This window comes from Haemaphysalis longicornis, unplaced genomic scaffold (genome assembly GCF_048455015.1).
Source record: "Haemaphysalis longicornis isolate Haplotype H1 unplaced genomic scaffold, Haemaphysalis longicornis Haplotype H1 scaffold_23, whole genome shotgun sequence".
Taxonomy (NCBI): Eukaryota; Metazoa; Arthropoda; class Arachnida; order Ixodida; family Ixodidae; genus Haemaphysalis; species Haemaphysalis longicornis.
In genome coordinates, this window is record NW_027526306.1 from 7,785,927 (window position 1) to 7,858,015 (window position 72,089).

General features: G+C 47.7%; 1 long non-coding RNA gene across 1 annotated transcript; it reads right to left on the reverse strand.

The window, feature by feature from the left end:
- Positions 1-20,964: 20,964 nt before the first annotated feature.
- Positions 20,965-39,381, reverse strand: LOC144172539 (uncharacterized). Its single transcript, XR_013323039.1, has 4 exons — positions 39,244-39,381; positions 31,142-31,209; positions 29,449-29,529; positions 20,965-21,224 (listed from the first exon to the last, which is right to left on the reverse strand). It is a non-coding gene; the product is annotated as an uncharacterized LOC144172539 (long non-coding RNA).
- Positions 39,382-72,089: the final 32,708 nt, after the last annotated feature.

The window sequence follows — 72,089 nt, forward strand, 5'->3', positions numbered from 1 at the left end:
TACACTAAACGGAAAGCATCAAACCGAAGGACACAATCAAAGTGACGTTTTGAAAACCTTAAACTCGGTGGCACGCAAAATCACAGTTGTATCACTGATGCACTGGTCCACTTTCTTCTTAATACAAAACGGTTCCAAGAACTCCTTCGCCACTGTATTGTCACTCCTGACGAGAATTTGAATATTTTCAAAGAAAATTCTGCATTTTTCCACAGGAAATCATATTAGAATTCTCGGCAGGAGTGACAATACAGTGGCGAGGGAGCTCTTGGAAGCGTTTTAAATTAAGAAGAAAGGGTGCAAGTACGTCAGCGATACATCTATGATTTTGCGTGCCACCGAGTTTGGAGTTTTTGAAAGCATCACTTTGATTGTGTCCATCGGTTTGATGCTTTCTATTTAGTGCAGCCCAGTGCGCATGCTTGCATGATTAATGTATAAATACGAGACGATGCTTCAATAAATGTTAGTTGCAAATGAGCGCTTGTCCCGTCGTTATTTGTGTCTTTGTCCGAGTCGCGCTTTATTTTTCAGTAATATTATAGAGAGTAAAGCCGAACGTTTGTGACGGTCCGCTCCGCTGCCGGCTACGCGAGCGTCAACCGGAGCGAAGCCATAACCTTTTGTCCCTCTACGGTGAGTCATTCGCGTCACTGCTCGTGCCCTGTGAGTGTGTAACTCAAAACGTCATCAGAAGGAAATATACGCGAATATTCAGGCACTGAAATAAAGAAAACTACCATGTTTATTGACCTCTTTCACCTTTCTGTATAATTTAATCGGTGACACGATATGATTGTCCGAAATATACCTAAAAAGAGGCCGTTCAACTTTGAAATAGCCAAGACAAGGCGCTTTCTCTCGAACGTACATAAAAGAAGGCCCATGCATCGGTCGAAGTCTTGCGATTGCCTTCTAGAAGTCGCTGAGGTGTGTGACGTCTTTGGCTATTCGGAAGCGCTTTCGCCATTCAGCCGCTCATGTTTCAACTGAAGAAACGGAGTTGCACCCTTGCGTGCTCACCTCTCTGCGGGCGGCCATTCTAAAATGCAGCGCGGTAGGCTAACTGGCTCGACGGTCCACTCATCGATCCCGGCGAGCGTAGCGGGGCCCCTAACCGGCAGCCAGTTTCCGCCGGAGCGCGAAACAAATGCGCAATGGCACTCCCGCTTGCTATCGAAGCTGAGCGGATCGTGAAAAACGGTCCGCTAACGCTCTCTAATATCCCACTTAGTGTCCGAAAGCTCCTCTAATAGTACAGCTGCTACGTTCCCTTGCTAGCCAGGGTTCATGTTAGGAACCATGCCAGGTTCAAGTTCAAAAGGCAGCCAGTCCGGAACAGAGATTCTTGTATTGTCGTCTATATCGCTGACGTGACCATCGCTGTGGTCAGGTGGTCTACAGCTGCTGCGGATTGAGGGCCGAAAATTGCGTTTACTCGTTTATGCCGCATGTGTTGACGCGAAATGAGGACAAAGGAAAGGAGTGCATGTTTAGGTGACGCGATCGGGCACCGTGCCTGATAGAGCTTGGTGTTCGCACGACAAATCCCGGCTTCTTCTTGGCTCTGACTGTTAGCTACCACCGGTCCAGTAATCCCAGTGTCAATATATATATATATATATATATATATATATATATATATATATATATATATATATATATATATATATATAAGGGTAGTAGAGACAGAGACAAACGAGAAAGACGTAGAAAATAGAAATACGTTTACTGACGTTTCAGAAAGAGGACTCCCTTTCTTCAGGTTTTTTTTTTGTACTCTGAAGAAAGGGAGTCCTCTCCCTGAAACGTCAGTAAACTTATTTCTATTTTCTACGTTTTTCTCGTTTGTCTCTGTCTCTACTAACCTTATTTTTTTCGCGCTCTGTGTGAGTTTTTATCTTTTCAGACTATATATATATATATATATATATATATATATATATATATATATATATATATATATATATATATATATAAGACCGGACCCCGGTGAAAACGTTAGTTCAATCATCGGTTTAATACGTGTGTCTACTCTCTCGTGTGTTTTTGAAACCAAATCCCCGAACTTATTCATCGCTATATATATATATATATATATATATATATATATATATATATATATATATATATATATATATATATATATATATATATATATATATATATATATATATATATATATATATATTGTTACGCGGCGGCAGGACATAGATGAGACGAACGATGTAATGGGGTAGAACGATCTATTTACAGTATTTACAAGCGGCCATGGCCGAGTCCGCTGAGTCTGCACGCGCCCTCTTCATCGTCGTCTTCGATGCCGAGCTATGCCGCCATGGGGCATTGTCCACTGTTCCCGTGACACTACCCCCCCCGGGCAAAGACGACCGTCCCGGTCGAGGCCATAGGGATACGAATCGAAGGCGGTGCCGTTGATTTTTTTCGCCGGCGAGGGTCCGAGTCGGCAGCTCGACCTTGTCTTAGCAGCGCTCGAGTGCCAGCCGCAGTAGTGCACGCGGCTGCTGATAGGCAGAACGCAATTGCAGAAGATGGGGGCTGTGTGGTTGGATGTGCCTGTACGACGCTCCGATTTGTTATAGGAGCCTCTCAACCGGGTAGCTCCAGGTAGCTCTTGATCCACAAGCTGTTGCACCATATCTCAATTTTTCTTCGGGGCAAGCCTTTTCCCGTCGCGGAGAATCCGTCGGTAGCAACCAGTGCGAGTTCGATGATGTCGACGCACAGCCGGAAAGTTTGACGTCGATAGATGCGGTGAGGGCGAGATGGAATGAGTATATACAGTGAAGTTCTGGCCGCCGCATATGATGGTGATGGTCGTGATAAGCACCGGCCCCGGAACAGCTGTGACCACCGCTGACCCCACGAGGCAGCATCCAAAACCCTCGGAGAAGCGCCGGAAATCTGGGAGGGGGAACGTCGTCGGCTCTACGTCTGGTCTCAGCGGGTCAGTTTGTCTGGTCTCGGCGGGGCATGGGCAGGGGACACGGGGCTGGGGAATGGTCGCGTCCATGGCTCACCGGGGCTGGGGCGGGCCGACGCTTTCCAAGAGCCAGGGTGAACTGCTTCATGAGTCGTGGCGAGGTGAAGCTCGGGGCCGGGATGGGACTGTACCCCGCACCCCACCAAAATGTTACGCGGCGGCAGGACATAGATGAGACGAACGATGTAATGGGGTAGAACGATCTATTTACAGTATTTACAAGCGGCCATGGCCGAGTCCGCTGAGTCTGCACGCGCCCTCTTCATCGTCGTCTTCGATGCCGAGCTATGCCGCCATGGGGCATTGTCCACTGGTCCCGTGACATATATATATATATATATATATATATATATATATATATATATATATATATATATATATATATATATATATATATCATGAGCCTATCTACGCCCACTGCAGGGCAAAGGCCTCTCCCATTATTCTCCAATTACCTCGGTCCTGTGCCGACTGTGAACAATTTATCCCCGCAAACTTCTTAATCTCATCTGCCCATCTAACTTTCTGCCGCCCCCTGCAGTGCTTGCCTCCTCTAGGGATCCACTCTGTTACCCTTAATGACCAGCGGTTATCTTGCCTTCACATTACATGCCCTGCCCACATCCATTTCTTCTTCTTAATCTCTACTAATATGTCCTTAACACGTGTTTGTTCCCTGACCCACTCCGCTCTCTTCTTGTCCCTTAATGTTACAGCTATCATTTTACGCTCCATTGCCCGCTGAGTCGTTCTCAATTTAAGTTGAACCCTCTTAGTGAGCCTTTAAGTTTCTGCCCCGTAGGTGAGTACCGGTAAGATGCCGCTGTCATATACTTTCTTTTTCAGCGACAGTGGTAGGCTGCTATTAATTATCTGAGAATGCCTGCCATATGCACCCCACCCCATTCTGATCCTTCTAATTATCTCTGCCTCATGGTTGGGATCTGGGGTCACAACTTGGCCTAAGTAGATATATTCGCTTACCACTTCCACTGCCTCGCCACCTGTCTCAAACCGCTGTGCTGTCCCGAGGTTATTGATCATTACTTTAGTTTTCTGCATATTAATTTTCAGGCCCACGGTTCTACTATGTTCATCCGGTGCGGAAAGCATGCTTTGCAATTCGTCCTCCGAGTTACTTAGCAAGGCAATGTCATCAGCAAATCTGAGGTTACTGAGTTCTTCTCCATTAACCCTTACTCCTACCTGTTCCCAATCCAACGTTCTGAATACTTCTTGTAAACATGCTGTGAATAACATTGGAGAGATTGTGTCTCCTTGTCTGACACCCTTCCTTATAGGTATTTTACTGCTCTCCTTATGGAGGATGACTGTAGCTGTGGACCTATTGTAGATATCCTCTAGTATTCTTACATAATGCTGATCTACCCCCTGGTTCTGCAATGCCTGAATGTCTCCTACGGTTTCGACCGAGTCAAATGCTTTCTCATAATCTATGAAGGCTATATATAGGGGTTCAGTATACTCAGCGCACTTCTCTATCACCTGATTCATCGTGTGAATATGGTCCATTGTTGAAAAACCTTTACGGAACACTGCTTGTTCTTTAGGTTGACTGAAATCTAAGGTTGCAGAAATTTTGTTAGCGATTACCTTGGTAAGTACCTTGTAGACTACTGACACTAAGCTGATCGGCCTGTAATTTTTCAAGTTCTTCATATCGCCTTTCTTATGGATTAGGATTATGTTCGCGTTCTTCCAAGATTCCGGTACCACTGCGGTCATTAGGCATTGCGTATACAGGTTTGCCAGTTTTTCAAGTACAATCTCTCCGCCATCCTTCAAGAGGTCTGCTGTTATCTGATCCTCACCAGGCGCTTAGCCCCCTTTCATTTCTTTCAAAGCCTTCCTTTCTTCTTCGGTCGTTACTGGTGGGATGTCTATCTCCTCTGAACGACTGTCTCGTTCGGCATTATCCTGGATGTCCCGGCTACTGTACAGGTCCATGTAGAACTCCTCGGCCACTGTGACTATTTTATCCCTATTTGTGATGACATTCACTTCCTTATCTTCAAGTGCATACATCTGATTTTTCCCCACGCCAAGACGCCTCTTGACAGCTTTCAGGTTACCTCCGTTCTTTACAGCGTATTCGATCCTCTCCATATTATACTTCCGTATGTCAGCTGTCTTAAGCTTATTGATTAACTTCGAAAGCTCCGCTAGTTCTATTCTGTCAGCTGCGGTGGAGATTGTCATGGTTTGCTGTTTCCTAATTAGATCTTTCGTCTCCTGTGAGAGTTTTCCATTATCATCTCTAGCCATAGTGCCCCTGACTTCTACTGCATACTCCGTGAAAATACGTGTAAGGTTGTCGCTGGCTTCCTGTGTCGTAAGCTCGGCTTCCTTGTTAGGAGCTGAATATCGGTTCTGCAGCGCGATCCTGAATTCGTCTACCTTGCGTCTTACTGTTAGCTCATTTATCGGCTTATTTCGTACTAGCTTGTTGCGGTCCCTCCTCAAATCTAGCCTAATTCGAGATCTTACCATACGGTGGTCACTACACCTTACCCTTCCGTGCACTTCCACATCCTGCACGACGCCCGGGTTATCGCATAATATGAGGTCTATTTCATTTTTATGCTCCCCATTCGGGCTTCTCCAGGTCCACTTCCGACTCTCCCGTTTACAGAAGAAGGTATTCATTATGCGTAGGTTATTCCGTTCTGCAAGCTCAACTTGTAGGTCCCCCCTGCTATTTCTACAGCCCAGACCATAGTTCCCAACTGCCTTGTCTCCAGCCTGATTCTTGCCTACTTTAGCATTGAAGTCCCCCATAACTACGGTATACTGTGTTTTTGCTTTAGCCATTGCCGATTCCACATCTTCATAGAAGCGTTCCACTGCTTCGTCGTCATGGCTGAATGTGGGCGCGTAGCCCTGCACCACCTTGAGCTTGTGCCTCTTATTGAGCCTAATTACAAGACCTGCTGCTATTTCTTTAATGCTATAGTATTCTTATATGTTGCCAGCTATGCTTTTATTGACTAGAAATCCAACTCCCAGTTCTCTTCTGTCCTCTAGACTCCGGTAACATAAGACGTGTCCATTTTTCAGCCCCGTAAATGCTTCGCCTGCTTTCCTAGCCTCGCTAAGCCCTACTACATCCCATTTAATGCCTTCTAATTCCTCGAACAACACCTCGAGACTCGCTTCGCTAGATAAGGTTCGCGCGTTAAACGTTGCCAGGTTCAGATTCTTAGCACCCTCTGCTGCGTCACAGGTCTGACCGCCGCCGTGATCAGTTGCTTTGCAGCCGCTGGGGACTGAGGGCCGTGGGTTAATTGGCGTATTCATGGGACGTTGTGGCCGTTACTACACCAGGGTGGCCAATCCTGCTCTGGTGAGGGAGTGCATTACCGGCAATGGTCGCCGATATATTTATATATGTATATATATATATATATATATATATATATATATATATATATATATATATATATATATATATATATACACACAAAGTAGAAGTACGCGCTTCGGAGACTTTATTTCCAACGTTTCGTTTCCAACGTTTCCAACGTTGGAAATAAAGTCTCCGAAGAGCGTACTTCTACTTTGTGCGTATTCCTGCAGCAACTAAGGACTCCACTTCACGACTATATATATATATAATATATATATATATATATATATATATATATATATAGAGAGAGAGAGAGAGAGAGAGAGAGAGAAGAAAAACTTCGAACAAGGTAAAAGCACGATTGTGGCCTACGTTTCAGCAAAGAGAACTTGCTTTCCTCAGGGCGGCGCCACAACCCATGACATCAGAAAACTGATTGACGCCGCCCCACGCAACATCACTCACTTCGTTCCGCACTTTGGCACTAACGACTTAAAGAACAACACCGCTGAAAGCACCATCGAGGCCATGGAAACTCTTGTTCACGATGTTCATACCAACAGGCCCAAAGCAAAGATAACCCTGACAACAGTACTTCCCAGGGTCGAAAACAAACACAAGCCAGACATACCCCAGACACACAGACTTCTAGCTCACTCACAAGGGTCAGCTAAGCTTAACGACTTCCTCATGTACCTTGGACACAACACAGGAAACGTTGACATCATCCACCACGCAAAAATTCACCACGACCCCCTGGGACACCTGGCCAAAGACGGACTACACCCTAACTTTCGAGGCGTCCGACTGATTTCCGAAAACATCAAGCACAGGCTGAGGAACACATTTAAGGTGACGCTCCCAACTTCACGTATCAACCTCCCGTCTCCGGCCAGCACAGAACAACAGAACCAACCCAACGCCCCCAACGGTAGCGAAATGCCATGTCCACCTAAGAACAGCACATGTGACGCCAGCACACAAACCGTGGACGTGGCCGCAACACCAGCTGTACAGCACGTGAGCGAACAACAACCCGACCCACCAAAGACAACACGCTCATGGTTCACGCAGACCCCAACACGCAGTATAACGCAAACAGGCACCCAAACAGGCATCGATGTGGACCTCACCCCTAGCAGCCCCCTTAAACTACTGACTCCAAGCAAAAAAGTGTCACCCCGGAGGTCTGCTCGGAACAAACACAAATGACTACCACCGAGTAGGCCGTATGCTCTAACCCCTAAATCCCGCTCTTTCCTCAAAGCTCGAAAACTAGCCGGCAAACAAACTAACTACAGATTTCATCTAAAAACGTACTCCTCGTATCTCCAAAGCAAAAAGATCCCCAAAGGCCTCCGCCTAAAAGTTAGATGTGCCCTTGGGCCCTGAGGAAAGCAAGTTCTCTTTGCTGAAACGTAGGCCACAATCGTGCTTTTACCTTGTTCGAAGTTTTTCTTCTCTTGTGTTCTCTACCATCTTCAAAGTTCTACTACTCCCTATATATATATATATATATATATATATATATATATATATATATATATATATATAGCAATAACGACGCAGTCTCGCCGGGATGCCGTTGCAAAATGCGATGATGGAGAAGGCGCGACGATTATAGATGTAGAAGATGGTGTGGCGCTCGCATGTGACGCACTTATCATGAGTTGCTAGGTGAGATTGGCCATTCCAGTAACAGTTATAAAACGATGACGCCTGTGCGCACTATATATATATATATATATATATATATATATATATATATATATATATATATATATATATATATATATATATATATATATATATATATATATATATATATATATATATATATATAGAGAGAGAGAGAGAGAGAGAGAGAGAGAGAGATAGATAGATAGATAGATAGATAGATAGATAGATAGATAGATAGATAGATAGATAGATAGATAGATAGATAGATAGATAGATAGATAGATAGATGTAACATTATTATGGAAAGGGCTGGCTCAGAGGCCTATAAGAGTGGTAGGGCGGGAAAGGAGGTAAAATTAAGTCCGGCTCATAAAGTACGCCTCGCGTGCGAAGTCATATATATATATATATATATATATATATATATATATTGAGAGTCAGAGCTCCGAGATGCTGAAGGATCACTTTTAATTAGGCTCCCGAGCACAGGCCACCGAAAGACGGAACTGTCCGGGGATGATGATGGTTATACACAGATGACAGTGGCGATGGGTTTGGATGGGTAGAAGGAACAGAGGGATTGACCCGCCGTGTTCCACACTGGATATAACAATGGTCATGTCGCTTCCACGCATAAATATCACAACAGTACACTCCCAATGCCCACACATTTCCCCCAGAACAGCACACTGAATGTGATGGCGGACATCTCCGATTAAAACACGCATGGTACAATATCCCAAAGGTGTGATGTCATTCCCATTAGCGCCACGTAAGCAATGACCAGTATACGGAGTCTTTACCTTGCGAAGACGGAACACAAATCAGCATGAATTACAGAAATACTTGCTCCGGTATCAACTAACGCTTTGACTTGAATTCCTTCGACGAAGACAGACAACATATTAGACGGAAGTTCGGGAGGACTTGTGGACGTTCCAGGTGATGCAGTTTTACCTCCAAAAACTGCAGCATCTAGTTTTCCTGGTTCTGGTTGGAAGTATTGGAAACGGGACGAAGAGGAGACAAAGCGCGCTGGAAGGGCGAAGGGGAACGACGGCGAGAGGGCCGGGAGTCCCGCGGAAGGTCCCTGGTGTCAGGAGGCGGTGATCGGCGGCGAGGAGATGATGAATACGCATGCTGACGAGGGGAGTAGCTGTAGTAGTCCCGCTCGTAAGGGGCGTAGCCGCGCCTCTCGTCTTGCTGCCGTCGACGGCAAAATCGAGAAATGTGCCCCCGGATGCCGCAGTAGTAGCAGACAGGCCGGTCATCTATAGGGCGCGGTGCTCGCCACGTTGAACCAAAAAACGGTGGAGCGGAAGGCGTAGAAATGGCGGTCAAGTGGCCGTGAGGAGTTGGAGGTGCAATGTGCTCTGTGCACACAGGTTGCCTTGAAGCAGCTTCCGAGTACGTAGGCACGTGAAGTAAAGCAGGCTGGCTGGGCTGCGGAACGGTTGTCACAGCTGCGAGCTCCTCTCTAATTATATCACGCAGCCCTTGTGCGTGGACGTCATTGACCGGATTGCTGTGATGACAGGGTGCATCGCGCTGCTGTAACTCTTCGCGAATGATGGCCCGAATCAAAGAACGCAGCTCTGTACTCCCCGAAGAGCCGATGCTCCAGGGATCGGGTTGGAGTCGGATAGCCTGAAGTTGGTCAAGGCGCTGACAAATGCTTCGCGCATCGGCAACGGTAGCGGGATTTTGGATCGCCATAGCGTTGAAAGCAAAAGAGGAGACCCCTTTATGATGTGCCGCACCTTGTCCGTTTCGGGCATATCTTTATCAACTCGACGGCACAGCGCGAGGACATCCTCAATGTAGGAAGCATAAGTTTCCTCCGCGTGCTGCACCCGAGCGTCAAGTTTCTTCTTGGCAGCCAAGCGACCAGACGATGTACCAAATACCTTGCGTAACTCTTGGGTGAAACCTGACCAATCATCGAAGGTGTCCCGATTGTTGAAGAACCACGTCTTCGCTACTTCGGTTAGGGAAAAAGCAACTATGCGGAGTTTGAACGTGTCATCCCACCGGTTGTACGAACTCACTCGATTGAAGTGGTCGAGCCATTCTTCCACATCATCGCCCCGTAGGCCAGCGAAGTCCGGAGGATCACGCTGGGGAGTGGTGATAGTGAAGGCAGGCTGAGCAGGAGCTGCTGCGTTGGAAGCACCACGGCTGCTTTCCTGCTGCATGGGGATGTCTGCCTCCGGCAGTCGCCGACCTGATCGAAGCTCCAGCGGTGCAACCAAGGGAGGTAAACGGAGGAATCGAGCGCACCCTCCACCACTTGAGAGACAGAGCTCCGAGATGCTGAAGGATCACTTTTAATTAGGCTCCCGAGCACAGGCCACCGAAAGACGGAACTGTCCGGGGATGATGATGGTTATACACAGATGACAGTGGCGATGGGTTTGGATGGGTAGAAGGAACAGAGGGATTGACCCGCCGTGTTCCACACTGGATATAACAATGGTGATGTCGCTTCCACGCATAAATATCACAACAGTACACCCCCAATGCCCACAATATATATATATATATATATATATTGAAATCAATAAATTGATAGATAGATATATTGAAAGGCGGTTTACTCAGCTGTGCAAGCGAAGGGGGAATTCAGCCCAGTCTATTCCAGGTGAACCGGGATCCCTGCTCTTTACACAGGGACGCCCACAGATGATGATAGCTGCATGCTTCTGGCACATACCCGAGCAGAGAGTGGACGATGGAGGTCCGTACGTCTTCTTCCTTTTCTTCATTGCAGTCACCTTCTGCCGCAGAGAGAGGCATCCTGGCGACCTACGGTGAGTTCAGTACAATAGGATCGTCATAGGGCTGTAGGCGAGAGACTTGCGCAGTTTCATGGCCACGACGGCGAAGGTCATCTGGTGCCGTCAGTGGTTCAGCAACAAAGCTCACGAGGAAGGAAGCATTGACGACACGGTAGGAGCCCTACCATTTGGAAAGGAGTTTAGAGGAGAGACCACGATTAGTAGATGTTATCCGCACCCAAACGAGATCGCCAGCAAGAAAATAAGTGGATGAGTGATCCAGGTCATGACGCTGCTTCTGTTGAGCTTGGTCTTTCGACGTAAGCGAACGTGCGAGCAGGCGGCGCTCTACTGCGTGGCGCGTGGCGTCGGAACGAATATGGCATTCGAACGCATCGGGCTCTCGGGAAGGATTATAACCACTGTACACGATGGTGACCGTCCGTATAGCAAAAATAGCGGTGAAAAACCTGTATTTGTCTGCACGGCCTTATTGTAAGCCAACGTTACGAGCGGTAGCATGGAGTCCCAGTTCGAATGGTCGGGCGTGACGTTCTTTGCCATCATGTCCCGAGCATGCAGCTGAATCTTTCTTCCAGTCCATTGGTTTGTGGATGGTAGGCAGATGTGGTGCAGTGCTCAATTTTGCAGTCTGCAAGGATCGCTTCAACGGTCTAAGAGAAGAATACACACGCCCTATCGCTGAGGAGTTCCCTTGGTGCACCTTGGCGTGGGAGGAGGGAGTGCAGAATGAATGCACCAACATCACGTGCCGTGGACGCGAGAAGCGCTGCTGTTTCGGCAGTTTCGGCATGGCGCGTGACGTAATCTACTGCCACAATTATCGAAAGTAACCACAAAAAGTGTATGGCAGAGGACCATATAGATCAATGCCAATACGCTAATACGGACGAACAGGGCACGGCAGGGGCTGCAGCGGGACGGCCGGCTTGGGGACAGCTGCGTCTTACGTCGCTGGCAGTCAGTACAGGCAGGAGTGACTCTTCGCACACAATAGTGTCTTTGACGTAGTCTGGTATAGGTCTTCAAGAGTCCCGCGTGAGCACTCTGCGGATTATCATGGTAAGCGGCACACACCTCCACGCGGAGGCTCCGTGGGACCACAAGGAGCCACTTGCGGCTTTCTGGCATATAGTTGCGGCGGTAGAGGATGTTTCCAGGAATTTCGAAATGAGCAGCCTGGAGGCGCACGGCTCTAGGTTGAGAAAGGTTCGACGGTGTCGACAGGAATCTGACGGTAGTAGCTGTCCATGGATCTTCTTTCTGCTGGGACACAATGTCTGAAACAGCGATGACAAGGGAGGATCCATTGGCAGAGGTGTTCCGCATCAGCAGAAACAGGGGAATGAGAGGTGGCGTCGTCATGGAACGCTTGCGTCCGGATGGATACACGACGTGGAGGTAGAATTCTTGTAGACGGAGGCCCTAACGAGCGAGTCGTGTCATGGGGTCTTTGAGACACGACAGCCCTCATAATGCCTGGTGGTCGGTGACAATATTGTCGCGAAGCGGAGATCTCTTGATGTTTTCTGGTTGTTTTTTAAGTTCTGCCCACAGCCAGGGATCTTCCTCCAAAATGTTGTGTGCGAAAGCGCTTCGGACGCGGCTGGGCGGTGGCCCCCTATTTTTCTGAGAAACGGCTCCGGCACGTGTGTCGGCCCGTCGGCCGACCGGGAGACGACGGCTGTTGGGGGAAGCGAACCCTCGCCTCGGCTTGTATTACCGCGGCCGCGGCGTTCCATTCCCCCTGTGGCGTGTGCGCTGCTCTCCTTCGGCCGCCGTGTTCTTACGACGACCTTCCTGTCTCTTCTCCTGTTTACTTTAGTGTGTTTTGTCTAACTACTTGCTCTACGCCCGTAATTCTCCAAGCGCGCGTTTTCGAGTTGAAACCTTGTGTCTGTGTTTTTGGTCCTTTTCACTTTGGCGGGGACATGTCTGATTGGAGCTAAGAAGCGTCTTCCTGATTGGCTGCGGGTGTGCCTTAGACTTGTTCCCGCGCGTCCGCACACGCTAGGATGCGCTTTTTCCCCCAATGCGTCCCCCCAAAGCAAATATAACGCGGCCCCTCTGGCGAGAGGGCGAGCAACACCAGGAGAGCCGCTTGCTGCCGATCGTCGGGGCCAGACGCCGGGAGCCCTTCGCCCGCCAACCATGTTTCGTTAAGTACTCTGAATCTTTTGACTGCCTTTTTCATCTATGTAATAAGTGTAATTGTCTCAAGTTTGTATGTGCTAAATGTCATCAATGTCATTCGTAAAGTAAACAAGTTAACCTTAAAACTTCTTCGACGTCTCGACTTCTTCCTTCCGATCTTCATGCTACAGTAGCGGCAGTATGTAACTAAAATACTACGTTACAATATCAAAGGGGCGGTCATTGGCGTAGGGGAAGGTGTAATGCCTAAAATCCTGATCGTTTATAAATTGACGATCAGGATTTTAGGCATTACACCTCCCCTCCCCCCGAAGTGAAAATGGCTGTGTTGTGGTATCAATGATTAGCTTGAAGTTGGATCCTAAAAAACTACATTTTTGAGCGCATTCTGTATTATCCTATGTAGGCTTGTTCTATTACATACATTAAGAAGTTAAAAATTGCAGAGTATTTGCTTGATTGAAGGAGTCATCAAAATCAAATTCCCATTCACTTCTGCCACGAAACTGCCCTTCCGTTTGGCTGCTCTCACCCATGTTTGTCTAATAATCCTCAACTGAAAACAACGTTTTTGCCCATGCTGACGATCAATGTATAGTTGATAGACTCTAGGAGTTTGCTGACAATATTTCCGATTGTGATACCTGTACACTTTGGGAAATCTTCAAGGAAACTGTGAACTCTGACGGTGTGTCAAGTCGTGTCGCAAAAGTCTCTGAATTGGCGAAATGTAATACACTTAAAAACAAGACTAAAGCGTCTAAGAAAGAAACAGGTCTAACAAAGAAACAAGTATCCAGCTCATTCAGACGCTCCTGACTGAGCACCCCGGTGCACTAGCTACTCGTAGAAAAAAAATTGGCTCCAATCCACGTTGTAAAGGTGTTTGTACTGCGAAGCAGAATACGACACCCACAATGAATACCCATGCGGTGTCACTTGGATTCACAGACGTGGCTCTACAAAAAGTGAAACCAGAGACTCTGCCAGCCGTTTCCTAGGATTCGCGGGGCGGGATTCCGAACGCAGCAGCGTCGACTGAAAGAAAACGGATAGAAGCGTCTTTCGCAGGGTGAGGGGCGTCCTTTTCAGGGGAGGAGTGTATTTCGCAAGGTGAGGGCGGCGCACGCGGCTGTGGCGTCATCTCTCCCACTGCATTCCCCTAGCCGTCAAGACGACGAGCTCTCGCTCCACTTCTCTATTCAGGCCTAGATTCAATACCAGGTGGTGCCAGTAGTTTGTGTAGCCTGGATGTAGCCAGTTGTAGCTTGGGATGTTTGTGTAGCCCCTAGTAGCCTAGGAGTTTTCTGCTGACGCGGACACGAAAATTTCCTTGGCTGGTTGGATGTATACTGCTTATCAGTGACAATATTTTAGAATCATGCTGCCACACCTTCCAAAAGAAAGCCGGGAAACGTTTTGGCGCTACCTTGCCACTAAGAGTGTGAGCTTGAACAAATATAACAAATCAGTGCTGTTATCACCGACGCCCGTGCAATGGCCGACAAGGGAAACGACTACTTCCATTCCGTATTTTGAGCACCGCCCAACGATAGTTGCCCATTCGTTCCTGCATCATGCCCTCCCTGAGATTTCATATGTCAAAAAGGCGTGTTATTATTGCCTAATGTACAAGACAAGTCATCTAGTGGTCCAGATGGCATGCCAAACAAGGCCTTACGCAGTTATGACGAACCAATAGCTCATTACTTGACTGAAATGTTTGTTTTACCCTGGCGTCTTCAATTTTACCTTATCATTCGCTACTGGCTCGAAAGGTGACCACTTACTGATAGAAAACTAGCAGCCTATCTCATTAACGTCCCCATGCTGTAAAGTATTAGAACACATTATTGCTCATTTTATACCGGCTGTTATCGGTATTTAATACGTTACTTTCAGAATTCCAGCTAGGTTGTCGTATAGGTACTTCGATGCAAGCAAATGATAGCTATGGTTCATAAATTGCTACTGCCTTTTATTCAGCCAGTAAGGTCACCTGTATTCCTCGACTTCACAAGACATTAGATCACGTTCATCATAATACATTTTTAAGCAAACTACTAAACATTGGTTTACTCGTTTTCATTGTTCGTCAGAATAAATCTTACTTGTCGAAAAGGACTGATCACACGGAAGTCTCCGCGCGCACTTCATGTACACTACCTGTTTTGTCAGGTGTTCCGCAGGGGAACGTCTTGTGCCCCATTCTGTTTGTAATGAATATGAATGATATACCTTAATTTGTCTCATCTGACGTTCATATACGATTATTCCGCAGATTGCACCATTCTCAGAAAAGGTACACGCACTGAAGATGAAATAACTTTAAATGATAGCCTCACACGTATTGGCCATGGTTTGCGGAATAATGTTGCTGAATAATGTTCTATTCAAGAAGAACATCTTTCCGAACGACAAAGACAGCCTGATAGTAATTCCCACCTCTCTCCGCAATGAAATAGCACAAGCTTGCCTCGACGAGACAACCGCGGGCCATCTAGGCTTCACTCGGACATTGGCCAGAGTCAAGAACAAATATTACTGACCGAGGTTTTACAAACCGTTAGACGCTATGTCCGGACATGCCGTGATTGTCAACGTCGGCCGACACCATTGGGATGACCAGCCGTTTTGCTGCAGCCCCTTCAGGTTCCCAAATGGCCTTTCCAGCAAGTTGAAATGAATATTTTAGAAATTTTCCACTTTGGTCTCCTGTAAACGATGTGTGGTGGTTGCTGCTACGCAGAGACAAGGCTTCTAAAACGAGTTACGGCAGAAGGGGCATATATCTTTCATGGGAATATCGTCCTCAGGCACGGCACTCCGTCGACTCTCATCGCAGAGTGTGCAACAGCCGTCACGGCAAAGCTCATGCAAACTGTCATGACGCTAACTACATACCATTCTCAAACCAAAAGTTTGACCGAGCGCTTGAACAAAACGATGGCGGACATGCTATGCATTACGTGAACGTTGAGCACACGACTAGGACGCCATTCTGCCCGAAGTTACCTTTGTTTGCCACACGGATCAACAGGAGACGACCTGAAAGACTCCCCTCCGACTATTGTACGGTCACGAAGTGTTCACTATGGAAGACGCTATACTATCATATTCCGAAAGCGACAACAACGATGAAGGTGCTAAAGGGTTCATACAGCAAGCCGAATAAGCACGGCAACTCGATTGCGTGAGCGTAAGAAATCAACAGCGTTATAATCGCCAGCCGTTATAATCTCCGCGTATACAGGTAGACTTCTAACAAGATTACCAGGTGTGGGTGTGGAGTCGTGTTGGTCGCCGAGGGCTTTCTGAAGGGCTGCTGGGACGGTAGTTCGGACCGTAGCAAACGTCAGTTGAGCGACGTGTCTTACGAAGCCATTCTGATTGGCACTGTGCCCGCAGCACGTCGTAAGCTTCCACCTGAAGTTGTTCATGTGACCTGGATGGAACCCTATTACTCAAGATAAGGCGGTGTTTTACACCGTCGCATTTAAGAGTGTCCAAACCACCGATGGTGTTTTGCTGCGAAGCAGAATGTCTTACTGTTGCGCTGCTGAGCACGAGGTCGCGGGTTCAATTCCCGGCCGCGGCGGCCGCTTTTCTGATGGAGGCGAAAAGCAAAAACGCCCGTGTGTACGAGCTTTCGGCGCTCGTTAAAGATCCCCAGGTGGTCAAAATTAATCCGGAGCCCTCCACTACGGCGCGCCTCATCGCCTTCGTTGCGTCGGCGCGTTAAACCCTACAATCAATCAATCAGAATGTCTTACTACCCCCCCCTCCCCAAGTATTCATTCCGGTGAAGCCGATTTACTCGGCAGCGCGTCTATGCTCCTCCCCGCCACCGCCGACACCGCTTTCATAACTGTTATTCCCCTCGCCACCCCCGAAGCCTCTTTCACAAGTTGCGAAATAGGTTGATAACGGTGGTAGCGCCGTGACAAGATGATTGCGGAGAGTCAACAGAAGCGCGAATTGGCGTCTAAACGACGGCGTGCTGCTGTCGCGGAACTTGGCGGCGTCAGCCTTGCCGCGTTGAATTCCACCTCATGTAGCAGCTGTCAAGCCCGCTCGAATGTAAACCAACACGCCCGCTTGGAACGCCAACGTGAGCCCATCGTTCTTCAGATTGAAAGGCTTTCCGAGCGACATTTTCGCCGGTGTATTTCGCGCCTAAGCACACGCTTATCACCAGTTGCCGGTTTTTTCGTGTACGAGTAGAAAGTGTAGGGCGGGCAGGGCGTGTACACGCAGCTATATGCTTCATGTCTTCGCTGATGACATGGCTGTTGTGCTGCCGGTAGGTGTAAATATCGACGTAAAACGGCCCTTTGCGACCTGTCCAGCATCCTCTGTGGTCGAGCGCAGTGGACTGGTGTGTTACAGAGACCGTAAGATGCCTTCGATGCGGCAGGAAAGAAGACTGAGCCATGTTTTTTTTTTTTTTGTTTTGCTAGAATGAAGCTGGTGTCCTTCCAAGTTTCGTTCAGCTAATTGCTAGGAAGTATGCTCTATTGCGAATTACAAAAAACGGTTTGTTTCGTGCACTCCGTGGACTGCGCCGAGCTTCGCAAATCTTACTTCTTCACAGAGTGGAAGGGCACTGTTAAGAATTCCTCCGTTCTCGGAAGGCGTGTCTAAAGTTTACACGTCGCTGACGGGGAAGAGCTCAGGAGGACTTTGGAGGCCCCGGATCAAGTAACCGAAGACGAGGATCGGAACAAAAAGCGGCCGCTGTTTACACCATGCGGCGCATCCGACACCATGCCACAGACCCCGGACGGTGTGGCGCCAGCGAGCGACGTGTGTTTATATGTGTGCGCGCTTACAGACGAACCGACGCCAACCATCGCCATTTGAGGCACCGAGACTCTCCTCTTTGTTCGTGCCCTTACCCTCTTTCAGTAGTGTATACCTGTGCGTATAATAAACAGTTCTTCAAGTGAACCCCAAACTGTTCGCATGGTTCCTTGGAGATCTTCTGCGCGCGCGGCACCAGCCGCCCCGTTAAGTTACGCGCAGTCGAGCGGGAACTCGCTAATATCTAAAGGCAAGTTCACGCCTGTGGTTTTCCGTACTGTTTTCGACAAAGAAAACACTACTCAACAGGCACTACGTTTTTTTTTTTTCCTGGGCTACTGTCATAAGCATCGGGATGATGCTCTTCACTGATGGGGGCAAATATCAAGAGAGCGTTTGCTATGGAGTGGAGCTATCAAGACGACGACGACAACGAAGTGTTAGCGTCGTGCGTGGAGGAGAGCTCTTCCAACCATACAGTTTCATACAATAATAACTAGAGGGGAAACTGGCGCTAGTGTCAGCGCGAACACGGCGGCGGCGTTTACGCTTGAATGGGAATGATAGTTCTGGAACCGGATTGCGTAGGATCCAAACGGGCCTATGGCTGCGCAAATTCTGTTTTTTGACAAAAAGAAAGCTCTTATTGTCTTATTACCCGGTTCGTTGTTTCCAAATTACATGGCAAACAAGAACGTTAGTGACCAAACGCTGTTTTTGTACGAAATAAAACGGAGCGTTTAAATAAAAAGCGTACGAAGCGTTCAGGAGGTTTGTGGAGCAGGTTTGCCATTTGCCGCCAACTGCAGCAGGACGCGGACTTCTTTAAAAACTAGTTCTAAAGGTTTCGGCGCTGGTAGTTTGTAATACTAAGAAAAGTTGTGTGCTCATAAAAAAAGAAACCGATTACCTTTGGCGAAGTTATTCTTGCCTGAATTAGTGACGTTCATCAAGCTGCGTTCCTATCAGCCGCCGATACTGCTGGTCTACGCCGTAGGAGCCGGCGTTCGCAAGAAAGGTGTGGCTATTCCAAGCGATTCGCAACCGTCGTCAGCTCGACAATACATTGCTCTGCCGAATGAGCAGCGCCGCATCTCGCACCATCTCCTAATTCGCAGACAACTTTGCCGCACAGAGCGCCGTCATTTGTGTTTTAGCACTCGCTGTGCCAGCAATGGATTGATAAGCCACCCAATTCGAAACTCCGGTTATAAAACATTCCACGCAGGCCGGCGTCAGTGTGCGCGCGGCATGCAGTTCAAGGAGAAACGTATTTGTGATACTTTTTTCAACACCCAGCGTAGGCAAATGCGTTCATGTAAATCGAAAACGAAAGCGAAACTGTCTGCATATTCGAATCCATAGTAACTTCTGCAACCCATCGAATTCCAATCCCAAACCAGAACTACCCATCACGCCCATTGAGGGGGTCGATCGCAGCGCCAGATTCCTCTCTAGTTGTTATTGTATGAAACTGTATGCTTCCAACGGCCCGCATGGAGAACGCTGATCAGATTCGGCAGAGCGGAGAGAAAGTCTCGCATTCGATCACGTTTCTGCTTGCTCTCTTTTGTGGCAGAAGTTCGCCTTAATAAATATACACTTGCCATTTTCCATCACTTCTGGCTACCCGTTCCCTACACGCAACACTACTACTCAACTGTTTGTTTCAAAGCTAGCGTGGTCCAAAGAAGTTCAAGAAAACACACTGAAGACCACTTTTTGCTTGAAATAAAAATTCCACGGCTGAAAGGGTTAACTTCAGCTATCCGTTGCGCTTCATTATACAATTTAACGCGCCGACGCAACGCAGGCGATGAGGCGCGCACTAGTGGAGGCTCCGGATTAATTTTGACCACCTGGGGATCTTTAACGCGTGTCAAAATCTCGAACACACGGGCGCGATTGCTTCTCTCCTCAATCAGCAAAGCGGCCGCCGTTGCCGGGAATCAAGCCCGCATCCTCAGCCACTTATTTCGTCACCCAAGGTGGAATACAGATATAAAATATAATAATCGCCGCCTCCCATCCCGCCTTCCACTACACGGATTGATTTTGATGCTGACAGTATCTCTTGAATGGCGGGAAATATAAGTAGATAAAGACTGGGACAATTGTGGTAATCACCTCAGCTTGAGCATGCATCTCGTAGGTGCTGACGGGAGAGTGCAGTTGCATTACTGCACCACAGTCCGCGTGCAAATGCCACAAACATCGCGGGCGATGTGAGAACTATACCGACGTTTGTGTCTCCTACGCAGGCGCCACTGCGCTGTCTTCTAAAGATTTTATCTAGCAACGCAAGCTGGTTTTCTGCGAAGTCGCCGTGCCTGTAAGAACGGAACTATTTAAGAGCAACTTTTACCTATTGTTTCCCGAAAAAGTGTCTTCGAATTCAACTAAAGTTGTGTTTCTGTTGATGATGTGATTAACAAACGCAATAGGCGGAATGAATAATATCGCGGAAATCAAAATATCTGCCGAAAACCGCAATATTTATTGCACGGGAGCTTGGAAAAATGTGTCCTATAGCCTAGCCGTTGGACATTTTGCTTGGTTTAACAGTAAGTAGCATCTCGTCCTGCGAAATTTAGGTACACTTCAGCTCTGGGATTGCCACCTGCGCAATAACCTACAGCCACGATCAAAAGTTTCTGGACCAGGGAAATGGCCATTTTAGGTTCCTATACAAGCCCGACAAACTGTCAAAGACATGCGAGATGGCGTATTTGTACTCAACTAATGAAAACTACCGCACATAGTATTCCGGGCTGACGCGCGGCAAAGAAATAACTCAAAATTGCTGCTTTCGTGGTCCGTAAACTTCTGATCTTGGGTGTACATAGATGACAAATGCTCTTGCGTGTTCCACTTGGCTTTAGGCTGTCAGTAGCAAGCTCAGAAGTGTTTTAAGCGGGGCGAGGTGGTACTGTTCCATGGCGGGTAACAGCGCGCAAGCTGTACGAAAGCACGAAAAGGGACAGACACAAACAAGCGCTTTCCATTTGCGAGACACAAACAAACACTGCAACGCTTGTTTGTGTCTCTCCCTTTTCGTGTTTCCGTACAGTTTGTGCACAACCTCAAAACGTGTTTCATTATTCCCTATACGGTAAGCAGTAACAATCCCACGCGCGTTGTTTTAATTTATTTCCATTTTATTTTATTGGTCCGTACATTTTTGCGGAACTCGCCGGACTGTGACCACTAGGAAAGAAGTCGTACGTGCCAGGGAAAACTCCATCATCGTAACATTGCAGCAGGCGAATTTTCTGGCAGTATGTTTCGTTGTATATTCTTATTTGACGGTTACCGCACTTGCTGGCGTATACGTCATCGCATGTTTTGCTCCAGCTTGACGTACTTCCTTCTCGCACCCACATCTCACAAGCTGAGCTGCACCCTTCCGTCTGGGCGGCTGAAAAAGAAATTTCCTACAATGTGAACCTTGAATATTGCAAAAGTTAAGAACTGCGGAAAATATGTCAACAAAAGTAATAATTTTTGAAATATGCATACACTTACCCCAAACATCCACTTGAAAGCCAGTATGCGCACAGGCAGTTCAGTGAATATCTATCTGTTTGTAAAGCCTCATGTATAAGGCAGACATACCATGACCCCGTTGTGCCAAAAAATAGGCAGTTTAAGGATCTCGACCACATTAAGGGGCCGAAAACATGAGATGGACAAGACCTTTGTTGTATACCTTAGCCAGCACCAGCCGTTCTTTCGCACACACATGAGCCTCGTCTGAACTCTCGAAAGATTGTACCTTCATTTGCTAATCGCTGGCCCTTTAGAGTCATTTTAAGGGAAACCCTGATATAAAGCTTTGCGATAGAAGAAAATCGACGAAAACGCTCCTCGAGGCACTTAAAGAAACTCTGAAAGAGGCTTTGCCGATACATGGGTGTTCGCTGTTTCAGATGAGTCGATGTTCTAGTAATTCCCTTCCTTTTGTTAGAGCGATGAGTATTAAAGGAGGTACTGCAAATCAAAACAGAGCCTTTTGGTTTGCTACGCATTTCCCCTTCCTTTCGCCTTTCTTCCGGCCCCTGTCCAGCGCTTCGCTCGGATATTTCGCATGATCCCTCGCCTCTCGGTGCAGTCTGCAAAAACGCCCCGTTGCGCGCGTCTGCTACAGCGACAGTACCGCGTCGCAAGCATCCTTTTGGGACGAGGCCATCTAACTCTCTGCGTTCCGTTTGCGCGGTATTTTCATTTCTCATTCTGCTTATGAATGCCGCCCTCCGCTCATGGTTGGAAGGGCTGAAAAGAGGAAGGGGGCGGCATTTTAAAGCAAAGCTTTACTACTTCTGTCCAGCGATTTGTGGAGGATCCGCAAGGTCACCTGTCGGGCGCTTCGACGCACCAACTGGCGCGGGCCGTGGGACGAGCAGCGCACAAATGAAACGCACGTGTCGCGCGCCGCCTTGAAACGCCGTGCATTCTGAGGAAGGTCGCGCCTGCTCACACCGGATGCGCTAATGGCCACCACATGGGGTTGACTCGCTTTTCCCTCTTCCCTGGCCCCCAGCGGCAAGAGGAGGGGACGATGAACAAGAGACGCGGTCCGGGCGCAGGAGAACTCGGCCCGCCGTCTTTGGGCTCCGCGCGAGCACTGTTTCCGAGCCGCCCGCCGGGCTGTAAATAAATGTATAGTTTTAGCATCAGACGCTGAGTTTGTCGGTTGAAGATACCCGGGGTGAGATCCTCAGCGCTGCTGCGGCTTGGAGGAGAAGCCCAGGGGAAAAGAACATCACGAAGATAACTCACCTTTTGACCGGAGACACACCCCCGGCGACACACCCCTCGAAGCGCATCGTGTGATTCGCCGGGACCGCTATTGGCGCCTGCGGGCGCCGACAGCTGTCGCCACCGCCGCTGCGGCCGAGACAGCCCACCACTTCCGCAGCTTCCTATGCATGCGGCGCTGGGTCGCTTCGGGCAACGTAATTCGCCTCGCGCCCGGGAACGGTGCGTTCGCCATGAATGAACGCCGCGTTCGCCCGGCCTCCTTCTGTGAGCGTCGCACGGAAGGCTTTGAGACGTGGCCGACAATACAGCTAAATCAAAGGTTAACCAAGCGAAAGCAAGACTCAGCCAGACTAAGCTAAGCTTTTGCTTTGCATATCCACGGTTATCTGAGCTAAGCCGTCGCCATTTTTACGGTTGCACAGCATGCCGAAAGATCAAGCCGAGATACCGACCCCGTCAGAGTCACCGCGCGGAAGTGGTGATCACTTGTGTTGGTACGTAATATAGCAGTCTAAAATATGTGAGCGAACGAGTAAAGAATCGCCTCCAAATTTCTTGAAGTGACCCCGTACATGCGTTCCGAAACGACTTTCACTTAAATATTGCCTAATTTCCCTCTGGTTCTCGCCAATGTTGAGCTTGGCCGTGTTGTGGTGACGCCATGCAAGCGCGTCCACACGCAGTAGTAGTAGCTTGCACTCCGTTATTCCTATCGGTTCTACACATTTATAACCGTAACAAAGATATTGACGCAGCTTGCACTAGTGGTGCAGGGCTGGAGAAACGGCACAGCTACTGGCCCCTCTTCCTTCGTCGGAGACCCGGCTGTTGCACCTCTAATGGATGGATTTCCTAACTTGCGGATGAAAGTTCTCTGCGACTGGCAGGCCCAGATAGTGTTTCCCACAGGCTTTCATATCTCTACTAACGTGAACCGCATTAGAACGCGCTGGAACTTGCGGGAACAGGCTTCGCAAACTGGGCGTGTGATCTCCCCACTTCAAGCGCGACCGCACGTGAATTGACGAGGAATACAGCACGCGAGAGATCACGCCACGAGCGATGGACAGAGTGTTCTCGAAGGTCGAGCTGGCCGACGCCAGGTGCTCCTCACGAGGCGCACGCTCACGTGCTCTCGCAATTTTTTTTTGAGCTTATTACGTAGCGCAAGCCCACGCCCAAGCCTGGACGACGCCCCGTGGTCCTCACGAAGCGCACGCTCGCGTGCACTCGGCTAGAGAGTTTCCTGATAACACTCCACGCCATAACTAAAAGCTTAAACAACTCTGCTGTTAAAAAGCAACCCAGGGTTGGACGATCCGGCTCAGGGCTTTGTTTGCGTGTGTCGTGCATTCGACTGCCCCCTTTCCCAGAGTACTTCTACGCGACCCTGCAAATATCAATTAGACAAGTACAGCGTAAGAGGTAGCATGGGCGGTCTAGGAAGAGTAGAATGGGTTTGGGGCCACGACTGTCCGTTTTCTGGATTCTGCATACAATTGTACAAAACAATTAAACCACTTTCGCTGTTTCCCCTGATGGCCTAGAACCGTTTTTGTCCTTATAAAGGCTGTTCCTTCATTTCTTGGGATAAGCAGTGCTGCCAATCGCCATGTTGCGGGTCTGGCGGCCGACCGCAGTCCTACATTTCCCTCCACCTTCCAACACCTACCTTGTATTTTTTTAAACGGATGGGAGGAAGCTATGCCTTTTCCATTAAAGACATGCCAATTTTTCAAAATACACACATCAGTACTTCTTCCTCCTTCCTCTGGAAGTGCAATTGGCTTTTCTAAGTGTAAGCACAAGTTCAAAATTGAATAAATAAAATCAATGGCGTATTGAGGTTTTAAGTGGTAGTTCCACAGTTCAATCAAATTTTTTTTTCAAATCGCTAATCAGATGCGCAGACCATGCCAGGAAAAACCACACAGAAAAAAACTACGAGCCTGCCAGGATTTGAACCCGCAACGTTGTTGGAGTGCCCGCGACACTTGAGGCCACTGCACGAAGTCTGCTTTTTTATCCCAACAAAAACAGCTTTGTTTGCATTCTAAATATTCAGTGTCGAAATCGTGAATGGTCATCATCGCTGCACCGATGAGATCCTCATCATCGGTGCCCACATTCGCGTGAGCAGTTCTAGTTCGAGCTTCTTCGTCTTTCTTTCAACGTCATTGGAAACTAGAACAACCACCGTATCCCCGGGATGTCGCGGCCCTTGGTGCCTCCTCCTATTTTACATTTCTGTGCCGAAACGCGGGATAAAGACCCATCTGTGATTTGGAGTCTTCCAACCTTCGGCCTTTTGAAGTAGGACTCCTGGATGGGGACCACGAACCGCTGTAATTGACAAAACCAGGGGTGCCATTCAAACCCGACCAACTTGGTTGGCATATGAGACGACGACGAATCCTCACCTCCTATAATTTCCCTCGAAGGGCAGCGATTTCATAAACCGGGAGAGGAATGCTGCAGCGCATCGCGCGACGAAAGGCGTGCTTCGTATGCAACAGGATTTGAGTTTCGCTCTGTCTAGGATGCACTATCACAAACTGACGATAAAAAGTAAAAAAGAGAGGATAATAGCTCGACCACTGTTCAAAGAAGCAAACGCAGTTTTTGGCTAGTCCGGTATAAGCAGTGATGTTTGGCATGTGTTGACGAGCTTTCTGCGCCTGTAACGGAAAGCTGAAATTGGATTAAGATTGTTAAACGAGGAAATTTATCAATTTATCGACATCAATCATTTACAGTCGAGCACGGATATATCGAACACGGCTATATCGAATTATTGTCTATATCGAACTCATAAATTATCCCCTTGAAAATTTTGTGTAAAAGTATAGGAATTCGTACGTTTATATCGAACCGTATTTTTCCCAACATTGCGTATATCGAACGCCGCGCGAGCTCGAAGGTGCTCTTCGGCGGTCGCTGCACCCCCGATTGAGGTTGAGGAGGATGTGGAAGAATGCGCGGGCATGGCGAAGAACGGCTTGCGGAACTAATCCTCCCTACCGGAACGAATTTGCGCTTGCACAGTCGGGCCACGCTACCGGCCGCCGTAGCGTTAGCGGACGGAGCCCGGTATGCTAAATCTCTCTAGGCACACAAGCCCGAATGCTCGGAAAATGTGACAATGCCAGGTAGGGATGCCCTAGCGTCACTAAATAAGCTACGCTTATTAGTGACGCTAGGATGCCCCGACTGCGCACGTCCTTTCTTTTTTGCGGCTGCGTACGTTCCCCGGCTTGTCAAAAAAGTTTTTTTTTTCTCTCTCTCAGGGTCTGTCTTCCCCCGATGTCGTCGAGGGAAAGGGAAGAGGGAACGAAGGCGCTGGCAGCCTCCTTCTTTTGCATTTTGCTGCTGTTTGGCGAGTTGTCCCGCACCTTTCGGAGATCACTGTTTCTCTCGGAGATGACCATCGCGAGCGCTTTGTCGGAGTCCGTTCAGAGAGCCTTGGAATTGTTACCTTCAAAGTTCTTGTGGTACGTGCGCATTGTTCTTTTGCGTGCGTGTTGTGCATGGTGTGCGAAGGCGCAGCGTACTGCTGGAATTTTTTAGTTGTGCAGCCTTGAGAAGATCGAGACCAGCGTCTTTAATTTCATTTCCAGTACGAAGAAGCAGGCGAAGATCTGCGATTTTTTTTCACGGAAATAAAGCGTCCTGTTGCGTCCTGAGTGCGGAATTAGTTGTCAATCTTGAATGCGACGATCGGTAAGTGATCGTCCGCCATAGGTGATGTCTCAGAGCCCATTGTTTTTATATCGAATTTTTCATATATCGAACTATTTCGCGATCCCCTTGGAGTTCGATATATCCGTGTTCGACTGTATACGAGGATTTTGCAACTACCGTAGAATATAAAGCTAAAATCATGCATGCTATAATTCGGTTATTTCACAGATTGAAAGACGAAAAATGTGAAACAATTGAACTCTGCGAATTCATCGAGACAATGAATTTATCGAAAACCTCCAGCACGTTTTTTACATTAACTACACAGTCGTATGACCCACATGATTTTAAAAATCGTGATGAGGAAGCCTTTTGACAGGAACTGTGATTGCTTCACATGTTCTACCACAAGCATAAAATGAGAAGATGAAATATTCGTTGGGGCCACGTGACCCTCAAACCAAAGATGTCTTGCATTTGCGCTCGTTTGAAGAGTTCCCAGCTAGACCCGGAGCGAGACAGGCTGCTCACCTAGTGCCGTAACCATGCTACTTGCAGCTCCTTATGCCATATTTACTAGCGTAAAACCACGAATGCTTATCCTGAGAAATAGAAAGTGCAAGACGAGCCGCACATATTTTCAACGTATAGACCAGAGATGCACAGCCCTTTAGAGAGCGATCAAGATGCTTATACAAGAGAAGCAACGAAGGATGCAGCTGTGGGTACCGGAGAACGCACTCGAGAGCCAAGAGTACAAGGCAGCCCCATTCGAAGATCAAGACAGCATCCGATAACGACAATCGACTGTGAGAGTGGAGAACCTGCGAAAGAGTGCCTTCAAGAAACTGTTTTGAAGCCACCGTGAAAACCCCGAGGAAGTCCCCATCAGTCTACAAGACCATCGAAGACGGGCTCCACATTTCAGCCTGGCTGCTTCGTCTGCACCGACACTCTGGCGTGTTTTCAAAGGACAGCACCTGTCGTAGTCTCCCCGTCTGTCTACCTCACCGGATCGGACAGGAACGAACGTAACCTGGTAACGTGTCGCGGACTGACCACGGCTTCTTTGTGTCCGGGGAAGATGTAGAAACTGTATGGATTATCATCATTGTGGCACCGATCAGATCATCATAAACGGTGCCCGCGTTGGGGTGAGCAACTCTAGCCCGAGCTGCTTCCTCTTTCTCGCATTACCATTTCTAAATAGAACAACCACTGTATCACCGGCACGTCGCAGCCCCTGGTCTACCCTTCTATTTTATTTTCAGTAAATAGAGATGGGACACGTGGCTGTTGAGTTATAGACAAATGAAATGAGAACCCGAAAATATGAATACGAACAGCAAAACCAATGAATATAGATAGTGGAGATAAAATAATGGCGGGCGAGTAGTATATTTGCGAAGACATCTTTTCAATTTCTGTTACTGTAATGCAGTCACGCGAAAATTTGTATTTTACGGAAAGAAATCGCGCTATTTCTGTGCTCGGGTTCATATTTTTACCCTCGCATCTCGTTTGTCGATGACTGCACATTCCGATACATTACACTGCATATAATCTGGTTCAGGTGAGGATGCTGCTTGCTTCCCCACCTTTTTTTCATTTTATGTCCCTCTTCTCTAATTCTGCTGGTTCAGTTTGCGTAAAAAAGAGGCAGAATGGTAGTGAAAAAACCTGAATGGTGGCAAAAACAAGGGGGGGGGGGGGGGCGGACACTAACACACCTATGACGAGAAAAAAACTGGATGCTTCTGACACATTCAGGACTGGCATTCTCGTGTGGTTAAGGGTAATCAGTCACACTCCGACTGTACGTGGAAAGTTCTACTGGAACAAAAGCACAGGGTGTTGGATTTTGCTGCATGCTAGCTGGTCGCTCGCTTCATAACCGCTTGAAGCGCTCTGCGTCCTTTGTTTTGAAGATTACCGTAGCATGGCAGCAACGCACAAGGGCCTAGCACAGTTCAGTGTCATTTGGCTCTGCATTCTGCATTGTAAGCCTCCTGTGGTCCGGCTTTATTTCGGTACGTGTGTGGCCGACCATACAGCCGGCAGAATGGGCGCTCCACCAGAAGTCGAAACGTCTTTCGTGGCGACACAATGCACGAATCAATCGGACACGCTCTGACAAACACCCACCTAGCATACTGACGCGCATTTTGTCGCGCGCACTCAAAAAGCCACACAGAGCTTGCGCTTGCTAAGAAGGAAGGAATAAAGGTAAAGGAAAGGCAGGAATGTCAACCAGGCTGTGGCCTATTTTGCTTTCCTTGACGTGGGGAAGGGGAACAATGGGAAAAAAGACGAAAAGCAGTAAAAGAAGGGAAAGGTAAAGAGAGAGCGTAAAGAGGTGTGGCCAGCGCCACGGCACTATAGGCGATAGAGTTCATTGACTTCATAGAGAGCAGCACCTTGCGCTACAGTCTGCTGTTAAGAGATTTGTGATTGTATATACACGCCTGCTAGGGTAGCATGGATCCAAGCACAGAAGGGTGGACAATGTGGGATTTTGTGCGTAATAAGGCACAAAAAACGTCCTTGTTAAATTGAACTGATAAATAACCAAAGTTCCTACATGGTTACTGCAAAAATCACGATACCGTTGCAGAACTCTTCACCGCAAAAGCTCCTCTGGCTTTCGCAAATTGAAACGCCAACAACCTAATATAGCAACACGCTCAAAATGAATCAGATAGAGCGTTAATTGTCGTGACCACTGCACTGGAAGCAATTCGGATTATACCATTTCTATTGTTCAGTTACTTTGAGCTTTAAACAACACGCCCTAATATGGCGCTAAGTTCGAAAATCCCTGGTGACCAGGCCACCTACCGGCACCTGTATAACCCACTTGCTTGTCCACTTCCTTCCCATAATTTCCCCCAGGAGTAACACCAGAATTAGGAATAAACGACCAGCTTGGCCGATATGTTGGTTTTCTTGCTTCCTCTGCTGGTTATAATATATGTATAATAGCAAGTATCCAACTGTTCAAACCGCAGTTAGTTGAGAATCCTAAGGTGAATGGATAATGAAATTTTAGAACGCTTAGCCGAATACGCCGGGCTGAGTTAAGTGTCACCTGCAAGTGGAAGATTTTAAAATCTTGTGGGATTCAATATGATTGGCAAAATATATCGACTAAAAATCGCAGCCAACACAAATGGTTGAAAAAAGACAAACAGCCACTTTACCTGCATCCCAGTGCGGCGTTTGTACAACCGAGCAGTGGCCGTCCGTGAACAGAAACTGGTACTTGGCGATGACAGTGCGTCCTGTAATGAGCACGAATGCTATTTAGTGTTCTCAACGCGCGTTTAGCGACAACCTTCTTCCTGCATTTTTCATCCCAGGGTTGGAAGAGGGGCTTGTTTGTAACCAATATGTGTGGACTCTACCGCGGCAACGGTGGCTTACAGAAACCTTTTGGTTGTGTTGTTTCACCTTTTGTAACTTCAAATCCATTCGTGACAATGTGTTGAGTAGCGCTATGCGTTATATAGTGATTTTTTTGCATCATCTCACGTAAATGCAACGCTGCTTTACTCTGCGCGATAATTCAAGTCTGGGCAATCTCTAGCTGACAACCTCTAAAAATTTGATAGCCCTATTCCCCACATTACACATACCGCATTACACTGGAGTGGAGCAACTATGTCGATGCCTCCGTGCTCGAAAAGATGCAAACGCAAATGACGCTGCTATTTTCTGCTGATACTCCAATAGTGCTTCCCCCTATTTAAATTCGGGAAATATTACGAATCCAAAACAAGTAAGGATGTCTTTTGAAGAGTAAAATAAATCAGCGCGAACATACAAAGCCAAAAAATTATTGCTGTGTCTGAACATTCCCTTGTGTGCAACTACACTGCGCAAAACTTATGCTGAATAAACATGCTTGGTTGCAGCAGTACTTTGTTCTGAAGAAGTGCATGTATATAAGTCACGCCTAATTCCTATGGAGCACAATCCTTTCCATCCCTATTCTTATATTCTTGTTTCTAGCAAGATAAAGTTCAAACGCTGCTTGCAATCGTAGAAGAACTTGACTTTTATCAACTTTGTGCGTTTGATATACTTACAAAGAAGTTGTTTCGCCCAACACATATGTTTAAACTAGGAAATAGTTTGTATATTGGAGAAACACAGGAAAACTTGGAACACCGTACAAACAAAATCGTTAAACACGGGGGGCCCATGTGCATGGTTGGAATTATGAATAGTTTGTACCGTCTAACTTAACTGAACTGCTGCTGTACTTTTTAGCAACGATTACGTTGTTTGGTATAATATTGGTAACTGGAGCGAGCGCATCTTAATATTCTCTCTGAATGCCATAATTATTTTATGAAATTATTTCCAATCCAAGCAGCCGCAATTTCATCAGAGAAAAGTTTTTGAGTGAGTCTTTAGAGCAGAACTAAGCTTTAGTAAGCGTTTTACCGCAACGACTGTCCTAACTGAAACTAGGAATAACTGCTCAGTTGTTTTTATTTACTGTACTGGAGGAAATTCGCTTACCAGGAAGAACTCGCCTGGCGTAACTGCGAGAAATTTTATCTTATAAACACAATTTAAGGGTTAATTTTGACGGATACCACTTTGACCAGTATTTTTAAGGCAGCTTATATTCCCCTAAAGCAATCATGGTGACTCATTCGTTTTGCATTTCATAAATTAACTTCGCATAAACTTGCTAATTAAATAAAGCCTCAAGATCGCAACTACCACAAAAAAAACTGTCCGGGCACTGTACGTTGGAAAAGGCAGTAATAAAGAACACGCAAACTCATTTCCCACAATTTTACTGCATAGAACATCTAAACGTGGGAGAGCTGTCTTTATACAGTCCCATTAAAGATATTTTCCGCAAAATAAACGCCCCACCTTCGCCGTAGTGCTGTGTTGCTGTTAGGATATCACCGTTTGTATCATACTCCGATGTAATGTTATATCTGCAGGAAAGACAAGATGAATCGTCAATTTGTAATGGTCGAAAAACTTCGCAAGGAACTGTACACTTTCTATGCGCAGTCGGGGACGACCACACATCATGTATTTCATAAACGTATTCAAACGTTTCTCTATATTTGTGATCCACAGGGCAGGAACGGCACTGCTCGGTTATAAGGACGTTCAAAGTAATTGGTACCGACATCTTTTTGAAATACCGGGTTTACGGTGAAACTAAAATACCATTTTTTTTCTTGTGGCAACTGGAGAAAACCGAGTAAATATAAAAAATTGCATTGTAAGCACATATAAAAATTGTAAGCACATATAAAAAGAGTTACTCGCGCTTTAATCGGCGATTTTCAGGAGACGAGTCAGCGGCGAAATGCGCCTTATCTCACAACTACAAATTCGTTATAATTTTAGGTCTGTGTGACGGCCCCTGTTATAAGTATAACCTCGATCAATACATCGAGACGCAAATTGCCCACTTTCTGTGAAAGTTGGTAAAATTTTCTTCCCTTTCTTACCCTGTCGTCCTAAGTATACACAATACCGTCTCCCTTTAAAATATTTGTCTTGGCACGCGGGTCAAAATAGGCGGTGTTAGTAACCAAAATACACTGGAAAAACTGTTACTGCTCCAAAGAATGAAAAGCCAGACAAAGTTTTAAAAACGACAGTATTTCTTGGCTGCTCACATGCGAAACTTTTGGTCTGTATGTACGTCTGTGTGTATGCCTGTCTGTCCCTCGATTCAGCCGCCCGGCCAAAAGTTAAAATGAATTTTTTAACAAGGGGTTCGTATAGCCGAAACATTTTTCAGTCTAGTTAACTTGAAATGTGTTTCAGTTTTGTCATTATTGTTCAGCAAAACGATCACACTACACATACTGAGGAAGTGAATACATAGCTAGTGTTTGCAGTTCTTTAATTAAAAGTTGATATATGATGGAGTTTTACCAAAACACAATAAAAAGAAATACTTTGAAAATGTCTGTTAACCACAAAACAAATAGGCTGGCGATTACGATGGTCCCTAATGCAAACTTTGGGCGCAGCTGTTTAGCTGTTTTGACTGTGCAAAATATGTTGAGTAAAAGAATGTCAGACACATATATATGTATCGCAACAGAAAAAGTTTATTTTTTTACATTTTGCTCAACCCAAGACATACCACTGCAGCTTACGAAGGAAGCAGTGGACAAACTTAATAACCACAGTAAAACATCTATCTTCGCCTTCCATTGTTAGGGGCATTCGACAACGTTTCGCACCAAGCCATTCTTCAATGCCTCGCATCTACAAACTGTGGCGAGCGCACATTCCAATACTTCGTCTCATTCCTCACCCAGTGCACAGCAACAGTGGGCATAGGACACCTTCGACATAACGCATTCCAACCCATACAGAAGAGCACCCCACAGTGATCGGTAGTATCCCCAGTACTCTTCAACGTCAGCATGAAAGACTTGCCACCCCCCTAAAACCCATTCCGAACCTACGCCACGCTATATACGTGCACGACCTGACGATCTGGGTCTCCAATGCATCTCCGGACGACCAGCAAGACGCACTTTAAGCAGCCATTCAGGTGACAGAACAATAGCTGCACGCCCGAGGACTCCATTTTGCCCCCGAAGTCTCCCCTTTTAACCCTGTGCAAAAAAAACATATAAGAAACGTCCAGATCCCGTACCAGATCCAGAGCTTACCATTAATGACGAACCCATCCCCAATGTCCCACACCTGAGACACCTAGGCCTCACCATACCAAAAAATAACTCAGGCCCCCAGACTATCCTTCCCTTGCACCGGACTTTAAACCAACTTACGCATCTCATCCGCAGGGTCTCCCATCAGGGATTTTGGCTAGAAGAAACTGACACCCTGAGCATCATTCACGCCATCCCCATTACCCGGGTTACGTACGGGACACCGTACTTGGCCCTACAACCCTCGGAGAAGGGAAAGCTAAACATCGTCATACGCCAAGCCTAAAGGAAGCCCTTGGACTACTTTCAAAAACAGCAACAAGAAAACGTCTACAGCTCAACGTCCATAATACATGGGAGGAACTGGAAAAAGCTAATCGCATCTCGCAACTCCCTCGGCTCAAGCTCACGCCAACATACAAGGCTACACTTACCCGGCTCGGCTACAGGCCTCCCCCAAAATGCGAACAGAGGCACCGCATCCATCTAGCCATCCGAAACTCCGCCACAGTCTCACTCATTCCTAGGAATATGAAACCCGTTTACAACAAACCACGCCGAGAAGCCCGGATACGAGCCCCTACACAACGATTCCCAGCCTCTCAATTTACTCGTTACACGAATGCATCTCCGTACCACCAACAACCCGCCTATGCCGCGAGCGCCACCGACGCACTACCGATACAAAACTGACGGCTGCTACAGTTCCTACGACATCTATTGAGGCAGCAGAAGAACTTGCCATCACTTTCCCGGACTAGAGGAGGCCCCCCACCGGGTGGGCGCTCAACCATCAGCGCCTGAAGCACGTCTTAATAAAGTTTTCACTCACTCACTCACTTACTCACTCACTCCTGCATTTTGTCATTCCTTAAGAAACCCCCTTTCCCAGTCCTTGATTGTCCTCAAGGAGGTCTTGTGGCCAGAGAAGTGGACTTATATATGATGGAGTTGCTGCACCAGTGGCTGATTCTGAAAGGGTTACAGCGTTGGTAGGCGTTACGACGGACAGGAACAGAATGTTCTCGCACATGAGTGGTAGGAAATTGCTGTTTCCCTTGATGTCTACATTAAATTGCCTCATCTGTAACATCGGTGTAGATCGATGGTCGGCTAATCTGAGGAACAGGAAGTGCACCACGTCTTTGGTAAGCGTGGTAGACGGCCACTATCAGCGAGCGGTTGTTCAACTTTGCGGTACATACCTCGCCATCTTCATCAGAAATACCAAGCACTTCGACGGGCATTGGTAACCAACCCATACGCAAGTAGATAGCCACTCCCACCGCTCTGTTGCAACCTCTGCTGGCGCCGCAGCAGCTTATTTATTTATTTATTTATTTATTTATTTATTTATTTATTTATTTATTTATTCAAGATACCCTCATGGCCCCAGGGGCATTACTGAGGGGAGTGGTACATGAGCAGTACAACACAAACAAAAAATGGCAAACATAAGACGCCTTGGCAACGCGTGTACAAGGCAAAGGAAAAAAAGATAGTGATACAGCTAAAAATCTGTAGGCGTGTTCATACTCGTAATGAAACACGTACCAAAAACAAATACGACATGACAATGACAAAGTGTAAATGCTACTGTGAACAGATGACCCATGAAAAAGAATTACAAGACAAAGTACAGTAGCGGAACATATGAAACATTGGACAAGGAATGAAATACTTCACTCAGCTGATAGAATACAGGTCATTCAAACGTTTTTTGAATTCATCAAAATCGTTGATAAGCGCAATTGATGCTGGTAGGTGGTTCCACTCTGACGCTGTGTTAGGAATAAATGAGTTGGAATATGCAGCCGTGCGACAACGCGGAATGCCAACCTTGCGAGAATGATCAATGCGTCGTGAAATGTAAGTGGGAGCGTTTAGGAGTATATTTTTAAGTGCAATGCACTTCTTAAGCGACCCTGAACCTGCGTCCACCGGCGATGTCCGCGCACGTGGAGATGGGCGCGCGCAGCCTGGCCGCTGACATAGCACATACCCACGTGGGGGATTGGCCAGGAATCTCCTCGTCTTCCTTGGCAACGGGGGGAGATGGGCGCGCGCTGCCTGGCCGCTGACATGGCACATACCCACGTGGGGGATTGGGCAAGAATCGGGCGTGAGAAGGGCTAATGCACCTGCTTGAAGGAGTACTGACACGAAATTTCAAAGATGAGATCCGCTCTAGCAATCAAGTACAACGACAACACAAATAGGTGTCTGTGAATAAATGCATCTTTCTTTCTTTGTAGTTGTGTGTGTGTGTGATCTCTCTTTCGCGAACATTACCGAACCGCGCAAATTCAACTCGTGCATTCGCACTTTCACATTCTTCCCCTCGGGGAAATGCGGGGAATTTTTTTAGGTCTGTGTTCAGATGATAAATTTTAAAGAATAGGGAAAGACGTGCTACCTTGCGGCGCAATGCAAGATTGGGTAGTGATAATGCATTTTTCATTGCGGTGACACTAGCTAGACGGTTATAATTACCAGTAATAAAGCGAGCTGCACGGTTTTGAACCGCTTCAAGTGCTTCCGTTAGTAATTTGGTGTGATTGGTGCGGCATACTCAAGTTTAGACCTGACTAATGAATTATACAGAAGAAGCTTTACAGATGACGTTGCAGCTTTAAAATTTCGTTTCAAATAACCTAACATGCGGTTAGCATTTTATATAATGTACGTTGCATGCTTATTCCAGATAAGATTAGAAGTTAAGAGTACACCAAGATATTTGTAGGAGGTAACAACCGATAGTGTAGTGCTGTGAATGTTATAGGCGGGAGCAACTGACGCAGCTCGACGCGAAAACCGCATAACTTTGCATTTATTTGGGTTAAGACTCATTTTCCATTTAATGCACCAATCCAAGATGTGGTCAAGATCAGCCTGTAGTAAGACGGTATGATTAGTAGTTTTGACTCCTCGGTAAATTAAGCAGTCATCAGCAAAAAGTTTAATTGAGGAGGTAATAGAATTAGTTAAATCATTAATATAAACTAGGAACAGAAGAGGTCCTAATACGAATCCTTGGGGAACTCCTGATGTAACAGATATGGAAGAAGAACAGTGATCGTTAGCAAAGACATACTGGGAGCGATTAGTAAGGAAGTATTCTATCCATGTTAGTATGTTAGCGTCAATATTCAAGGCTTTCAATTTGGTTAGAAGCAAGTTATGCGGCACTTTATCAAAGGCTTTACTGAAGTCTAAATAAACGCAATCTACTTCGGAACCTTTGTCTAGAATAGATAATAGATCATCAGTAAATGTCAATAGCTGTGTTTCACAGGAAAAGAACTTTCTAAATCCATGTTGTGCCGGTGTGAAAAAAGACGATGATTCCAGGAAACGCGTTAAGTGTGAAACTATGATGTGCTCCATGATCTTGCAAGGAATACTGGTGAGAGATATTGGTCGATAATTATTGGCCACATGCTTATCGCCAGATTTGTGAAGTGGAACCACCTTACCTATTAACCAGTCCTCGGGTAGAATTCCAGTCTCCAGTTATTGTTGAAATATTTTGTACAAAATAATAGCAGAGTAAATGTTAGTATTTTTTTAGTATTTTACTGTTAATATCATCCGGTCCAGCAGAAGAACAGATTTTGAGGCGATCAATTATTTTAACAATCCCATCAAAGTCAAAAGTGATTGGATCCATTGGAAGCATAGTTTGGCAAGTGTATTCTGGTAAGCATTCATTACTGATGGGAGAAAAAGCTTGCCTGAATGTTTCGTTAAGCAAGTCGGCACTCTGACTGGGCGGCAAAAGAGTTAATCCAGAGTCATGTAATATATTGCCGATTTGTCGGTCATGTTTACTACGCTCCAAAATTTTTTTGGATTATTTGTTAGCATCGACGGCAAAGTGACGGTATGAAACTTGTGTTTAGCTTCTTTAAGAGTTTGTTTAAACATCCTGGTGTGCTCGCCGAACCTCGACCAAGATTCAGGATTTCCTGATGATCGTGCTCTTTGAAACAACCGGCGTTTCTTGCTTGCAAGTCTTTTTAGCGTTTGGTTATACCACGGGTAATGTCGATTTGTGGTGATGGTTTTTCGTGGAATGTGTGTGCAAATTAAGCTATGGAGCTTCCTTTTGTAAATAGACCAGTTTTGTTCGACCGAACGTTCATTAAAATGTGTCATATATGCGTCAATAAATTCCTCCAGGGCGTTGTTAATGGCACCAAAGTTGGCTTTCGCATAATTACGAATTGTTTTTCTTGAATTAGGTGATGTGCGTGCGGTAAGCTTAACGTAACGCTGAGTAAGCAATGGTAGCTAATTCCGGGTAGGTAGGTTATACTTGACACAAGATTGGGTGATGCGGTTAGCACTAAATCTAATATGCTGGACGCGGATGGTGCTACCCGAGTTGGTTCGCTTATGAGCTGTGTTAACGAAAATTCAGAACACACGGCTAAAAAATCGCATGACTCACTCAGCCTGTCATTTATGACATAGGACGGGTTGGACCAGTCGATTTCAGGAAAATTAAAATCTCCAAAAAGAAAAACTGGAAGATTAGGAAACATGTTATGCGCGGTATGAAGAGCATCCCTCAGGTCCGTGCAGAAACCAGTGCGAGCCAAGGGTGGTCTATAACAGACGCAGAACAAAAACTTCTTATATATGATGGAGTTGCTCTGTTAATTTAAGCTTTCGGCTGTGCGAAGTACGCCTCAGGAAGGGACCGTGAACGTCTTAGGAAGCGAATACCCATCATCGTCAAGCGCACTCGCCCCCCCCCCCCCCCCCCCGCCCCCATGTTTTCGCCAAGCTTCGCGCAGGCGAGCATCTCGTACGGGTACAGCGTACTGCCCCCGCACACTTTGATGATGATGGTGGTCGATGATGATGTCGATGATGATTGCTAGTGGTACCCCCCCTTATTTCTTCTGTTATAGGTGGTAGCTGTCCGAGGCAATATTACCCTCTCTGCTTTTCGTCCACGAGAAATCTAATCTTTTCGTCGGCTCGACATCCTTGAAGTTAACTCCCTGTGTGCTACCCTTAAATCCTACAGCTTCTGGAAGACGAATATCTCCCTCAAGTAGAGTGAGATGGATACCGTCGCATTCTACCACTATGTGCCCAAGCGTAGAAGAGTATCGGAGAAACGTATCACGCCGCCACGGCGAACCACCCTCTCCTCACAGTCTCCCCCTTTGCTTTCTTTCACATTTCGGTTTTCCCATCGTTCGCTCGGTTACACCGCCATCCCCGCCGCGAAAGCTCAGATGGAGCCGCCGAAGGGCTGCACCCAAGAATGTCACCCGACCTTGGCGCTCGTGTCTCCAGTGCTAAGTCCCGACTATTAAGAGGGATGGCGCAGCAGTGCTAACGCGGCAAACGTGAACCCAGAAAACGTTCAACGGGTTAACCGATACAGCAGGGGAAATGTGTGAAAGGTGAGTGGGTGAGATAGAAGAGGCAGCTGCGCTTGCATGGGCATTAGAAGACTATCATCTTTTGAAAAAACTCGCAGTGATCCGAGCAGATTCCTACTATTATAAACGAGAAGGTCAAAAACGAAAATAGCATGCCCAGCTTTTCAAAAGCTGTCTGGGAGACACCAATTCGACAGGTAAAATTTGTCCTAAATATTTAATTCAAAGTACCAATCGCGATCCCTCATTAACTAATCATTATTCAGATATAGCTATGTTCCATGTCCATATAACACAAATAAAAATCGCAATTCTCCTGCCGAACTTGAAAATGTCACGCAGAACATAATCGGCAACAAAACCCCTTTCTGGCTGCTAGGTTGTGTAATTTAAGAACACTAACCACGGAGAACATGCCAAAGCAAAAATTTTAATCGTCAAACCTTTCGTTTAAAAAGCTGGAGTAGCGCATTCGGCGTCCAAATTCAAAAAACACGATCTAAAAGCACATTATAGTTAAACCCTAGGTAGATTGTGCTGTATTATGCCAACATTATTTTATTAGCAGTAATCTTATTCTTCTGGCAGTTAGGCGACCCTAAACGTCTCCACAGGAAAAGGCCAATTATTATACAACTTCGCCTCAAGGATAGATTATTTCTGGGCATTCCAGGAAGAAATAACCTAAATAAATTGCGAAATAAAGTGGCTTCTGTGTTTTCTTGATACGTCATACTCCTTTATTTTAGAAGGTTTTCCGTAATCGTAACCACGCGTTGGGGAGGGGGTAGCACGACAGGTATTGAAGTGTATAAAGGCTTTCCGCTCCTGATCAATGAAATGTATAGTTTGATGAATATTCGTATATCCCCGAAGATACAGCTCCGCTTTGACTTGCACTGTAAGTAAAGAGACTTACCCACTTCCGGACGTTATGTTATACCACTTTGTGCAGTACCGAGCAGTGTGACAACTTCCATTCAAAGATATTTTCGAGGCCATAGTGCACTTTATGTTATCGCCTTGGTTGCGATTGTTGTAAAAGTTTCGGTACATTAGGTACATATTATCGCCAGGCCCGCTTTTAAACTGGAACAAGAACGACGTTAGCCATGGCATTACTTTCACTTATTGTCTGTAAATTTTACAAAAGGCGTAGTAGTTTGTAGAGTACCTTTCACAACTTTTTGCAAACACCAAGTGTTCATGCAATACTGCATATAACAGAAAATTGGCTCATGCATTTATGCGGAGATCACGACAAACGTTTCTGCGCCGAGTCTCCCCATTTAGCGCGGCATCAGCCTGAGGCGGCTACTTCCCCCGTGGACGTTCCAAAAGGAAACCACGTACACGCTGACGATAAACTGCCCTGCCGCCTAAATCCGTCTGGCGTTCAATCAAGCTCTACAAACAAGCAGCCAGCTTCCTTCAAGGTTGGCATCAAACCAAAGAAGAATGTCAACATCCGTCAAATCACGACGAAAGCTTTCCTGCAAACACTATCAGCATGTCCGCATTCTCAGGGTCACAATGGCTGCACCTTTCACCGAGACACCAACCCAATTTTTGTATGGTTAGCTTCACTATAGGTAGTCCATAAGTTTTCAAACCTCGCCCATATGTCCGTCTCCCCCCGACTTAAGACATTATGTTGTGTCGGACGTCGATGCCTGTGAATATCCGACGTGCTCCCGGACACTATCCCATGCGAAACGCATCACGTCCTCGTGGCCCAGGTCCTGCCTGGCCGCATCAGCAGGAACGCCCGCTCCATACTCCTCCGCATGCTGCTCGATTGCTGCAACGTGGTGGCAGCCCGCTTGCACCGACAAGGCCGCCGGTCGTCGTCCACATGTGCAGACTGCCCAGAGCCTGAGACCCTGGAGCACCTGCTCTGCTCCTGCCGCCACCCCGATGCCCCGTGAGAACAGCTTCGGGCCGCATTTTCAGCATCTCGGGCTGCGCAGCCACACTCTAATGGACCTGCTTTTCACGGCGAGCCCCAGCTCAATGCGGCGGGAAGCATTCCGATTTGTCCTGGCCTTCTTCGAGGAGACCAACCTCATCCAATGGCTGTAGCCCAATGCCTGCCGACCAGCCTTACGCACTCCTCATCTTTCTTTCTCTCCCATTTTCACTGTCCCCATTTGTTATCACCTATCTCCTTTCATTCCCCCTCTCCTCTTCTCACGGACTGGTTGTATGCTGGTGAACTCCCAAATGAGTTCATAAATAACCCCAGTCCACTCCTTTTCCACTTTCTATATCAATAAACCACTCACTCACTCACAGTCGTTGTACATGCCTCGTAGATGTTCTTTGCCGCCCAGAACCGCCGGTGCGATTCATCTAGAATGAATGCATCCTTCTCCCTCGGCCTTACAAGACGAGGCCAGTATTTTGTTACCAATGCATTCAACAGGGTCAGATTCCTACATCCTGCTCCAATACGCCGCCTACTCTGACCCCAGCCAACCCGAACGTGGCCACTGAAAAGAAGGCTGTCCTTAAATTGCGTTGAGGACTGTGCAAGTCTGATGAGCATGATATCACAGAAGAAAGCGTCCAACAAATCGTAACACTAAGCCGCGAACGCGTGCGAACCACTCCCAATTTTGTCAACGGCTCCCGCTTTCGAACCGGTACGATCTCTTAGCTTCCAACGACGGTAACGTTGACATTGAAGATCACGCACCAGAACGTGTTTCTCTTACCCCACCTACGACTTCGACGTCATGCAGCAAGATGGTGCGAATTCGTCGTCCTCGTCAGCGCGACCGTCTTCAAGACACCTGTTAAGATCGAGGGGTTGCATCGAGTGGTACGAAGACTAGCCGGAGAGGTTTCTTTTTCTGTGTTTGTTTTGACTATGAGCGCCGGAGGTTGGAGCAGCCTTTCGAGTGCCGGTTTTTTTTTTTTTTTTTTGTTCTTCTCTCTTGGTCGGGGGCCGCGGACCCTGCTCAACGCATCGGCAGCGGAAAGAAACCGTTTGCCGCTAATTCTCAGAAGCAGGAGAGGGGCGAGGCCGTGTGGTGCATTGCTCGCACCGGGCGCGTCGGGTGTACAGTTCGGGAGCGGACCGGAAGCGGCCGGTCGTAAATCGCTGGGCAGACTCGACGCAAAGACGCGAAATGTCAAAGTGGCGGCGGCCACTTTCTTTAAACAAATCACGACACTGTGCCCGTCCGTTTTGAAATGGGGAATTCGGGGAATGACCGGAAGCCGCTTCAGAAGGCCGCTGGGAAGCGGGGATGAAGCGATGGCGGCGATCCGCGTAAACACACTGCGCCAACACGACACAGATGTGCATTGGAACGACGGTTCGGGATTTATTGCTTTCGGTCTCTGTGACGGTACTCCTAAATCAGTGTAACAACGCGTCAGACTTGGGTAGTTTGTTGGTTTTTAGTGTCGCGGCTTCCGGTGCGAGTCCTGTCGGAGTATTGATGTCTAGTTTGCGTGGGAATGGGAAAAGGGTTTTGGACAAGGACATTCAACTTCGCCTGCAGGTACTACAAACCAAGGCGACAAATTTGTCCGCTGGTTGCGCTCAGTTGCTGGCCCAACGGCGCTCAAAGAAGGTTTCTGCAGATAGGAACTCATGTGAGGCTACAGCTTCCGCATAGACTACGTCCCCGCCTCCACCTCTTCCAGCATCCACTCCAGGAGCAGCCCTCATCTCGTAGGAGTCTGATGCCTTCCCTATTTTTACCTACGTGGTGCACCAACCGCATATATTAGCCACAACTCTGGCAGCATGCATTCGCTGAATACCACTCCCGCCGTACTCGCCACCGACACTGTACTACAATAGAACTAGGGGGGGCCTGCCTCAAAAGCTGGGTGAACTTAAGAAGCGCTCTCGCATAGGTTCACCGCTCGCATAAGCTCTAATGCTTCAGGAAATGAACGGCCTGCCCCTTATCCCCTTCTTAACTGGCTACGCGTCTCCTGCAATAATTGACCACTGTTACATACAACCGACGCCAAGCGGTAAGGCCGTGGCGTATGTCCTCACAGGCCTTCCCCAGACGCCCGTTGACCTCCACACCTGGTGCTCACTACGGCCGAAAACGGTTGCTGTGAAAGTTCAGCTGCGCCCCTGTGCAGTGATCCTTGTATCCTGGTATGTGCATCCACAAAGTGGTCATGCCCGGCGTGTTCGGTCTTTGTGGATTTACTACCTCCGAGCACAACATGCTCTCAATTAGGCGAGGCGAAGTCTTACCGCAGCACCCCCCACGCCCCTACCTCAAGTAAAAACTAGCTTTTAAATACGTAAGAATTTCTAAAGTTAATATTGTCACGAGAAGACGATGAAGAGGGAAACGCAGGGTGGCTCTGTCATGCCAGCCTACGACGACGAAGAAGATCTGTGGGTGCGGTCGCTTGCTTCTAAGCTGCTTGATTTTTCGCTTTCCTGGGTCAGGTGATCGGCCAACCTTCAGGCGGATTAGCGGTTGTTTCCCGTCATTCTTTTGGTCTTTTCTTTTCTTCCAGGTTGCTGGTTTCCGCGCCTGGATGTCTTTTGAGTCTCCGGGTCGGGGGAGTTCTCCCTGGGCGGCCTCTATTCGTCCGCAGGACGTGCAATTGGAAGCCCTAAAGCGCAGTGGGGTGGGCAGCATCCCCGTGGCCCTGGTGCCAGTAAGTGACGGATTCATCCGGCTGAAAAACCCGCGGGCTGTACAGGCGGCACTTCGAGCGGATACTGAGAAGTTTGAGCACATTACGGAGGTTCGCCCGTTTGGCAAAGGTGGCGTCTTGTGCCGATCGTCAGACGAGACCTGTGCCACTGACCTCTTGAAATGTACAATGTTTGCCTCTGTTCAGGTGAGTGCATTTATCCCCCCTCACCTTGCTTGCGTGAAGGGCATCGTTCGACGTGTTGATGTTCAGATTACCCCTCAGGAGGTAGCGGGAGTCACCTCAGCTTACCGTTGCAGCCGTGTTGTAGAGAAAAACAGGGTGCCAACAGAATCTGTCATTGCTACATTTGTTGGGATGCAATGTCCATCGGAGATTAAAGTATGGCCACTCATTTACCGTGTGGAACCTTTCCCTCATCGGCCTCTTCAGTGCCACAGCTGTTGGCGTTTTGGCCACACATCCAAGGCATGCAAATCGTCTCCCCGGTGTCGCGCATGCGGTGAGAGCCATTCTGTCGAGCTATGCACTGCCCAAGATGCCAAATGTTGTTTGTGTGGAGCGGCACACCCAGCTGACTATTCTAATTGCCCTGCGAGAGCTCAAGAAGTCCAAGTTGTCGAGGTCATGGGTAAGCGCCGCTGCTCACGCGGGGATGCTGTTACAATTGTCAAAGAAAGGACACATGGTTACGCTGGAGTTACGGCCAAACACTCCCCATCACTTGCTGACGCAGCCGTAGTGAGTACCATTGTTGCCGCGGTTGAACAAGCCGTTGCCAAGCTCCAACAGCCTTCCCTCGCTGACCCAGCTTTTGCTTCCGTTGTAGCAGCGGCTGTTGAGACGGGTGTCTCTTCAGTAATCACCCAGTTAACTTCCACCATAATCGAGTGCGTGTCTCGCACAGTGGTGACTCAGCTGGCGCCATATGTGCAGCCCGCTCCCCTTTTGTGTACCTCCTCTCCTCAAGTGATCCAGCAAGTTTCCACCGCCCCTGATGGTCCGCTGCTCTCAGCAGCTAATATTGCCTCGGATTCTGTTAGTCTCGTCTACTCTCGCTACTTCGGTGCGTGGATCGGAACATCCTACTTACGCTGAGGCTGGTTCTTCGTCTGTTCGTGGTCCTACGGCCGACACAGAGTATTTGCCTCCCCTTTCGCCCTCTTCAGACTCGGAGATGGAGCTTCAGGCTTGGCCTATGGAGACCGTTCATCAGTCTAGTAAACGTTCCGGATCACCTAGTACCGAAACCCTGGTAGTGCAGCCAAAAGCAAAATCAAGGTAAATCTGTTTCAAAGACCAAGAATCAGATGTTAGAGGCTGCAGTTGATGCAGCCGGTCTCACTAAATCATAGGGGTTCTAAACGTTATTTAGTGGAATTGTCGCTCGGTTTCTGCAGGCTTTGCGGCAGACGTAATTCTGCTACAGGAAACCTGGCTTAGTAGAAACCAAAAATTTGGTCTTTATAATTACCGCACCTTTCGACTAGACAGGCCAACCCGAGGTGGCGGTCTGTTCAGTTTAATATCAACAAAGTTTGCCCGCAACGCGAAGGTGTCCTTCCAACTTCAACGCCCAGACTGTGAAATTTTATTGCTGGAATTAAAGCTACCTGGTTGCCTCCCCTTTTCATTGGCCAACGTGTACTTTCGTAGTGGCGTCATGGATTCCGAACCACTTGATTTGGCTATTGCTTCGGCTGTACCTCCCATTATCTTTGCAGGAGATTTTAATTCCCACCACGTTACTTGGGGCTTCAGGACGGATTCTTGCGGTAATCGATTGCTGGATTGGATTACAGATAACAACTTGACATGCATAAATTCGGATTCTCCAACCTACCATAAGAGACAAACGCAATCTGTTTTGGATTTAACTATATCTTCTCGGGGTGTTTCAGTGCCTTATTGGTCGACCGTTGATGGCGGGTGGAGTAGTGACCACATCCCAATAGTTTTTGACATCGGGTGTCCCATCCGTTTAATTAACCGCCAGAGCCATTGTTTTGTGAACTATAAAAGGTTTCAATCCTCTCTGAAGGAGTCCCTGTCCTCTCTGGTCACACAAAATGAAGCTGAATGTGCGACAGGACTTTGTTCCGCCCTTTCCACTTCAGCTCAGTCGTCATTATTTGAAGTGATGTCGAAGAAGTCAGTATTGCCTAGTCCCTGGTGGTACGAAGAATGTTCGCGCAGCTTTAGACGTAGAGAGGCGGCCTGGAAGAAACTTTGCCAGAACCTATCCCCGCTTAACTGGTGTAACTACAAATATTTTTCAGCGGTATTCAAACGCGCTGTTTCTAATGCTAAACAGACTTATGAGACAGATCGATCTTTGTTTCTCTCCGAGCCTAACAATAAGCGTGCGCTTTTTCGCTTTCTTCGATCGCCGAAAGCAGTATCCTCTCCAGATAATACAGACTCTGTGGTGCTATCTTCAGGTGAACTCTCAAAGTCCCTAGAGCCGATAGCTGATGGGCTACAAGCTTGTTTTTCATCTTCCTTAGCGATGTCATTTACTCCGCCAGACGTGGTAGACGACTTCATAGAGGTAACGCTCTCAGAGCTCGCTGACGTCATGAATAAATTGACTGCTGCAGCTCCTGGCCCAGATGGCATTACAACTGAAATGCTGAAATTATTATTTGACGAGGCTCCCAATCATTTACTTAACATGATCAATTATTCTATTAGACATGCATGGATCCCCGATGTCTGGCGTCTCGCCAAAATACTTCCGGTACTTAAGAATGCTGGTCAGGGCCTCTTGATTGAAAACGTCAGGCCTATTGCGTTGACATCTAAGGTGGTTAAATTAATCCAGCGGATTTTGCAGCAGCGCATAATGCAATTGGTGTCCAGTTCTAGAATTTTTAGCCCAAGACAAATTGGTTTCCGCCCTGGGTGTTCGATTTGGAGTGCGCATATGGACATTGAAAGCCGGATTAAACTAGCCCGTCGCACTAACCAGTTTTCGGCCCTAGTAACCCTAGATGTATACAAAAGCTTTTGATAGCGTCGAATACCCTGTGTTGTTGTCCCGGTTACAAGTCTTAAACTTCCCAAGATAAATCATAGCTTGGATTTGTGAATTTCTGAGAGACAGGCAGTTCAGTTGTGTAAAATTTAATGTTACTTCCTCACAGCGGCCAGTCTAGGGGCGTACCGCAAGGGGCGGTCCTTTCCCCTGTTCTTCCTAACATCCTTGTAAGCGCTATTCCAGTGGTTTCTGGTGTCTCTACATATGTATATGCCGACAATATTGCGTTTTTTGCATCAGCACCTGACATTCAATCTCTTTACGAATAATTGCAGTCTTATCTAAACATTATTGCCTCCTGGTTGGACAGTATTTGTCTCTCTATGAATGTGAACAAATGTTCCTTATTAGTTTTTCCGATCTCAGGTCCTGTTAACATTACTCTCAGTTACCGACAGTGCATAATTCCTCAGTTCCTTCTTTAAAGTACCTCGGGAATATTTACACCAGTGAACTTGACTCGATCCCACATATAGCCCTCATTGAGGCCAAAGGTTCACGTGCTGTTGGGATGTTGAGAAGTCTCAGTCATAGAAAGAAGGGCGTGCGCAGAGAGACCCTTCTTATGATATACAGAATGTACGTTCGCCCCATTTTAGAGTTTGGGTGCGTGTTATTCGCTGGGTGCGCCCCGTATAAGCTTCATCGTCTGGTTATTCTGGAGCGCCAGGCTCTTCGCTGCTGCTTAGGGTTGCCTAAGAATGCAGCAAATGCAGTAGTTTACTTGGAAGCGCGCGTTCCTCCTCTGCTTAATAGGTTCCGGATACTGACTGTTGAACCTTTTCTGACAGCTTAGAGCTCTCAGGTGAACAGGGAGCAGTTTATCTTTATTGCAGAACCTTGTGCGTTTATGGTGCACCAATGGCCCTGGTCCTTATGTCCACAAAGCACTTTGGTACAGAGCTTCCTCTCTCCATTGGGTGTAGCAATAAATCGGGTTATTCCAAATACTGACAGGAATTCACCTCTTTCTATCAATTTCCGGAACATTTTCCCCAAAAATGCTAAACTTTTACCAGCCCGGCTGCTCTATCGTCTTCTCGAAGATTATTTGGCCTCAGTGCAGCCAGGGGCTATAATATATACATATGCCTCTCAACGAGAAGAAAAATTCGGTATAGGAATATTTTCCCTTTCCCTTAACTGGACCTTTTCGGTTCGTCTGGGTGATTTTAATCCCATATTCTTCGCGGAATTCCTGGCAATTGTCCTGGCGCTACGAAAGCTGGATGTTTCAATTACATCTCCAATGATAATTTCCAAATCTTTTTCTGTATACTTAGCCCTTTCTTACCCTAAAGACACTCCCCTTCTGCGGACGTTTCGGTCACTCCTGCCACCTCACTTCACTGAAATTAACCTTCTTTGGGTTCCTGGTCATGCAGGGATAACATTCAACGAGACTGCCGACTCTCTAGCAAGGATAGCACTTTCTGGGCCTGTAGTAGACGTCGTAGAGCCGACACCTTTAATAACAGCAGCTAGGTACCGTAGGATGCTGAAACTCCAGGTACAGCGAGAATCGAGTTTATTATCATTAAGAGATTTTAATCATCTTAAACTCTCATGGAAACCTGAATGATGCACCTCACGCAACTTAGAGGTGGTTATTACACCCTTACGTTGTCGAGTACCCAAGTTAAACAGGTATTTACACAGGTCTCGTCTGGCGCCAACAGCTCTGTGCAGCTATTGCAACGAAGATGAGTCTGTCGAACACTACCTTTTGACATGCCGACGTTTTTCCTGACTGAGACGTCAGTCCCTGGAGGTGCCGCTTTGCAGTTTGGGGATATCCCTAACAGTGCCGGCTTTGCTATCGTTCGGGACATCCGAAACGGGGTTCTGCCTCCGGGATGTATGCTCTGCCCTCCTGCGCTACATTGAAAATTCAAAACGATTCTCTTTATGATTGCGATTGGTCACCCTCGCTTTGATTTTTCAGGATTTTTTTTTTCTCAAAACTTTTTCCAAGCGGTCTAAATTATCTTTCCTAAGCGTATCGTGATTAGATAAGAATTCCATTCATTTTAACCATTTTCTGTTGATTGGCCAATCCCCTGATTGGGTATGTGCCATCCCTAAAGGCGCAACAACAACAACAACAGCACGCTGCCTGCGCGGGCTCTGGCGTGGCCGCCATGTAAATAAGCTGTAAATAGATCGTTCATCATTCTTCGCCATGGTTCCTGTCATCTGTGCTGCCTCCACGTTACATTTTGGTAGAGTGTGCGGGTCCCTCCCCGTCCTGGTCCCAGCTTCTCACAACTCATCGGCCTCGGCGCAATTGTCGAGAGGGCGTGACCCACGTCGGCAGCCCCAGCCCCGCCGCTACCAGCACTCGATGACGTCCCCGGGCCCACCCCGTATCCCCAGCCCGTGGCGAGCCGATTCAGAACCGCCATGACCCGATGACGTGACCAGACGATGACGACGTGGTCCCCAGCCACCTAGTCCGACGTGGTTCCGGATACCTTCGACGTTTCGTCGGTGCCTTGACGAGGTCGTGTCGCGGAACCAGTCATCGCCCACACCATCATCACGCGTAAGTGGCGGCAAGGACTTCACTGTACATTGTCATCTCATCTTTCGTCCTCACCACGTCGCCTGCCACGGCGGCGTCGACCGGGACGGTCGCTTTCAACCGGGGGACATGTTACGAGAAGACGATGAAGAAGGAAACGCAACGTGGCTCTGTCATCCCAGCCAACGCCGACGAAGAAGATCTGTGGGTTCGCGCTGCCTGCGCGGGCTCTAGCGTGGCCAAGAAGTACGGAACGTATCACTCACCGGGGATAGAACACTGCACGGCGATCACACACACCGCAGGCAGGGGATCGCGGCTTGCCAAACATCCACGTGACATGTGCCCCCCCCCCCCGTCCAGAAAGCATCGTCCCGATGCGTGCAAATCTATTGGAAAAAAATTACACCATCTTCCGGTGGGGAACCCTTATGAGGATGCGAAGCATCGTGGCGGTTCCGTGTGGTTCCATTGTGTTGCCGTTATGCTGAGTGATCTGGTTTTTACTAGCGCCAGGGGGAATTCCGCGTCCGGGTCCACACCGGTGGCAAAGGCACGCAAGTGCTATTGTGTTACGGCGAGTAGGCGGTGGTTCTCGAGGCGCCGAAACTCGTCCATCATGTTCTTGTCGATGTTGTCTCTGTGGTACAATCGGTAGTCTCCGTCAGCTTTGGTGAGGTAAAGGTTGTTGACATTGGTGCACCGGCCGAGAGCAATGTACACGCCCTCCTCTTCGCAGCTTTGTCTTCTCGTTTTTCTTCTTCGGCGGTTCCCCTACGGAAAGATGACGATGGTGGTTGAACGCGAACCTATCTCGTGATGGATTCTTTGGTTGGCCAATCCCTAGGGGCATCCTGCCACAATCAGCATCACAGGCGCTGCGGACGGGGCTGGTTGAGCTGCAAGGCGCGTGGCGCTTCCCGCCACAGCTTTCCCACGGGAAATTCAGCATCCCCCTCTAAAGTTTTCAGTTCGTCGTTTCCGTTGACGTTCAGCTTCGTGTGCCTTCGTTGTATCAGTAGCTTCTTGACGTAGTTTGAATGAGTCAAGGACATAAGGCGCGTTCGTAGCACTTGCTCCTGTCCCGGATTTGTAGCGTAGTGGGTAGAGCACCGCGTACCTCCCGTTGCGGCCTGAGAGTCGTGGGATCGAAACCGGGCGCCGCTAACTATTTCTTTTTTTATAGTGTAGTATCGCGGAGCTGTGGGTGTAAGGAGGAGAGTTGCGCATGCGCAGTGAGCGTGTGGACGGCGCCGCCATCAACGACGGAGGACCAGGCGAGCGTAAGAAATGCTCCGCATTTAAAAAATGAATGCGCCTGCGGCATTGTCCCTCAAAGTGTGAGGTAGGGCTTCATACGCACGACATGAACGATGTCAGGGCGGCTGTTACGCCGGCGTTGAGAAACGATTCCATCGTCCACAACCTTGTAGGTTACGCCGCTAAGTTGGCGCAAAACTCTATAAGGACCAAAGTAGTGTTTGAGGAGCTTTTTAGAGAGACCTCGACGTCGAACAGGAGCTCATACCCACACTCGTTCGCCGGGTTTGAAAACGGCAGCCCTGTGACGGAGGTTGTAACGGTGCGTGTCATAGCCTTGTTGCTGCCTTGTTCGTACGCGGGACAGTTGATGCGCCTCTTCCGCTCGTTCCGTAAGCTCATTTAGCTGCATGTTGTTGTTGCTGGAGTCGTGAGACAACATTGCGTCCAACATAGTGGTCACGGGTCGGCCATAAAGGAACAACGGCGTCATCCGGGCTGTGTCTTGTTGAGTGGTATTCTAAGCGAATGTGACGTATGGCAATACGGCGTCCCAGGTCTTGTCCTCGGCGTCGTTGCACGTACTCGGCATATCCGCTATTGCCTTTCTGAGATGTTCACGTTTGTCTGCGGGTGGTACACTGTTGAGGTCCGATGTGAAGTACCGCTGCGTTGCATCACTGCGTCGACAAGCCCAGCAGTAAACGCTTTGCCTCTGTCCGTAATAACAATGGCCGGGGCACCCTGCCAGAGAACAATGTTGCTAATAAAAAATTTGGCAGCCTCGGATGCAGTTCCTCTTTGGAGAGCTTTTTTTTCTACATGCCGAGTGAGGTAGTCGGTGGCGACTACAATCCACTTGTTCCACACGGACGACTTTGGAGATGGTCCCAACAGGTCCATCCCGACCTGTTCACACGGCTTCTCCGGGATTTGGACAGGTGCAGGAGGCCCGTTCACCGGAGTGGTGGCGCTTCCCGTCGTTGACATTCACGGCACGAGCGGACGTAATGCTGCAAGCTTGCTTGCAGAACGTTTTGGCCAGTAGCATCACTGCTGGATCCTAATCAGGGAACGGATGAAGCCGAGGTGACCCGCCGTCGGCTCTTGGTGGCAAGCCTGCAGAACCTCGTTACGAAGCACTGCGGGAACAACAAGCAGGTAGCTTCGGCCACGGGGAGAAAAGTTCGCTTTGTCACTAGAGGACCCAGTCACTAGAGGACCCGGTCACAAGTCTCAGGTAATGTTGTAAGGTGGCGTTCATTGCTGCTGTACCACACGGTACTCTCATCTTCCTCCATTCTTCCACTTCAGGGTCAGTATTTTCGTCGGAGGAAACTTGCTTGAACCACACAAGCCACAGCGCATCCCTGTTTTGATCTAGAATGCAGATTTACAGAAAAGCCTTTTCTATATCTGCGGTAAAAGCGATGGGATGTCACCGAAATTTTATCAGCAGCGTGGTCAAGTATGCCAGAAGCCTTGGGCCATTTTCAAGGTGTTCATTGAGAGACGTGTACTCCGGCCCATGCGACGATGCGCCGAAAACCACTCGAACCACCCCGCACGGGGAACCTTGAGTAATCTTGGTGACGATGAGTGACGACACCGCGTACCCCGAGCCCCCCATACTTAAGTTGTTACCTACCGTGGCTAGAAGTTGAAAGGTGAAGGGTTAGAAGCCGTGAACGGTGGCCGTCGGAGCCTTGGTCAAGCTCCGGCCGATGGGCTCCCTCCCTGTCTACCGGGCAGGGAGCTCCGGGACCTCTTTGGCTACCCGGGTAAGGTCAAAGGAGAAAGTACCCCCGTCTCCCTGCTTTTATACTATGCTATATGGCATTTTCAACCCCCCCCCCAGACGTGATCGGCCCCCGAAAAGGGGCCGCACCGAAGTTTCTTTTCCGCCACTTCCTGACTTGAGGCCTCCAAAACCGAACAACTATCCTCGCTTCATCGTGATGGAATCTGTAGACCAATCAAAACCTCTTGCTTCACAGTCGGTATTTCTCATTTCAAAGTTTCTTGACGGTATTGTTGGAGGGTCGTATAAGGCCAAAAAACATCGAACCGGTGAAATTCTTGTCGAGGTCAGTAGCCAGGACCAGGCCAATAAACTTCTTGCACACAGCAGCATCGCCGATCTGCCAATCCGAGTCACGCCCCACCGCAGCCTAAACAGCTCCCAAGGCGTGATTTCCGAGTATGACCTACTAAATGAATCTGAAGCTGACCTGCTGGAGGGCCTTCGTAGTCAGGGCGTAACAGCGGTCAGGCGAATAACCATCCGCAGAGACGATAAACAAATACCGACAAAGCACCTCATCCTAACCTTTGACAAGTCCACCCTTCCAGAATTCATCAACGCTGGTTACATCCGATGTTCAGTCCGGCCGTACATCCCAAACCCGCGGCACTGTTTCAAGTGCCAACGGTTCGGGCACGGCACAAACTCCTGTCGCGGCCGACTTAACTGCGCAAAATGCGCCCAGCACGACCACCCGTCCGACAACTGTAAAGTTCAACAATTTCTTTGCGTAAACTGTCAGGGCCCACACGCGGCGTACTCCAGAAAATGTGAAAAGTTTCAATTAGAAAAGAAAATATTCAACATCAAAGTCAATGAAAACATCACCTACCCAGAGGCGCGAAAGAGGTTCGCCTCTTTCCCCCTGGGGAGGTACGCCGACGCAGCTCGCCGCGGGCGGAGCGACGTCAAGTTTCGGCGGGGACCCAGTACCTCGAGTCGGACTTGGACCCGCCCCCCCCCCCGCTGGGTTGCCTCTGGCAGCCCAACCCGCCTCCGCACCACTCGCTGAGCCAGCAGCGGTTGTGGTGGCAACCTCTTCCGTCGGGACCGGTGCCGCTCCCGTCCCTGCCTCCGCATCCTCCAGTGCGTTGGAGGGTGTCATGGACACTACGGGCTCCGCATCGGCTCCAACCGCAACCGCACCACCCGTGCTACTTCTGGTGCCTCCGATACCTGCGGCGGTGGGGGGTCAAACGAAGGGCCCCCGAAGGGGGGCCAAGTCCGGGGGGCCCGGTTCGACGGGTACACCCAGGACATCGGACGACGAGATGGACGTCGTGCCATTTTTGCCTGCAACGCAGCGCAAGGATCGGCCTCCGACGTCCAAGCCTACAGACAGGCCCAAAAAGCCCAATCCAAGAGTCACAGCCCCGAAAGACGACACATAAACATACACACTCCAGTAGCTCTCACACTAAATAATGGGAAGAGAAAATATTGTTCAATGGAACTGCAGATGCCTTCTGAATAATCTTGACGACGTGTATGATATTCTGCATACCAATCAGCCAAGTGTAATGTGTGTTCAGGAAACACATTTGAATTCTAAACACACAAATTTCTTGAATAGTTACCTGGCATACAGGAAAGACAGGGATGGCTGCACACACTCTTCTGGCGGTGTGGCCATAATCGTCCGGAAATCCTTAGCCTGCCACCCTGTCACTTTGAACACTGTCCTTGAGGCTGTAGCAATCCGTACGATAATATTTAATAGGTTGATAACGGTATGCTCCATTTACATTCCTCCTGATTTTGCACTTCTGAGCTCTGATTTCGAGGCACTGGTTGACCAGCTGCCCGAACCATACATACTAACAGGCGATCTTAATGCGCACGACTCTCTTTGGGGCTCCTCCAGAACGGATGCCCGAGGTCGCCTGATAGAGAACTTTCTTACATCCTCTGGAGTATGCCTTTTCAACAAAAAACAGCCTACATACCATAACTTAGGACACAATACATACTCGCATCTTGACTTGGATATTGGTTCCGCAGTTCTCTTTCCATGTCTTGAGTGGGGTGTGGGCACCAACCCATATGGCAGTGACCACTTCCCCACTTCACTGACATATATAGGTAAAGGCCCAAGCAGTTCATCTTCCCATAATAGGTTTAATGAGGCACGAGCTTACTGGAACACATTTACAGAGACATCGAAACTACACCACACATCCATAGGACACCTACACGTTGAAGAAGCTACCCAACTGCTCACGGCGCACATCTTCGACGCTGCCGAAAAGTCCATTCCCCACGCCTCTGGTGCCCCGCGCAGCCAGCGGAGGCCGTGGTGGAATGAGGACTGTAGGCGGGCGCGAGAGGCCCAGAACAAGGCGTGGGATATCCTTCGTCGGTACCCCACGTCGGGAAACCTGCTCTTGTTCAAACGGGCCAAAGCGTTAGGAAAACGTGTGCGCCGTGAGGCAAAACGAGAGAGTTGGCACACCTTCTTGACATCCATAAACTCTTACACAGACACGCACAAAGTCTGGACACGAATACTAAAACTAAAAGGACAACAGACACACAGCCTGCCCCTGGTCAGTACAACAGGGGACACACTAGAAGATCAGGCTAACACACTTGCACAACACTTCCAACACGTTTCCAGCTCTGCACACTACACAAACACTTTCCTGAAACATAAAACCGCTTGTGAACAAAAGTCCCTACATGACAATAACAGGTCAAAATCTGGTTACAATTCTGAATTTACACTATGAGTTGAGGGTTGCCCTGAGCACATGTAAACCTTCAGCTCCAGGGGCAGATAAGATTACATACACCATGATACAACACCTACACCCAGACACTCTTGAAACACTCCTACACCTAACAATAAAATATGGCTTCCGGGGCAGATTCCACACTCTTGGAGGGAGGCCATAGTAGTGACGTTCCTGAAGGAAGGGAAGGACCCTTCCTCTCCCGCCAGTTATCGTCCCATCGCTTTACAAGCTGCCTGTGCAAGCTGCTCGAGAAGATGATAAATCGCAGGCTCGTGTACTTCCTTGAGTACAACGGTCTTCTCGAGAGCTGCCAGGCAGGCTTTAGGGTGGGGTGATATACCAACGATCAACTTGTTGCGTTGGAATCCTTCATAAAAGATGCATTTGCTCATAAGCAGTTCTGCCTTACGGTATTCTTTGATCTTGAAAAGGCTTACGACACAGCCTGGCGATATGGCATCCTTAGCGACCTGAAGTCCTTTGGTGTGTCAGGTAACATGTTAAATACCATTTCTAGCTACATGTCCACGAGGACATTTCGTGTTAAGGTTGGGTCATCCCTGTCCGGGATACATGTGCAGGAAAATGGTGTGCCGCAAGGAGGATTTCTTAGCTGCACATTGTTTATAGTTAAGATGAATTCCCTCCGAAAGGCATTGCCACCAACCATTTCCTGTTCCATCTATGTAGACGATGTTCAAATATCTTTTAAATCCTGTAACCTGTCAATTTACGAACGTCAAGTACAGCTCGGTGTTAAGAAGCTTGCTGGATGGGCGGACGTTAACGGTTTTAAACTGAACCCGGGCAAAAGTACTTGTGTTCTGTTCTCCCGCAAGCACGGGCTTAATGCGGACCCTGAGATTGCTCTTAGCCGTGCATCTATTCCTGTTAAAAGGGAGCACAAGTTTTTAGGTGTCATATTTGATGACAAGCTCACGTTCATACCTTACGTCAAAGCACTTAAACATAAATGCCTCAAAACGCTAAACATTCTCAAGGTCCTCTCCCACCAATCCTATGGTGCAGACAAAGAACTACTTCTCCGGGTCTTTACCGCCTTAGTCGGGTCTCGGTTAGACTACGGCAGCGTCATGTATGGGTCTGCATCAAAAACCGCACTAAAAATGTTTGACCCAGTACTGCACGTGGGCCTCCGCCTTGCGTCGGGTGCTTTCCGCACTAGCCCGGCAAAGAGTCTATACGTTGAATGTAACAAATGGTGCCTTGAGGAACAACGAACGTACATGGATTTGCTCTCCGCTTTCCAAATTTCATCGATGAATAACCATCCTTTCAAACCTGTTTTTAATGATGCATCCACATCACCAGTGTTTGTAAATCGCCCATCCGTTCCTTTGCCATTCTCACTCAGAGTGATACAGGAAGCTTCGGATTTCAATATCTCCTTTTCAGACATTTACACATCTTCTTTTACTGACGTTTTACCACCCTGGCAGCTTCAACCTGTGTGTTGTGACTTGTCTTTCATGAATATTGATAAAACCAGGGTACCACAAACTGCAATTTTGCAGCACTTCTTCTCCCTGCAGTACAAGTATCAATGTGAAGAGTTTTATAGTGACGCATCAAAAACTGCAACCATAGTGTCTTGCGCTGCTCATGGACCAAACTTTGATGCATGCAGAACCATGAGCACATACACCACAATTTACTCAGCTGAAGCATATGGCATCTTACTCATTGCACAACACATTCTTGAACACAAAATCTCGAAGTCCATCACATATACAGATTCCTTGAGCGTTGTGCGCGCATTGGCATCATACAAGTCATGCAAAAACAGAATTGTCCATATGGTTTTCAACACTATCATGTCTATATATGCCCAAAAACTTGTTCTGGTGTTGTGCTGGGTTCCAGGCCATGCTGGGATTGCTGGCAATGAGATTGCGGATCAGAAGGTCGCAGTTGCTGCACTCAGGGACACAGTAGATATAACAATACTACCGCAGAGTGACCTTAAGCCACAAATTCGACAATACCTTCTTAGGAAATGGCAAGCACAGTGGAATGAACAGACAGATAACAAACTACACGTAATAAAGCCACACTTGGGACGATACACAACTGACTCACACAACAGACACACGGAAGCCACCTTGGGTAGGCTGCGGATAGGGCACACCCATGCAACGCACTCGTATCTGCTGACGGGATCTTCTAGACCCCGGTGCAGCAGGTGCGGAGAGGCCCTATCCGTAGTGCATATACTAATCACATGCAAGGCACTTCACACAACACGACACAACCGCTTCAGAGAACTCTACAGACAACATATTCCCCTACATCCATCGTTTTTTCTAGGTGACGATGCCATTGTTTTCGTGAAACGTGTGTTTGAGTATTTGTCAGACGTCAAGTTTTTAAACCTCATTTCCTATCACGCATAATGAAATCTGGCCCTATACACCAGCCATGCGCATTGTCGTTTTGTGATTTTACTTTTGTTTTCGCTGACTTTACTTAGTGTTTAAGGCTTCACCCCTCATTTATGACTATTGTTTTGGCGCTCTTTGCCCCAGTTGGCCTTGCGTCATAAACATCCAACCATCATCATCATCATCCACTCGAACCTGGGTAGTTATGGACTCGCTGGAATTCCGTGAGTGATACGGCATGTAATAAATCGGGAAGGGTGGCGGTTCAATTTTCTTTACCCGCTCTGCGTGTCCCAAAGTAATGTAGAACCGATGGTGGAGTTGTACCGCTGGCCGAATTCCGGATTACGCCGCAATTTCGTCTCAACAGCCAGAAGTCTCATCAGAGCTTGTGTCTTATTATCTTCCAAGCGACCAAAAATATCCATTCATGGGAGTGCAACCTTGTACCCTCCCAAAACTTGTCGTTACGCTTCAAATACCAGAAACGTCCGAGACCTCATTTGTCGTATTCGCCTGGTCCACAATACCTATGTCCTCAAGCTCCCAGAACTTCGGTACAATGCTGTCTGCTGGTTGTGTAATCTGTAATGAAATTGGCGCCCGCGTGCGGGAGTCAGCCCGTAGAAAAAAAGCGGGAACCTCGGCGCTAAGGCACGCGGAGGTGACAGACGAAGAAGAGAACAACAGATGAGATCTTATCAACAGAAGAGGTCCTGCCAGGCGTCCCTGGTTGAGTGTAACCCTTGAAAGGGGAACTCACGCCTTGAACGCTGTTTTTTCTCTTTCGAGGGGCCCCTGACCTTTGTCGACCTGGCGCCCGCGTTGTCTACCTGGCGCCCATTATGCCGCGTTGCCGCATCGCCGGTGGTGAAAAAGTCTGGCGGCATGTCCTGCCGCATGTGGTTACGGAGTTGAGCGCCCACCGTGGTTGTGGAAGTCACCATATTCATTCGTGTGCCTTGGTGGCGCCGGCCACCTACCGGTAAAAAAGGGTCAAGAGACTCCCCGGCCTGGCGCTCGGCTGTTGTGTGGGACGACGACGCTTGGGCAGTTCACCCGGAGAAATCTCCCTTTTTTCCGCCACTCTTTTTTCTGCAACGCCGGCCGGCACCTGGGCCGTGGTTGAGTATGCCACGGCCGGACACCTCGGAGACGGGCTTTCGCCACGGAAAAGCAGGCCACCTCCTGGTCCTTACCGGATTCGTGCGATACCCGCATGCGTGGATTACGGCAGTGGCGACACCGGGGATAGCCGCCTTCCACGCGACCGCAGTGTTTCTGTGGGGGTGATCGCAGCAGTTCCGGGCCATCTGACGTCGTTACGCCGAGGGACACAGCGGCCCCGAGGAGGCCATCGTGGACGTGGAGGCGCACGTCGGGACGGCGCCACCCAAGGAGGTTGCCGCCACCCCTCCGCGGAGGAGGAAACAAGGAGGCGGCGGGGGCTTGTGCCATGCAGTGGAAGTAGCCCCGAAGGAGGAGACGGCCATGATATGCGTACGACGTCTCCGTCTGAGCGGTTCACCAGGAGCTTCACCTCCAAGAGGGCAGCCTGCAAAAGTCTCTCGATGACATCAATTCTTGGTGCAGGCATCTGGGCCTCACCCTCTCTTCTACCAAACCAGCACTACTTACCCTGGCCAACACATGGGCCGTCGGCGCTTAGCAGCTATCTGTCTTTCTGCTCAAAGCACGCCTATGCCAACACCATTGGCTCCACGGGTGTTGGGCTTGGATATCACTGACTTCGGTTCTACGGCTCCACGGATTCGCTCTTCCCAGCATAAAGTATCCCAATCACTGCATCTCTTTCGTAGGATTTCTGAAGGGCCGGCGCTGCAGCATCCAACATAATTCGCTTGCTGGTTCCAGCTTTTCTACAGCCCGCACAGTGTATCAGGATCAATTCAACTGTCTTGGAAAGTCAGACTGGGCTTCACTCCAACACATCAAATATTGGCCATGCAAGCAATAACTGGACTACCAGCCCAAACCCCCATCCCAATTTTCCACCAGGAAGCACAGCCGAGCATATTTGATGAATTAGTTTACCAGCGGCACGCCTTTAACCCAGACCCCGCTGGTCCTGCACCCTACATGACCAATTCAGCAGCCCCACAGTTATCTAACACCACTATAAGACCACCGTGAGTTTCATTAATTACAGACACGCGACCTATTTCTCACTTTCATCCCCAAACAGTTGGTGCTCTGGTTCCGCCTCCCATGAACATTGCTGCCATTACCGCTACTGCCCTGTTTGTCGACGCTAGTGCATCAGATACCCTGCTCCATATGGCGTATTTTGCCCGGACATTTCTCCCTACCTAATTACATGCACCGACATCACGACGAAAAATTGACCATTCACCAAAGTAGAGCTCCTCGCAGTGCGGGGTGCTCTGCTGCACGCAGCTATACTTCTCACCCCGGCTTCAACTCAGTTTCCTCGGATCCGCTGCTGTCGGATTCCTCCGCTGCTGTCCGAGAGCTACGAAAAACTTATACGTCTAATGAACTTGTGTCATAAATCCGGGACATAGTGGACATTTATCCATGTCGTGTTCGCGTGTCATGGCGTGAACGCAACAGCCACCCCGGAATCCAGGCTGCAGATGCCGGCACACACCTCGTGCCTGTGAAATATCCCGCTCCTATGGAACCTTACTCAGCGGCTATTAGCCTCGCCAGTGATAAAGCACATCTTCGGCGCACCGCGCGCGCACTAATGCACCCGCGAGGTACTGATCTCCCTCGTGAGTTGTCCTGCTTAGATAATGAGGTCCTGCTCCGACGAATTCGCTCTGGGGTGGCCCTCACGCAGGTTGTGACGAGGACCTGGCCACTTCAATGCCATGCCCCGTTTGACTCGACGCTTCCCTTCTGCCCCACTCTTGTTGAGCAGGCTACAGCACAGTATTTGGTGTGGAGCTGCCCTCCCCTGTAACGATTACGCACGTGCACCTCGCCTCCTGCGGCCCGCACCCCGGCCGTCCCCTGGACTTCGCCTCAGGGACACAGGTCCTCATCACAGCCTACTTCTCCGGTTTTTTTCTGGAATCCGGAGTGTATATGCATCTATAGATTTTGCTTTGCTGATGAGAAACTTGCGCAAAAAAAGTGTGGCGGTCCATCATTTCGTGCCCCATTTAGATAGCACTAATTAGCCATTTCCCCTTTATAACGGGGGCAATTTCGAAAATCCCATTCACCTTGTTACAAATTTGTTGGTACAAAATCCTGAAATTATTTTTGGGGTTGTTGTGTTAGTAACTTTTCTACGCAATAGCAAATGGTCTATATCCACGCTCTGTGCCCTTTTGGAGAAATCTGTAAAAAGATCATTTGTACCAGATTCAAATTACCGTTTGAAACGTTAGCAAGAAAAAAACCTCGTAAAGCAGTTTTTAGAAATTCAAGTACGGTACGTGCACCAGCAATAACCAGTTCGATATTTCAAGGGCCTGCGATATAATAAAGAAAACATAACGGTTTTTCTGCCAAGTTAACGTTTTTGTGCGTCTACTTTATGAAAACTTCAGTCATACTGAGTTGTTACAGCAGGATGATAATGTGCTGCAGACGTTTCAAGACTCTTGAACCAGCATTTATCCTGGGATTTAATAGAAGCTTTTCGGCTTTACGACACTTTTATTTTTTTAACCATCGCAACATTTCTGTATTTGTACGAGTAAAATTTATCCACAAAAAGTAATTCGGTATGTATTAAACCGTCGAACATAAATTGCGGAATCTGTAAAGATGGTCAAGTTATTCCGATCCGCAGATTCGCACCATGAAGGTTTGTTAGACAAAACCTTCAAGCTTGTTTTTAAAGATTTTTACGTGACACATAAATGAACAAACACCACTTCGGAATCTCCACGGACGATCGAGATATCGACAAAATTGCGAAAACACAATTTCGTCCATTTTTAAGAATAGAATTGTCAAATTTCGCGCCTTAGCACGTCCCTACACTATAACAAAAACTACTCCCGAAATTTCAAGCGAAAGGAACAACTGGCCATTCTGTAGAAGGCAAGTGGTTATTGTGAAAAAGAGAATTGCACGTTCTAGCCTGTTTCATAAACAAGAAAGCAAAACGTCACTTTCGCAATAGATTCCGCCTGGTATGACCTATTTCGAAACACTTTAGCGTCTCAATTCTTGCAAAATACATTTGTTCGCATGCGTACATGAACGTTAAGTACGTAGCATATTCAGTGTTGACGCTTGATGGCAATACAAATTAAGGAAAGGTGTATGTTGCGCAAAATAAAGCATCCTCACGTGTTAATACAATTTTCCATCGTTCTGGCATTGAAAGCCAATGCGCCTAAAAGTTGCCTTATCGAATTTTCAGTTGTTTTATTTATCTTAAACTTTGTATTTCCCAAACGCTTCCAAAATATGTTTACGAAAGCGCTATCTTGATTATTTGCAAAATTAGCACACTCGTGCTTATAGAAGAAGCGCTCAGTCACTTACCTTCCAGGCATCCGGGACTTCTTCAGGCAAGGTCTTACAATGTCTCACAAATAAGATGAAGCCAAATCTAAACAAAATGCTCGGCAGTGTAGCCATACTGTTGAGAATATGTTACACGGCGCTTTGTGTACCTGTAGTGGCGCATACTTGCAGCTATACAATCACACAGATAGAAAGAGGTCGGGTCTCCTTCTTAGTGTGTTTTTCCAGTTTTTTAGTATTTATTTGCGTTATTTGTCTTTATTTCTTCGTTGTTGTCATTGATATGTCACATTTAAAGCACATTATATCGAGCTAACACAGTTACCACCCAATACAAAGTGCAGAAAAGATCCACTGTTTTTTTTCTTCTGTAGAAACAAGGCGCCCTCACAACGGCTTGATGCAGTTGTTTTATACCCATGCGTCACGAGCGTTTTAAAAACAACATTTCAGTCGAATGGCCTTAAAAATTTCAAATGCCACTCGAACGGGAAGAGGCTCCGCCGAAATGGTCGCAAACTCTCAAAGGCAGTAGAAAGTTTCGGCAGTCACTCACCATATTTTGTTCTCGCCACCGCTGCAGAGCTTTGTTCTTGTAACTTGTCAAAACCTTTAATGATCAAGTTAACCTGGGCCGAAAAACCCAATTGTGAGTGATGAAATTGGTAACAACCTACAAACACGCACAAACCATGCGCATAATAAGCAGTTTTCTTTCGCGCCGTCGTTGTCGAAAATATGAGGTTACCCTGTAATGGTAGATTGAGGTACAGAAAAAAAATAGTGCCCTTCCACTCTGTGAAGAAGGATGACCTGCGAGCTTTTAAGAACAAAGTTTTCTTCGTAAATAAGTTTTTGTAAATGCAGCGTGCAGAAACAGCGCCAGACAGTCCGAGCGTTCAGCTTCAAAGGCGTTTAGTACCTAAAAGGTCGTTGGTGGTGCTCCTTTGTCTTTAATAGCATTTCAACCGTATGTATTTTGAAGAACTCGTGTAGCAGCTGAAATATGGCATTTGGGTCAAATGACAGTCGGTTGAAAGCCGTCCGAAAGGCCTGTGTCGCATGGGTATTAGTGCTTCTTGTCTTGGTGCTCGTGTTCAATGCTTTACAAAAAGGTAGTGTGCAGCGTTAACAAATGCATACGAATGACCCTTTTTACGCTTGGGCGTGAATTGGTTTCGTTTAAATTTATTGATGCGCACATACTTCTTTCTGCGCGTGCATTTGTTCAAAAATATGAAATAGTTTTCCAGCATTAGAAAACGCGTAATTTAACTCTCGATAACTAATATGCAATTGTTTGCATATTTACCGCGTATGCTGCTAGAAGTACGTTTATATCTATGCACTAATAAAAATATGCGGCGTCATTCTTCACTTCAACGGACACCCGCCCAATCTTTTTTTTTTAAATCACGAGAGTCGAACGTTTGGCTGATCTGCGCTGAATAACGGAGTAACACGAAAACACGACGAGAGTTAACGCATGCGCACTGAGCACTGGCTACGACGGCCATCGTCTGCTAGGCTCTTCTATACTCGGGAACAAGTTAAGAACGGAAATAGCTCATGCACGGTATCCCTCCGCCAAAAATGGACTCTGGCCAAAGCGACGGATCTAGATTTCAACGGCAGCGCGTTTTGGAAGGAGGCTGCCATGAATGCATGATATCGTCTGCCTTTTCTCACGTAGTCTGTTTGTCGTCGCTGCATATTAAGACCAAAAAAAATTCCCCCGCATTTCCCAGAGGGGGAGAATGTGAAAGTGCGAATGCACGGTTGTCGGCCCGCTTGCGGCGCTTGCGCTCGGCCCCCGCAGCCCACCGCCTCGCCGCCTTCTCTTCCATCTCTTCCATCGGGTTTGTAGTATCACGTGTACACCACGCAGTTATCAAGCCGCTATAACGCCGCTGAGTCGCCAACGCACGCCGCTGACGACGTAGTTTGAATGCGTTAAAGATATAAGGCGCGTTACTAACAATGATATCAGCGTTGCGTCCGTGGCTTAGTCGGTAGAGCGTCGCGCTGCGGCCGCAAAGTCCTCGGATCGAAACCTGGCGCCGGATGCTGTTTTTTTTTATATAGAGAGGAGGACTGCGGACGCCGCCGCCGCCGCCGGCGGTGGAAGGTTTGGGGTCGCTTATAAAGTGCATTCGCACTTAAAATCACAGAAAGGGCCGGTGCCATGTTCAAAATATTCCCAGTAACGCCCTAGTTGCGCCGCGCGGAGTAACATGAGGCTGTAGTGATGAAGCACATGTGCAACTTCCGTTGCTTTTCTTAAATTGTCCCTGAGTATAGGAGCTGAGTGCAACCCCGAATAGTTTTTTTCGCTTATCACACCACTCGCCGTCTTTGTTCAAGAGAAGGCCTGTTGCGTCAATGCTTTATAAACCGCTAAAAAACAAACATTTTCAGATTTGATCTTGGAATGCTTAGGCTGCTGCTATTAGTCCCTTTCACTTTCCCTCTTTGCACCATTAGCGGCTGTTGCGTAGGCAGTCTGATAAGCAAAGGAAAGAATACCAGACAGGGTTCTGCTCTTCGAACAACATAGCAGATGACGGTTTCCGCGGCCAGTGCTTGGTGCTCATGCGGCAACTCTCGCCGAGTTCGTTATTTTGCTCCGTTATACGACGCGGATACACAGAACGGTCGTCTCTCCCGGAATATTGATAAAACTTTGAACGAATGTACTTATATATTGCCTTTCCTTGCAATTGGATACCTAAATACAGTGATAGCATGAAGTTCTTGCTTGACGTGATGGCGTGTTACAGTACTGTTTCCATTGTACCAGGGCCCGACTGCCTCTGCGCGCGCAGACAGCGAAGCAAGCCACCCCTCACCGTAACGAATGCGCCGGCACGCGAAACCGGGCCGCCGTCATTGGAACCAAGCCACTTTTCCGGGACGAGTCCGCACATACCCAGTTGGGTCTCGGGCTCAAACTCACTAAGACTCACGAGGGCTTAAACACACTCGGACTAAAACTCATGATCCATACTAGACTCATGCACACTTAAACTCAAAGTGGCGCGTGAGTTTGAGCCCAAATGAGACTGAGTGAGTGGACTCATGGATAAGTCCGCGGACCTCTTCTCGGGAATAAATACTGCGGACAACGTAAGATGAACAGGACTGTTTCGAGCGAGGCAACAAAATTAGCAGTAGCTTAGCTCGGCCAAGCCAGGATATACGTAGCGTGAGCTAAGGTTCAGCTGGTTATTCTTAGGTTTCCTGGTTGTCAACGATTATCTGATTATCATGCTTACTGCTGCTAAAACCGTTTCCATTTCAATCCGATCCAGTCCAATTCAGTCCAGTCACTGCTCCTCGCGCATGCGCAGCACGGCTCTCCAGGAGCCATAGATTTTCTTACAATATACACTAGAGAGAAATCTGGCGCTAGCGTCTATGCTGCTCACATCAAGGCCGTCTGTGTCGTCATGGACCACGATTAGTAGATCATTCATCATCGATTAAATTTCATCATTGGCTTGAAGTGAAACGTTTTAGTGACGGCAAATGTAAACAGTTTCACAAAAACGCGAAAAATAGTGAGCAATTATGTAAGTGGAAAATAAAACAGGTTGTTTTAAAAGTAATAAAAAAGGAGGTAAAGCGTATTTTTGCCGGAACGTTTGTTCCTTCTATTTTGCAGGCCAAGGTGGTGGTTACGAACAATGTTAATATTTGAGAAGGAAACTCATTATAGAATCGTATTTTATTAACTTTACCATTATTTCCAATAAGAAGTTTCAAGAGTTTGGAGAGTTTTTGCAGCGTGCATATGAAAACGTCACCTTCGTCGTGAACCGGTGCACCGACCGTCAGCTGCAGTTCAACAAGAAAACGTGGCGTTAAACAGTCGTGGACGATGACAAGATAGGACAGATTCAGGCGCCCGTATCTGTCATATCTTGTCTTCGTCGAAGTACCTTTTGTTTATTTTTTTTTTTTTGTCGGCTAGAAATTTTGCGGCGGCATATTACCCGCTCAGTCATATGTCCTTCGACTGCGGCATGACCAAGGTCAGGTGCGATCACGCACTGCCTGCTGTTTCACCGAACACGGCTACCACAGAACAGGAAGGATTTCGGCTTCCTCGTAGCTCGTACACGTGTAAATACATAGCGAAGAAAGCAAATCCCCAAAACCGCTTAAAAATCCAATTGTCATGCCAAGCCCAAGCCAAAAAGGGGGGTCTTCCCATAAACCCCCACGACGACCTGGATTACCAGGTACAGTTTCCTGTCCAGTATATACTGACTAAGAAACTCTTGGCCAGCAGCTACGCGAAACGGCTGTCAAGCGGCTCCGGCGCAGCGTCACACTTGCTACTGCGCAACTGAGGCCCACAGCTGGGCACGCGCCGGCGCCAGTACGTCTACCGCTGCCATGACGTCACTCTTCTGGAATGCGCAGACCGGCAAATGTGCACACCCAATTCTCTGCACACCCGTACTCCAGTTGGGTTGGATTTCCAATCCAATTCAATGCACTTTAATCCAATCCAATCCAAATACAATCCAATACAAGCCTATCCAAGCCAAGCCAATCCAATGCTCCAAGCGCTTGCGCACCACGGCCCTTCCAGGTCCACGCGAAACTGCTCAACCTCGGCTGTATGGTGTCATAGGTAGCTTGGTGCCATTGATAGCTTAAAGGAGCCATGAAGAGAAAACACAAGTTTGGTTCATTCGAAAGATTGCCTCGTTAGAACCATAACGACACCACGTATAACGCAAACTTCGCTCAAATAAGCTACATAATTAGGGAAAAAGGAAATGACCATGCGACCCACCAGCTCATTTTCCGCAACAGAACCTGTCATGTCACTTGGGAATGCTCTGCGATTGGCGGAGGCCGGCAAAAGCAAACGCATGTTAGGCAGGGCTTACAGTTTGCATAGCGAGCTAAATGCCCGTGAAACATACTGCACATTCTTTTTATGACAAAGAACGGTGGAGTAAACGGTTGAAGATCCGAACCAGGGTGGTAAAGCGAGCTCCGAGACCGTACGAATCGTAGGCGCTGACATTATACAATTCTCATGGTTGCCAGATCAATTATATTCAGCCTGCTAAAAAGTTGTGCCGTAATTATTTAACTAAAACAAAGAACTGAAGCAAAATAGTTACAAATAATTGCCTCAGTAATTAAAACTAGCTTTATAAAAACTTTTAGTGTAATTAAGCTCTAATTAGCGAAGAAAGAGTAAGTGCGTAGTTCAGTTTTGGTTTCGATTTTTTTTAAGTGTGCTAGGAAGTGGCGAGGCCGTGGGCAAGGCCCTTGCGCCTGACTTGCGCAGTGTGTGTGTCAGTGTGTGTGTGTGCAGTCTCCGGCTCAGATCTGCGTGCGTGCAAAACCTACTCAAGTTATACAACTCGGATCCCCGCGCTGAGCAAGTGCCTCCCCGGGCGCTTGCGAGGCTGTCATTCTTTCTCCACGTTAAGCACCCTATCTATTGCCCCAGAACTGACGCCGGAACAGCGATTCCGATCTGACCTTGACTACCGCAAGTTCACTGCGGGCTGCGGAGTGGCAGCCCGCGATTGTTCCCGTTGGAAGAGAAATAAAAAGAGCTTTTATAATCCTTCGGTTCCAGTTGTTTTATTCATGGAACTTCTTACAGCTCTTCGTGCTTCGAACTTTCGCGCAATCGTTCGTGAAGGTACCACGAAAAAAATAGGTAACGAAATGCGGTTTCTTTTTTAATCAGTCACAATAAATCAATAAGTCAGTGTTCTCCCCTCGCGCGCTATGTGCGGTAAATTACTGCCCATTCAATACTGCGCATTCAGTCCCGCAAGCTTTCCCTTTGAAGTGGTGGAAAGCAGCTAGAACTTGACGAATACAGACAGAAAGGAAAACGGGACACGCCGCGGACTGTGTTTCGCATACTCCCTTGGCATGCATTCTTCCTCTCCCTTGGCCTGCGATTGACCGCGCTCTTTCGTTCCAGTGCTTCAAAGCGCCGCGACTCGCCGGCAAGCGTTGGCCATGCGTTGGCCCATGCGATGTTTTTTTGTGTGTGTCTAAAGCCACAGTTCACTTCACTTCGTTTGAAAATCCTTGAGGGACTCGCAAAATGTCACAGGATGGCAAATAAAGCGGCACAGCGCGAAAATGCACGGAGATCATACGGAGATTCATTTTTCTGTGCGCCCAGTACGGATCAGCTGACTCCTTGGCGTCCTCGTGCATGCGATCAGTCGCATTCGAGCTTGCGCGCAAGTGTTGTGTGAGCGTTGCCACATCTTGCTCAAATAGTCTCAGTACATATAAGTCACACGTACGCTAAACCGAAAACACGTCGGTCACCTACCCACAGGAGATAAACTACGCAATGCTGTCGACGCCGCCTACACAAAATCTGCCTGGCCACTGGCCAGCGGTCCGCCATGTTACAATTTCTCCCGGCATGCTTCGCTAGCCGGACGCGGAAACGCCACAGTAGCACGTTGCCAGATTACAACCCATCGCTTTCGCCGTTTTTAGTAAGCAAAAACTCAGCTGGCAACCTTCAAATCGTTGTATCATGTCTGCCACTATGTGTCGTACGGTTCCAATGCATTGGCTCAGTGGCGCGCTTTCCCTCTAGAGTCAGTATATTATCTCTATGATCCGAACGAACACGCAAGCGTGTGCGCCAATGCATACGAAACTAGCGCCGGCCGAGCTCGACATCTCGCCGTCGCGCAGACGAATTTTCGGGTTCGAGGCTCTTCGGGGCCAACGAACCGTTCCAGCACGCACAGCCGCGACCTTGCTTCGTATCGTAATCCCTTCACAGGAGGTTGGCCGTCATATCGCCAACTAGCAAAGGTAAAAATAGAAACGAGGGGAGTAAGGAACAGCAAGAAGCGACGAGATAGTGCCAGTCGTCGCGTAAGTTTCGAATGGTGTTGGCTTGCTGCTGTCGTTACGAGCTCGTTTCCAGTTTACAACCACTGAAAACTTCAGTTTGTTCGAGTACTTTACAATGAAATTTCGTTGCTGCGTTTTGAAATGCCCATGTAGTACGGGCAAATCGTCGAGGGAGTGCGACATCCCCGCCGGTGAGGAGATCTCCTTTCATGTGCTGCCCAACGACGAACCTAGGCGAAGCAAGTGGCTACGTTTTGTGAACTTTGCAAACGGAGGAGAAAGAGAGCTAAAGGAAGTACGAGTGTGCTCGCTTCATTTCCGAGGAAGTGATTACGGCAGGGACCCTTACGTTACCTCACTCCTGGGACATGCTGGCGCTCGTCGCCGACTTCGTCAAATCGCTCTGACCTTGAGGAAAAAAATGTGCCGTAAACACCGCGCATTGACGCTCGTATCTTTCTGGTCGAAGCAGAGAGCTCGCGTGAACGGCTTTCCATACACGACACCGGCCAACTGGCATAAGTGATACTGCTACTGAAATTGAACTATTATTAACCGTAATCAAAATACGGCACATACGTACCAGTCTGTATTCGTCCGTCGCGACGGGGCTGACGAGGCAGCGGTGCCGACGGCTGGGCTTTCGTCTGTTGTGGCTATCGCGGAATGGTCGCTTTCCCGTCCACCGCGTATCCCACAGCTCTTGCCGCTCGTGCACTTAGAAGCATTGAGCGTTTTAGTGGTGTGAGGTTGTTAAATGCAAGCCCGAGCTCCTCGGGGAGAGTTTTGTTCTCCGGATCAAGCGATTCCATGACTAGGGCTGCGGGTGCACTAGGTTTTACTAGTATTTTTAAAATGGCCGCCGTCTCGATCGACTCCCGCGTGTGGGTGCTATATGGAGTCGACATACTAAGTATCTGTTTCATGGACCGGCTCTATGACGCCATTGTACACGTCACGGAATGTTCAATTTTAGCGGGAGATTTAAAATTTTGGCTTAAATTGCGTTATTTCTCAGTGAATAAAGCATCATTTGCTTCCGGGAAAGTGCTTGGGGTACTATGAAACACCTAATCTTTCGAATAAAACAAACTTTTGTTTTCTCTTCATGGCTCCTTTAAGAGGCTTGAACGCTGGTCGACCGCTCCCGACGTATCGTAGACGCTCGTGTCACGGCCCGGGGGTTGAAAAGAAAGTCCCCTTCACCCCGAGCAGTCGGAGTGGCGCTGGCTTCCACCCCCAAGCGCAGGAAAAAATTACCTTGAGATAAATAGCCAAGAAAGTAGAGGGGAAAATAGCCCCGCCAGCAGCGTAGTGGTCATCGCACCATGCAGACGTGTATTCAGGAGGTCGTGGGTTGGGATCCCACCCGGCGGGCATTTTTCTCCACTTTCTTTCGTCCTTTCAAAAAATATATCTAAACTACCATATCCTATTTTCCCCTCTGGTTTCCGTGGCTTTCTTGACTGCTTACCCTTCTTTCTATCTCTCTCTCTCTCTCTCTCTCTCTCTCTATATATATATATATATATATATATATATATATATATATATGTGTAAAAACTTGGGTGCACACACTTGGAAAACACTGAACAAGGGTTTTATTGTTCCCAACAGTTGCGAAAAGAGAACCTTTCTTATTCAGGGGTTATTTTAGTTTTAGAATAGACGGAGAAACGCTTATACACTTTGCCTCCGAGGGCTTCCCTTTCTCCTCACCCTCGTCAATGAGAGCTCTCGGGGAGAGTTAAAGAGGGGGAGAGTAAGAATAAGATGTCGTAACTATACTACAGAAGGTGGGAAAAAGCAAGAAAAGAGAAAGGGAAAGAGGAAAGTTGTAAATGGGAAGGAGGCACCGTTGCGGCATATATATATATATATATATATATATATATATATATATATATATATATATATATATATATATATATATATATATATAAATACAGGGGGGTAAAGCGAGCTCCGAGACCGTACGAATCGTGGGCGCTGACATGATACAATTTCCATGGTTGCCAGATCAATTGTATTCAGTTTTCTAAAAAGTTGTGCCGTAATTATTTAACTAAAACAAAAAAACTGAAGCAAAATAGTTACAAATAATCGCTTCAGTAATTAAAACTAGCTTTATAAAAAACTTCGAGTGTAATTACTTTCTTATTAGCGGAGAAAGAGTAAGTGTGTAGTTCAGTTTTGGTTTCGATTTTCTTTAAGTGTGCTAGGAAGTGGCGAGGCCCTTGAGCCTGACTTGCGTAGTGTGTGTGTGCAGTCTTCAGCTCAGATCTGCATGCGTGCAAAACATGTACAACTGATACAACTCGGATGCACGCGCTGAGCAAGTGCCTCCCCGGGCGCTTGCGAGGCTGTCATTTTTTCTTCACGTTAAGCACCCTATCTATCGACGCCGGAACAGCGATTCTGATCTGACCTTGACTACCGCAAGTTCACTACAGGCTACGGAGTGGCAGCCGGCGATCTTTCCCGTTGGAAGAGAAATAAAAGGAGCTTTTATAATCGTTCGGTTCCAGTTGTTTTATTCATGGAACTTCTTACTGCTCTTCGTGCTTCGAACTTTCGTGCAAACGTTCGTGAAGGTAGAACGAAAAAATAGGTAACGAAATCCGGTTTTTTTTTAATCAGTAAATGTTCTCTCCTCGCGCGCTCTGTGCGGTAAATTACTGTCTATTCGATACTGCGCATTCAGCCCCGCAAACTTCCCTTTGAAGTGGTGGAAAGCAGCTAGAACTTGAACGAATACAGACAGAAAGGAAAACGGGACACGCCGCGGACTTTACTTCGCATACTCCCTTGGCATGCATTCTTCCACTCCGTTGGCCTGCGATCGACCGCGCTCTTTCGTTCCTGTGCTTCAGAGCGCCGCGACTCACCGGCAATATCAGCGTTGGCCCATGCGATGTCTTTTTTGTGTGTGTCAATAAAGGTTTTACATTGAGCTAAAGCCACAGTCAGTTCACTACACCTCGTTTGAAAAGCATTGAGCGACTCGCAAAATGTCACAGAATGGCAAATAAAGCGGCACAGCGCAAAAATGCACGGAGATCATATATACGGAGATTCATTATTCTGTGCACCCAGTACGGATCAGCTGACTCCTTGGCGTCCTCGCGCATGCGATCAGTCGCATTCGAGCTTGCGCGCAAGTGTTGCGTGAGCGTTGCCACATCTTGCTCAAATAGTCTCAGTACATACAAGTCGCACGTACGCTAAACCAAAAACACGTCGGTTACCTACCCACAGGAGATAAACTACGCAATGCTGTCGACGCCGCCTACACAAAATCTGCCTGGCCACTGGCCAGCGGTCCGCCATGTTACAATTTCTCCCGGCATGCTTCGCTAGCCGGACGCGGAAACGCCACAGTAGCGCGTTGCCAGATTACAACCCATCGCTTTTGCCGTTTTTAGTAAGCAAAAGCTCAGCTGGCAACCTTCAAATCGTTGTATCATGTCTGCCACCATGTGTCGTACGGTTCCAATGCATTGGCTCAGCGGCGCGCTTTCCCTCTGGAGTCAGTATATTATCTCTATGTATAAATATATATATAAATATATATATATATATATATATATATATATATATATATATATATAAATGGGAAGGAGGCACCGTTGCGGCATATATATATATATATATATATATATATATATATATATATATATATATTTCGGAAAAAAACGGCGCATTTTTTCTCGACTTGAATTTGCAATTATTTATTCATGGAAAAAAATGCAATCATACCTCATTCGGCACTATAACACACTGTTATAACGCCAAACAGCACTGGCAATAAGGACTGCAACTTTGATATATATATGCATATATATATATATATATATATATATATATATATATATATATATATATATATATATATATATATATATATATATATATATATATAACAGTGCAGGGCTTGGCAGCTGAATAGTCTATTAAATTACAGTCACCACGAAAAAAATAACAATATTTAATACCGGTGCGGC